General features: G+C 42.4%; 3 protein-coding genes and 1 long non-coding RNA gene across 4 annotated transcripts; 2 read left to right on the plus strand and 2 right to left on the minus strand.

The window, feature by feature from the left end:
* Nucleotides 1–2,341: 2,341 nt before the first annotated feature.
* Nucleotides 2,342–17,340, minus strand: DAND5 (DAN domain BMP antagonist family member 5). The gene is made up of 3 exons (XM_075205051.1): nt 17,250–17,340; nt 5,227–5,827; nt 2,342–3,927 (listed from the first exon to the last, which is right to left on the minus strand). The coding sequence occupies exons 2-3, from the start codon at nt 5,608–5,610 to the stop codon at nt 3,649–3,651; spliced, it is 663 nt and encodes a 220-aa protein (XP_075061152.1). The 5' UTR covers nt 5,611–5,827; nt 17,250–17,340; the 3' UTR covers nt 2,342–3,648.
* A 136-nt stretch (nt 17,341–17,476) lies between these two features.
* GADD45GIP1 (GADD45G interacting protein 1) lies at nt 17,477–19,606 on the plus strand. The gene is made up of 2 exons (XM_075206727.1): nt 17,477–17,867; nt 18,879–19,606. Exons 1-2 carry the CDS (start codon nt 17,521–17,523, stop codon nt 19,210–19,212), a joined length of 681 nt encoding a protein of 226 aa, XP_075062828.1. The 5' UTR covers nt 17,477–17,520; the 3' UTR covers nt 19,213–19,606.
* A 2,767-nt stretch (nt 19,607–22,373) lies between these two features.
* LOC142151274 (tetratricopeptide repeat protein 39A-like) lies at nt 22,374–44,720 on the minus strand. Its single transcript, XM_075206746.1, has 18 exons — nt 44,614–44,720; nt 41,121–41,222; nt 40,198–40,329; nt 35,756–35,811; nt 35,209–35,276; nt 34,241–34,305; nt 33,802–33,901; nt 32,568–32,633; nt 31,948–32,056; nt 31,649–31,716; nt 30,155–30,214; nt 28,461–28,622; nt 27,421–27,512; nt 27,211–27,331; nt 26,399–26,510; nt 23,914–24,028; nt 23,691–23,807; nt 22,374–22,998 (listed from the first exon to the last, which is right to left on the minus strand). The coding sequence occupies exons 1-18, from the start codon at nt 44,700–44,702 to the stop codon at nt 22,878–22,880; spliced, it is 1,755 nt and encodes a 584-aa protein (XP_075062847.1). The 5' UTR covers nt 44,703–44,720; the 3' UTR covers nt 22,374–22,877.
* A 9,707-nt stretch (nt 44,721–54,427) lies between these two features.
* Nucleotides 54,428–57,614, plus strand: LOC142149750 (uncharacterized). Its single transcript, XR_012690885.1, has 2 exons — nt 54,428–54,465; nt 57,077–57,614. It is a non-coding gene; the product is annotated as an uncharacterized LOC142149750 (long non-coding RNA).
* Nucleotides 57,615–72,089: the final 14,475 nt, after the last annotated feature.

Consider the following 72,089-nt stretch of genomic DNA (forward strand, 5'->3'; position numbering starts at 1 on the left):
ATTGTCTTTCTGAAACATGGGTTGAAGTACTAGTGGTTAGTACTGTAATAAATGTTAATTTGTGAGAACCTTCCAATGACCATCAGGTCTCTATTGCCATCTTCAAGGTCACCTTTAGTTCTTAAGCCAGAAAATATGAGTGGACAAGACACAAAGTCATTGACAACTAGGAAATAGTTTTGCAGTGAGCCACATTCCCTCCATCTGACATGTGCAACTTCATCTTTTGCTCACTCTACAACAATTTCAATGTCACTGTGAATTCATGTAGCAGGTTAAATGTGGCCACACACACGCCCAATCGCCAACCTGACCCAATTTCTTCCAGATTTGGTCATTCTGTGGTCAGGGCAACATGAGAACAGAAAGAGGACTCCATACAAGGCCAGACACGGTAATCATCCAACCAAGTCTACCTTCTGTCCCAACCAACATATGACAGGGGAGGTCTTTAGCCATATATTAACGTAATGTTTGGGCAGTGTGAACACTTCATGATGGTGCTCAGATCTCATAGGAATATATATATATATATATAATGGAATCTCAGCATTGTACTGTATTACTCACACTTCATATTCTTTAAACCAGAGTGTGCTGTTCAGAATAGCTAGTGTCTATACATTTTCTAAATCTAGTGTACACACAACATACACACAGCATGCAAGTGAGCCCACTACCACCAAAACCTAGAATTTTCGCCAGCTGTGTCATAGCTGAACTTGTGTTTACTTGAGGTTTGCATTTCCTACCTGATGGGATGATGGAAACAAGACATTTACACAAATTAACTGTTATTCCTGCAGAGACGTTATGTTTCCAAAAAGAACCAGAAGTTCTCAGTGTGCCACTGGCCGTCAGTTGTATGAACGAGGGGATCCAGGGAAGAAATAGGGATGCAAGACGGCCCATTCCGCAAGACTTCGTTTTGTCATGTGCTGCAATATCAGTAATTTGAAAATCAGAAAGGGGATTGGAGGTCCCTTATTGTATTGACCCCATCCAGCAGTTTGAAAGGTTTATTGCTGTGCAGAGTTGGTATTCCTCTTGGGTAAGGCTGGATACACACAAGGCTTTATTTTATAACCCATGGTATGTAGTTGGTAAAATAGGGGGTCATTGATCTATATAGAGGGGTTCCATTAGTAGACTGAATATTTACAGATTGCCTGACAGATCATGACTATACAGGTGTCAAACACCAAATAATACATTAAGTGACAGGCCCACCAACAGGGACCCAGGACACTGCAACAGGAGCCAGTGCTTAATATTTTATTGGTTAACTTAATATTGAACAGAATGCAATCTATGGATTCACCAGTAATCCCAACTTTCCCATGACAGTCCTGGTTTCTGCCAGTAAGTGTAAACATATCTTGAAAGGGGTGTATACCAAACAGAACGTGACATGGCGTTGTTAGAATGAGGAATGAGTTGGACAGACATGAAGAGTTGTTCCACAGCACCAATCATTAACGGCGGGAGGTGTGCCTCTCGGACTATAGGTCGTAAGTGTCAGTGATGTCACCTATATAGTGACTTGATTGGCTGCATCTTCACGTATATTGATCAGCTCACAAAATGGCTGCTTCTACTGTGCAAAAGTGACAAGGATCCTTGAACCATGCCCAAAAAAAAAAAAAAAAGTCTAAAATTTTTGACAGAATAAGGCAAGTTGATTTCTTTTGAAATGCATGTGACCAGACAGATAGAAATCTAGATGAATCCAATTTTCTACCTCCACCCTACGATGACTCCCCCCCAACCATGCCCCCCTTATTTGTGAAGGAGCCTCCTGTACAACCAGCATTTTAGAAATAGCCAACGTGTAATATAGCCACCTCTGCAAGGTTATTCATTTACACATAGGGCATGCGTGAAGAGATGCAGCATTCATATAAACACGGGCACCTTAGCCCACATAGGATACAAGTTATAAATGAGCAATAAAACACTAAGCTTTAGGAAGAGAAACCATAAAGGAGACAGACGAGGAAATTGGAGTGGAGGACAGACTAACATTGCTTCGCATATCACATGTAAAAAGTTTAGGCTGCTTTCCTTGCAGTGCTCTAGCGCCTCAGTGTGGTCAAACACTATTTAGCAGTTTGAAAAACCCATCTGCAAACCACCTCCCGCTGGCTATACATGATATTGCTCCATAGTAGATATATGCTCATCTAGGTGCCTTCTTGTGTGAATGTACTTACACAATGCCCATTTTGTATAGGATATTAACTACGCAGCTTCTTGCTCCCTCTGCCCCAACATGAACCCCCCCCCCCCCCCCCCCAACCCCTTAATTACCATATTATCTTATGAAAATTCAATTCAAGACTCAAGTGTAAATACAATCTTTATTCCTGATAAGACATTCATTGTTTAGGCCAAAACAATCAAGATTTGTTCATTCAATTGCAGATTACAATCTTCGGTCAGAACATGAACGCTCTTAAAATCATGGGGAGGGGGTATGAATATGTATTTGTCAGTCAGGAAATATTTCCTTTGTACTGCTTACATCCTTCACAACCATTTTCTTAAATGATGTTCAGGCAAAGTGCAAAGGAAAAATTTCCCTAATGATCTCAGCCCTTTATTGTTCTGCAAAGTTAGATAGATTATTATATCAATATACCCTTGCAAAACTCAAGCTGTTACAAACAAAAAAAAAATAAAAAAAAAATAAATATATCAAAAATACAAAGAAACCAATAAATGACAGGTTTAAAGCTGTTCTGAAGAATGCTCTGTGGTTGATGAAACAGTGGTCACTACTACAGTACAGGCTGCGTTTTAGGCCTAGTTGTGATAAATGGAAGCACCTGATCAGAAATAAGAATAAAAAAAACACCAATAGGCAAAATAATAAGTATTCATATGAAAAAAAAAAAAAAAAAAAAAAAAATTCCTTCAGAGGAAACCTGAGAGGTAACATGTCACTCCTAGCGTCAATTACATTACCCCATACTACATGGCAAGGGCTGTCAAACAGGAGCAATGGGGCACAGGATCAATAAACTTGTAGAAATACACTTCTGGATAAGTTGAAGATTAAAAACAAACTCTACAATGTCACCTTTACACTGTCCTTCTATCATATGTACATCCAAAGTTATTAATGGTGGACAAGCAGCAAATGACATCTTGATGTAAAATTCTGTGTCAACCAGACAAATTAAAAATCAAATAAAAACCTTAAAATAAAAAAAAATAAGTGTATTGTTCATTAAAATCACAGTTTTTACAAAACAGGGATAACTTCTGAAAGACCTAAGCATGGTGCAAACACTTTTGAAAAATCCAGAAGGCATGTAAGGAATGTGGAAGTGTTTCCAAAAGGAAGATTAAATAAAGAATAGATGGAGGACCTAATAAAATCCAGAGTTTAAACTAGTTTTGTCCCCACTTCTAGAAAGGGACAGTCGTCAAATACAACGTTAAAGTCTAGGTGAGAAAAAAATATAAATTAAAATTGAGCTGTGTCAGACACATTGTAGAAAGGTCACCGTTTCACAGGGGTCGTTAATTGGTCCCACTTTCCTGTGGCAAAGGATTCCCGTAGTGTAGAGGCCACTAAAAAAGGCCCTTCGGTCGGACATAGAAGTCTGATATTAGTCTGTTGCAGCAATAAGTCATCTGTCATTAGGACACCGGCAGGAAGCCGTCTCCGCTGACTCCTGTCATCTCCTGATCGTAAGGGGTCTCGCAGCCGCACTCTTCCACCAGAACCACTTTCTCCCAGGACATGGAGCCACCGAGACAGAACAGAGGAACAGATATGCGTTTGGAGCGGGTGGGGGCACAAGATGTGCAAGGCTGCGATAGTCCAGTAGGCCAGCCAGGGACATAGAAAGAGTTGCACTGACCAAAGCAAAACTTGTTGGGAACACGCACTGGAGCGCAGTTTTTCCTGAAGACAAACTGGAACAGAAAAGAAACCATGAGGACAATGCACAGACCATTACACCTCAACTCATCTCACCTGCTCCCCAATACACTATAGTTACAGTATACGCACAGTGCCAACTTTTCATGCAGAATAGCACATTACATAGTGGACAAAGCCTGCTTGCACTAACCAATTATTTAAAGCAGTGGTCCGAATAGAATTATAGAAGTGGTGGTATGAAAAATGTAAGCGAATGGAATTTTATAGTTTTACAATGAAAGTAGTGGGAGAAGTGGTATGGCATACACCTGATGTAAAGGATACACTATCATCATCATCATCATTTATTTATATAGCGCCACTAATTCCGCAGCGCTGTACAGAGAACTCATTCACATCAGTCCCTGCCCAATTGGATCTTACAGTCTAAATTCCCTAACATACACACACAGAAGAGAAAGAGAAAGATAGAGACTAGGGTCAATTTTTACTAGCAGCCAATTAACCTACCAGTATGTTTTTGGAGTGTGGGAGGAAACCAGAGCACCCGGAGGAAACCCACGCAAACACAGGGAGAACATACAAACTCCACACAGATAAGGTCATGATCAGGAATCGAACTCATGACCCCAGTGCTGTGAGGCAGAAGTGCTAACCACTAGGCCACTGTGCTACCCACCATCACTGATGTAAGTGTAAGGCAGGGTTAACGAGCCCTTGTATCGTATGGGAAAGGCAAGAAGCAGCCGATTAAAATTAATGTTGGAAACTAAGTAGTTAGAGGATTCCCCTTCAAAGACGCTTACAGCGAGATCTCCTGAAGGTGGAGACTAGAGGGAAGACAGAGAGAATGATCCAGAGGAGGAGAGACAGCTTTAGAGAAATCCATGTAACTGGTCACAATATGGGAAGCAGTTATTAGCAGATGCTGGGAGGCCTGTAGAGTGTGGCTAGGAGAAGATTTAGAGTGGGGGGGGGGGGGTACATATTAACGCACAATATAACTAGGGTTTACTTTGTAGGAAAACCACCAGTATAACGAGGAGGTAGAGCATGTGAGGCATCCATGGAGAACTGGAGGGGGACAGTCTGTAGAAAGCTCTATTTCATCAAGTTTTTTATATCATGGTTAAGTAAACAATATATATTAGACAGTAGCAGAGAACAGCAAGATTTGATCAGTATTTGGATAGTCCCCTCTTGCCTTCTTCCTAATGCACAGACCATCAGGACGAAGCAAGAGGTTCATGTGCTTGTACACCAATATCAGGTGATAATTATTCCTCACCATCTTATAACATATGTAGTCAAAGTAACACAAAAAGGTTTACCTGTATAAAAGGCAGCGCATTGCATCTTGACCGCTTTAAGGCGTCCTGCCCGATAGGCAGCACTTGGTCAGGGCGTACCCTGCTGCTCTCCTTCTGTATGGCATTCTCCCATACCTTCTTTCTTTGTAGGGCTTCTTCATCCATTCTGTCCCTCTGGCCAAAGCTGGGCCTTCCTTGGAAAAATGACTTTGGGGCTTCTGCTTGCCTTGGTTTGAAAAAAGGCGAGTTCAGGAAGGATAGAGGGGGTACCCTATGAGCCCCAGAAGAGACAGCCTGAGCCCTCGCATTAAGCGAGTCTAGACTTCCGAAGGCAGATCCTTCTTCACCGAAAGGAGCCGAACTCAACGCCAAGGGAAACAGGAGTAGGAACTGGATTAAAAACATTTTTTGTCCGTGGTGAGGGAGGTCTTCGGTTGTATAGTCTGGGGATCTATCCCCTTTCGTCTAGCTGAATGAAGGGTCTCACAAGACCCACTGTCGTATGTCTAGTTACTTTCTCAAAGTGTAGAGGCACCGTCTTAAATACCCAGAGTTGAGAGAAAGACTCACAGGCTAAAAGTTAGGAAAGTTTAGGGGAGAGAGAAATCTGCCACACTACCACCTGTTGCAGGAGACAGAAAAAAAAATAGTAGTTTAGTTTTTGCTAAGAGCACAGATCTGCTTTCCAGTTTCAATCAATGAGACACGTTTGAGTTTCATATTAGACAGGTGATACAGTGTCTGTACATAAACAGAGAACCAAAGACACTGCACCTAAAACAAATAGATGTAGTTGCTGTATAAATGACCTTCATTTATAAATTATAATACACACTGGGCCTGATTCATTAAGTAAAAATAAGGCAAAAATATGAGTAAGTTTTCTCCTGGGCAAAACCATGTTACAATGCAAGGGGTGCAAATTAGTTTATTGCACACAAGTTAAATACTGTTTTGGTTTTTTTTGTCATGAACCACACAAATACTTGATGGCTTTATTTTTACAATGAAATATAAAGTCGATCTAGGACATTCTCTTACCAAACTATAAATCTGCCATCACAATTTAGCTTTCCCTCCAATGCAACATAGTTTTAACAAGGTGCAATGTTACTCATTTGCTTTACTTTCCTTAATGAATAAGGCCCAATGTGTATAATATTATAAGAGGAAAGATACATTTGTGGAGTATTCGGATACAGTATTGTGCATAATATAATAAAAATGAATACCAAACACATTTAGGAAGATTTAACCAGCTAGGTAACCACATGCTCTATGCGTATGTGCTACTGCCAAGTATGCAGCTAGTTTAGTGCATCTCTTGTCATTACCTTGTACATAATGAGTGACCTTCATTTACACTGTAACTGTCCCATTAGAAGAGGCAAAATGAATGCATTTACTCTATTGTGAATATTCTATGGAATAGTAGAACCCCTACTGTAAATGATCTTTATGGGATACTATACACTGTTGTAAGTTATAGGACTATGTTCAGTGGTGGTATGGAAGATTTAATTGAATAGGATTTGATGGTTTTACCAATGAAAGCAGTAGAAGTCGCAGTATTACATAGCACGGTAAAGCAGTCCACTCCTACCACCTACTAAGTTACAAAACAAAAATCAAGACTACAGGCAAAATCTGATAATACATAAAGTGATGGCTATGTAAACAGTGAGTTCTGATATCATCTACTGGAGTTTATACCTATATTAACCAGCTTTTATGTAATAAAATGATTGGAAGTCAAGATCAGGTTTCGATATCCTTGTAGTCTACAGTTGGCTGGTCGTAATTTCTTCTACTACAGGAGACAATGAAAAACTGAAATATTCAATTCATTTCCTTATTGTACATGGAATATTAACCCCAATATCTGCATTTTGTAATAGAGAAGTTACTATTTACATCCTTACCAATGAAACAAAGGTCAGGTCACAAAGTCCTGGGGGGGTGTGGATGACATTACTACTCAATCAACTCTACAGTAGATACTCAAAACATTTACGTCAATCACAAATGGCATTATAGCAGTGCAGAGAAACTGGCTCATCTGCACTCAGCTTCATTCTGCAGCCACCAGCACGTTGCTGTGACCATGTCTGAGATACCTACACCCATCACCAGTGCCTCTAACGGTGGTGGGTGTAGAGTTGGAAGGTAGACAGCAGGCATTGGGAGATTGTTGATGGAGCAGATTGGTGCGGAGGCTTCTCCAGTAATCCAAAAAAATGGGTTCTATGAATAGAAGGACGTAGTTGGTGCTTGACCCACCAGTTAGCATCTTGTAAAGCCTCAGATAGCCTGTATAATACAATAGTGGTTTATTTAAGAACCATATATACAGTTTAACCTTTCATAAGGTGCCCCACACATGCTACAATTCTGCCAAACATTTTAGATCCAATTGCCTGGAAAATTACAGTTTTAGGAATAATGTGACTTCACATCAGGAACATTTCAGCAGTTAAATGAGGAAGCCCAAAAACGATGTCTGACAACAACCACCATCTCACCGTGTGGACAATCATCTCCCAACAACTCTTAATGCAGCCCGATTGTTGAATGGCCAAATCCAACCATTTGGATAGTATCCCATGGGAGCTGGTCTTTTGACCTGAACTCCAAATGGCTGGACCACACTCGTATAAAGACGCACTGCGCTCAGGATGTCCATATAGGACATGAGTGCTCCTTACCTCTGGGCCCCCTTGCCACCAGTCAACTAGCTAAAGTGCACTGGTCACCTACAAAGTGGAGGCAGCCAATTTATGGGCTAAACAAATATTCATAGGAGTGTAGCCAATCAATGATCAATATCTCATGATTATAAGACACTAATCCCTAGCAGGTTATTAGGTTGCCATAAAAGGGCTGACTCCACGTTGCTCTGTTCAACACTTTATATTTAATCCCCCTGCTGCCCACAAGTCACTTTAATGGAAAGGGACAGGCAGAGGGATGGAGTTGCATTGTGGCATGAAATCCATAACATCAGCCTGATGCGTTTTGTCCTCAGAGACTGACCAGCCAATAGAAGGCAAGCATAGACCAATTGCATGGCGGTTGTGTGGCGTTTTTGCCTGTTGTAGCATCCAGAGGGATCACCAGCTGTGAGGAACAATATAATGGATCACAGGAGGTGGGCATAGGGCAGACCCATGACATTTACCAGACATGCTGGTTATATAACAATGCCAGAGCACCTATAAAAGAACCCAATGAACTAAAGCCAAATGATTGTGTAGACATCCATTTACCAGAGGGAGATATCATAGGAGTACAACTGGTTTTCCTGAGCAGAAGACACATGTGAATACATTGGTGCCTAGTTGGTGATGCCATTCAAATTTCCTACTGACAACTTAAAAGCACTACCCCTTTATCTATTGTTAGTTCTCTTAGTAGTTCTATAAAAAGTTTGTCACTTAATATTTTATTTATCATTTTCATATGGAGCACCGGGAGTTTTTACTATTTGCAGCTTCTGGTTTTGTAGCTTAAAAACATACCAGCAGCCGAAGACCCGCTCGACTTATGGCTTCAAAGACCGCTTTCTTAAACGGGTCCCCTCCCTGTATGTTAACCCAACCGCTTCTGTTCAGGTGAATGGGTGTTCCTCCCCATCTTTTCAAATTCAAAGTGGAACACGACAAGGTTGCCCCCTCTCTCCACTTCTGTTTGCACTCACCATAGAACCCCTGGCCTTGAAAATACAACAAAATCCCAACATCTCTGGCATACAGCTATCCTCCAGCATCTACAAGACTTCGCTCTACGCAGATATCCTCCTCACCATTACCAATCCCATAACATCGTTACCAAACCTATTTCAGGAGCTCGATAATTTTTCTATAGTCTCGAACTTTAAGGTCAACACGGCCAAGACGGATATTCTGGATCTCAATATCCCACTGAAGTTGAAGCAGCTTCTGGAGCTAAATTTTCTGGAATTCCAATAGTATCAAATATCTGGGTATAGCAATTACTAGAAAGGTAGAAGACCTCTACCAAGCAAACTACCCCCAATTGATAGCATGCCTCAAAAAAGACATGATTTCTTGGGACAAGCCGATAATATCTTGGGTGGGCCGGATTACATCAGTGAAGATGAATTTGCTCCCCAGGCTGCTTTACCTTTTCCATACCCTCCCCATCAAAGTTCCTCCCTCTACTTTTAAAATGCTGCAAACTCCTATCATGCGCTTCGTTTGGTCAAATAAGAGATACAGGATCTCTGCTTGTATCCTACAACGCTCTCCCATGGCGGGTGGCCTCGGCATACCCAATCTTCGCAATTATTACTTTGCGGCACGTTTCGCTCAATGTGTCCAATGGCACTCCCCGCCTGGAACCAGGGTCTGGGTTGATATAGAATCAGATCTATTAGGAGGCTCACCGATTTGTTCTATCCTCTGGCTTTCAGCCGCACAGCGCCCAGCCCTCTCGAACTCACCCAGTAATAGATCTCTCCCTTTCAATCTGGTCTCAGTTTAGTAGAATGGCATCTCTATCTCCTACCCACCAGATACTTATACCTTTTGGTTGAATCCAGCTTTTACACCAGGCCTTTCACGTCCTATGTACACAAAATGGGAAGGGGGAAGGTAAATTATTACTGCTAAACCACATAGGGACTCCAACGTTCCCCCAGTTCTCAGAATTGACTGAGTGGTGCGGGTTCACGATGGGACAGTTCCACCAATACTTACAAATCAGACATCATCATCAGCAGATCAAGGCTCAGTTATCTGCTAGACCCCCCCACTGTGTTTGAGAATTTATGCCCATCGGGACCATTCTCAAAAGGTCTAATCTCAAAGCTATACAATGCCCTACTCCCCACCTCCACAGAGACCAAGGACCATTCTCAGACAGTGGGAGGCAGATTTGGGAACATCCCTAGACCCAGAAGAATGGTCAGACATCTATGAGTGGACAGCACGTTGCTCCATAAATGTCCGTACCAAAGAAAACGCCAATAAATTGCTGCATAGATGGTACTATGTTCCCTCTAGGCTTCATATTATATACCCTCAAACAAGTCCAACATGTTGGAGAGATTGTGGCCATACAGGCACCTTCATACACACATGGTGGGACTGTCCCAAACTGCGCCCGTTCTGGACAGAACTTCTCGCATTAGCAACAGCCATTCTCGATACTCCTGTGCCCTCCGATCCCAAGCATGTATTACTGCCTCTACCCCTTCCAACACATACCCATAAGCTTCTTCTGCATATAATCAGCGCAGCTACCTGCCAAATAGCTGCCCACTGGAAGAACCCCACGCCTCCAATGGTCTGTGGTAGGATCTTGCACACCTATCAGATGGAGCACATCAACAGCATGCTTAGGGGCTCCTCCGTGTCCTTCAACAAAGTCTGGTCTCCTTGGGCTTCATATTACAACCAACCTCTGCTCCAATTTTAGTCAAACCCGATCCGTTACTGAAAATACCAGATTGAACTATTATCTTCTGCTAAAAACATAAAAGCGTGAATTCATCCTCCCTTCCCCTAACCCTCAATCTGTTCTTTCCCCTTCCTCCATTTTGCCCTGTACCACCCCCCTCTTTCTCTTCTCCCCCTTATTTGTATAATTTAAAACAAAACAACATCTCCATGGTACCATGTTCATATGAAGCTGAATTTGTTTTGTAAAAGCTATGTGAGTGTCATACACACTGTCAAATTTGTATGTGCATTTATCATCTTACTAATGTACCTTTCAAGAGTTTTATATTTTGTAATGCTGTTCAAGATAAGATGTTACTAATAAAACGTATTTAAAAACAAAACACAAAAAAAAAAAAAAAAAACACATACCAGCAGCCAATGCACAGCTGACATGACACCATTAAGGCCAGAACTAGTGGCTCTGGCAACACTGGTAATGCGGTGCTTGCCGAGCCAATATCTCATATGTATTTATCTCATATGGATAACCCATGTGTACAAATTGTAGCTGAACATGGTATGTCCCTTTTCTAATGCCAAATATTTCCACATGAGAATACGAGATATGGATGTATATACATACATGAGGAGCTGGAGCCAATGGCTGGTTGCAGACAGGCTGATGCCCATAGATAGAACTGCAGTTCTCTTGAAAAACAACCAATTACCCCACTTACTTAAGCTTTGGCCCACCGATTGTGACTTCAAACCGCCAACACGGGACATACAAGTATGTTATATCCACACACCCAGTTAGCCAGCCAATGGTGGAACAGACAGACCCTGTTCCATGTACATATTACCACTAGTGACATTCTAGTGTGGAATAATATTTTACAGTTGTGTAAGCCGTCCATCTTCACGAGCATGAACATCCCATGAGCCTGTGCAGCAATCTGCAACATCAGCGTATTCTCAGTTGCCCCAATTCTGCCAGGACTGCTACTTTTTTTTTTTTGTAGCCCAAAAAGCACATGGCCTATCAAAAAGAGAGGGGCTTCTGCCCAAACCTCCCGCTTTCTACAGATCATGAAGAGCATATTTTGCACTGATGCCTACAACCTCTTTCACAAAGATCATTCCTGCAATCAAGGTGTCATCATGATAGGTGCAACATGCTTAAAATACACATAGCATGCTATATATGATGCAAGTAGTCAGATTGTGCAAAGGGCTACAGCGGTGGTGTGCTACAGGTCCACCACTATAATGTAATACAGGGGAGCTGTGTAATTCACAGATATTACTGGGATCTCCCCCAGAGGTGTCTGTACTGTGTATAATGTAATAGAGAGTAGCTGTATAATACACAGATATTACTGGGATCTCCCCCCAGAGGTGTCTGTACTGTGTATAATGTAATAGAGAGGAGATGTATAATACACAGATATTACTGGGATCTCCCCCAGAGGTGTCTGTACTGTGTATAATGTAATAGAGAGGAGCTGTATAATACACATATATTACTGGGATCTCCCCCCAGAGGTGTCTGTACTGTGTATAATGTAATAGAGAGGAGCTGTATAATACACAGATATTACTGGGATCTCCCCCAGAGGTGTCTGTACTGTGTATAATGTAATAGAGAGGAGCTGTATAATACACAGATATTACTGGGATCTCCCCCCAGAGGTGTATGTACTGTGTATAATGTAATAGAGAGGAGCTGTATAATACACAGATATTACTGGGATCTCCCCCAGAGGTGTCTGTACTGTGTATAATGTAATAGAGAGGAGCTGTATAATACACAGATATTACTGGGATCTCCCCCCAGAGGTGTCTGTACTGTGTATAATGTAATAGAGAGGAGATGTATAATACACATATATTACTGGGATCTCCCCCCAGAGGTGTCTGTACTGTGTATAATGTAATAGAGAGGAGCTGTATAATACACAGATATTACTGGGATCTCCTCCAGAGGTGTCTGTACTGTGTATAATGTAATAGAGAGGAGATGTATAATACACATATATTACTGGGATCTCCCCCAGAGGTGTCTGTACTGTGTATAATGTAATAGAAAGGAGCTGTATAATACACATATATTACTGGGATCTCCCCCAGAGGTGTCTGTACTGTGTATAATGTAATAGAGAGGAGCTGTATAATACACAGATATTACTAGGATCTCCCCCCAGAGGTGTCTGTACTGTGTATAATGTAATAGAGAGGAGCTGTATAATACACATATATTACTAGGATCTCCCCCCAGAGGTGTCTGTACTGTGTATAATGTAATAGAGAGGAGCTGTATAATACACATATATTACTGGGATCTCCCCCCAGAGGTGTCTGTACTGTGTATAATGTAATAGAGAGGAGATGTATAATACACAGATATTACTGGGATCTCCCCCCAGAGGTGTCTGTACTGTGTATAATGTAATAGAGAGGAGCTGTATAATACACAGATATTACTGGGATCTCCCCCCAGAGGTGTCTGTACTGTGTATAATGTAATAGAGAGGAGATGTATAATACACAGATATTACTGGGATCTCCCCCCAGAGGTGTCTGTACTGTGTATAATGTAATAGAGAGGAGCTGTATAATACACAGATATTACTGGGATCTCCCCCCAGAGGTGTCTGTACTGTGTATAATGTAATAGAGAGGAGCTGTATAATACACAGATATTACTGGGATCTCCCCCCAGAGGTGTCTGTACTGTGTATAATGTAATAGAGAGGAGCTGTATAATACACAGATATTACTGGGATCTCCCCCAGAGGTGTCTGTACTGTGTATAAGGTAATAGAGAGGAGCTGTATAATACACATATATTACTAGGATCTCCCCCCAGAGGTGTCTGTACTGTGTATAATGTAATAGAGAGGAGCTGTATAATACACAGATATTACTGGGATCTCCCCCCAGAGGTGTCTGTACTGTGTATAATGTAATATAGAAGAGCTGTATAATACACAGATATTACTGGGATCTCCCCCCAGAGGTGTCTGTACTGTGTATAATGTAATAGAGAGGAGCTGTATAATACACAGATATTACTGGAATCTCCTCCAGAGGTGTCTGTACTGTGTATAATGTAATAGAGAGGAGCTGTATAATACACAGATATTACTGGGATCTCCTCCCAGAGGTGTCTGTACTGTGTATAATGTAATAGAGAGGAGCTGTATAATACACAGATATTACTGGGATCTCCCCCCAGCGGTGTCTGTACTGTGTATAATGTAATAGAGAGATGTATAATACACAGATATTACTGGGATCTCCCCCAGAGGTGTCTGTACTGTGTATAATGTAATAGAGAGGAGCTGTGTAATTCACAGATATTACTCATACTTGCCAACTCTCCCGCATTGTCCGGGAGACTCCCGCATTTTGCGAGAGTCTCCCGGACGAGTGTGGCAATCTCCCTGATAGGAAGGGGGAAAAATTTAGTTTAAACGCCGCGATTCACCCGGAATCGCGGCGTTTAGCCCCGCCCCCACTGTAAAATGACGCGATTTGCGTCATTCCGTCACGGGGGCGGGGCCAAAATGACGCGATTTCGCAGCCCCGCCCCCTGCACGCCCACGTCCCAGCCGGCATCTCCCGGAAGAAAAAAAAAAAAATGTTGGCAAGTATGATATTACTGGGATCTCCCCCCAGAGGTGTCTGTACTGTGTATAATGTAATAGAGAGAAGCTGTATAATACAGATATTACTGGGATCTCCTCCAGAGGTGTCTGTACTGTGTATAATGTAATAGAGAGGAGATGTATAATCCACAGATATTACTGGGATCTCCCCCAGAGGTGTCTGTACTGTGTATAATGTAATAGAGAGAAGCTGTATAATACACAGATATTACTGGGATCTCCCCCCAGAGGTGTCTGTACTGTGTATAATGTAAAAGATGCTTACTGATATCACAATCATATAACATTTTAAAAAGGTGGGCGGGGAACAAGGAAATTGAATGTTTACTGAAAATTTCAGATACTTCAGTCTAGCTAGTTACAAAACAATTACAGGTATGTAGTGTCACTGGATTGCTGAATTTAGGAGTCTATCTCCTAATGTAACATTACAATGTTCTATCAATAGACTTGAGAAAAATGAGAATAAATCTCTACAAGAAGATAGATTCATTGACTGTAGAGGATTTAGTTACTGCACTCTTTAGAGCATCGCATGGCTGCACAAACACACAACAACTGTATGCCCAGTTTACACTCTGCACTGTATACACAGCCCTCAAACAAGTAGGTGGGAGTTTCATCCTAAGGTGGAGGAGACAGCTGTCACAGGAACCTCACCATGCTGTGTCCAAATACTGATGTAGGATTACTTTTTTAGACGAAAAATAAGACGTATATAAAGATATACCTTTACTAGTTGTAGATATGGGACGAGTCTGGTATTATCTACATAAGAGGCCAATACCTATGAAAATGCCACTGCCCAGAACAGCCAGAATACGATCTGTACTGATGCAGGTTGACAGAAGTTGACCACACATCACCCTCCTCCCAGCTTGGCCCCAGTTATCCTACATGGATGTAGTGAGAAAGTAAAACAGTTACCCTGTAATGTGCATACAAGCCAGCATGCATTGGATTCAGTTTGGACGAAAGTAAAAATTAACCAGACAAATATATACACAAGAAACTTCCCATGAACACAAGTAGTAGATTCCAATGCATTGAAAGGGACTCATTTCACAGCACTGGTCTGTTTCTGCTTTTTTTTTTTTAACCCCTTTTCCAGCAGCAGTAACATGAACCAACTTTATTGCCGTTAACGGGAATTTTAACTAAAATGAAATACTTTATTGTTGGTTATTCGACAGCTGGTAAATAAGCATAAAAAGCAGGGACCAAGTTACTTATAAAATGAGTTCGGTACACGTTGAATATAAGAATTAGGCATTGTGCACAGCCAACTGATAAGTTCATCCATGAAATGCCAGGGGCAAACGCAGGATTTGTAGAGGGGGGTTTCCACACTACGCCACCAGTGGGCGTGAGAAGCATGCATGGGGGCGTGGCTATAATATTAGACAGTGCTTGGCTGCTCTCCAACACTTCCTATCCTTAAAATATACATACATGGGCAATGCTGCGTGTAGTACTGTTATGTGCACACAGCTCTTCCTTTTAAAGCAGAGCCGTGTGAAACGGGGGCAGGGTTGAGCCACCTCAATTGAACAGTGCTCCAGGCTTGGAGGGGGTTCCCAGGCACTAGGAACCCCCCTCAGTTTGCCTACGAATGCTCAGAGGGACAATAGGATGCAGGATTTAAGACAGCAACCTTGAGGGGGAAAAAAAAAAAAAGTATCATTTCCCTCCACAGCAAATGACATCACATATATTGAGAGGGGAGGTTAGTCCATGACTGGATGCTGATGTCAACAGCCAGAGAGCGGAAAGACCAAGATGGTGGTCAGTGACGCGCACTGTGCAGCTTTCATATGGGAACAAGGGCCAATTGGGAGCCTAATAAAAACATGTTTTTTTTCAAGGCATCATAATCATTATAGTTAATAGTACTAAAAACCCTATCATTTTAACTAATCCAGAGATTTTCTTCCAATGGAACCCAAACCACTATACATTTGCAGAACACCACAAATTACACGCACAATGACATGCAACAAGGTAAAAATGACTACCCAAATGAGCTAACAATCTAAGACAGCAACATTACCAGCAACCAATAATGGAGCAGCCCTTGGTGACTAGTTTATGTGCAGCTACAGGTGGTGGAGTACAGGTGGAATGAGGAAAGACAGCAGAAGGCAGACACACAAACCATGAGCATCAAGCATGCTAGCAACCACTGTACAATTGTAGACACAGGTTTGGGGTTTCTGAGACATGTACAATCAATGTATATAAACAAGCATGAACCATTATACAGTACTGTATGTGTGCACTGTGTATATTCTATTCTTATATAAAAAAAAATAAAAAAAAAAATAAGACAATAAGCCTGTATGTTTCTACTGGTTCCCTGCATCTATATGGAAGAGATAATTACTGGCGCATCACTACCTGGGCACTGTGTAAAATGCAGAACAGAAGCAAGACAGTATAGAAGCTACCTAGTTAAAGCACCTACTGCCAGGAGACAGAACAGATATCCAGGGGGAAGGCTAGGCTGCAGCAGAAGTGGAAGCACTCACCTGTAGGCTACAGAAGGGCTCAGAGAAACTATGCAACCTACATCAACCAGTTTCTTTCTACATAATTGCACTCTACATCCAACTTTATAGATTGTTATACAACAATTAGGTTTAGTCCCAGAAGGATAGAGAATACACTATAAGAAACCAGTATTAAAATCAGTTAAATGCATGTAACATTTTATAGTGAACTTGAACTACTATGTGCATTTAATGTAAACTATTTTTTTTTTGTTTTTCTAAACTTCCAGGGAAAACATTTTCCATAAACAGATAATGGTATATTTCAGCTGCATACACCACACCTAAATACCACATTTTATGAATTAGAACTAAAAAAAAAATCACCTCTTTACAAGTTTCCTATTTAAACTCTAAATGTATACCATTTAACAACAGGCTGACATGCATACTCTATTGCGTGCTCTCCACAGACCCACCTTTTCACACCTGTGATCAATTGCTACCTCTCCCAAATCATGTATTGTCTAATATAGGCAAATAAATTAAGAAGAACCAATTGGGGCTCCAGAGATTGATAAGACAGGCATTGTTTAAAACACCTTTATCGCCTGTTACTGCCTCTCTAGACAGGCGCTGCTCGGGCACCCTTATCGCCTGCCAAGGACCCACATAGAGTCAGTACAGATACCCCGCTTCCGCCACACCTTTAGGCCCCCCCCTGTCCTGATTAGGGAGCGGGCCTTCAAGATGGCGCTGCCCATGCAGAGATGCTGCGCTAGGTTGCGGGCTTTGACCTTACCGTGGCCGGCGGCGGGTTACCATGCACGGCCAAGGGCTTGGGGTTTGGACAGAATATATAAACCTGATCCCTCAGACCCAGAGACGAAGGAGTGGCACAAGGGGCCGGCTTATGAGGCCAAGCTGTATGGCCGGTTTGGGAGCGCTAGTGGGGTAAATCCTGAGAGTCTGTGGCCGAACCAGGAACAGCTCCGGGCAATAGAGGAGGAGGAGAGGGAATGGTTCCCGGGCCTGAGGGAGATGTTAAACAGAGTGGAGGCTAAAGAGAGGGAGATGCTGCGACTGAAACAGGAAAGGTCAGTGTTAATGTCTTTGCAGGTGGATCTATGGCGTCTGTAGAACTACAAGTCTCAGCATGCCCTGTCAACCACGATAGTACGAAGGCACACACATTGCTGGAAGCCTGGAACCTGCTGTAAAGTTTCTGACCGTCAAGTTTATAACTGAAATAAAGTCATATAAAAGAGGTATATTTATAAGAGGCGATAAAACGCTGCAAGATTTTGGGATAGCCTGAAGGTTCTACCTCCAGGTAGGATTTTACATATACGGCAATATGTGGCAATGCTATATTGGTATTTGTGACTTCACAGATCAAACAATATGGCAGCTCCCATTCAGACTTTGTGTACTTGTCACCTATTCACAGTTGAGGCAGCTGTTTTGTTTGCTGATTGTAGTGAAATGACAGGCAGTGTTCTCATGAACATTGGTTCAGACAGCAAAATTTCTGCCTCCACTGTTTGTAGGTGACAGGTGCACTTGAATGCAATTACGGAGAAAAGTAAAGTTAAAGCAATATATACAATTTAGTCTGACAACCGGAAATCTACATTCTTTCATCAGGCAGAATATATCTTCTGTTGGGTACTTGTTTTTATTCTCTAATTGTCTACATGACCACAGCATCTTGTTGCCCATGAAGCATAGTGTGAGATGTGTGGCTGAAGTTGGCTGTGTGATAAATATCAGATAATTCTGTGCATGGTGCCAGTCTGTGCTATGGATAGAAGGTGCGTAAGTCACCCAGCATTGGGAACAGGCTACACACCTCAGTGTCAGCAGACTTCTGAGCTTTGCTCCAGCTTCTGGGTCCAATTATAGATAAAATACATGTCTGCTTTATACTTGCATTAAGTACTTTTGTGTCCGCTGCCATATCAAATTTGTTTTGGTCCAAAAACTAAAGACGTAGAGAATCTTCTTAGATCAGGGTAGCAAAGGTAGCGCAATGAACTAAATGTTCATACTAAACGAGAGCTTTATCAATTCACATTTCCGTTGACAGTTACTTTTGTTTCTTCAAGGGATAAGCTGATAGCGGCCAATATGGCGAAGATGCCCCAGATGGTGGCGGAGTGGCGCAGGGCGAAGCGGGATGCCAAGCAGAAGGCACGGGATGAAAAAGCCCGCAAGGAGCGTCTCTTGGCCCAAGCCCGTGAGAAGTTTGGCACCAACGTTGACTTCCGCAGCCCCAAATTTCAGGAACTGTTGAAAGATCTGGAGAAGGAAGAGAAAAAGAAAATGAAGGCCAAGAAGAGGAAACAGAAAGAGGAAGAAAGGGAGGCGATGGAGGCAGTTCTGAGTACCCCCACGGCCAACACACAGCCCACTGCCCCAGTCAGCGACAGCTCTGTTTAATGTATTAATGCACATGGTGTTCTCAAAGGGTAGTTTCTGTCTTTAAATGACTTGTCTTGTACATGCCTTCCTGCAACTCTTACTGTTCACATTCATTTATTTTTCTGTGCTTCCCAGTCTTGTATTTATATAATTGGTACAAGTTGTTTGCGGAGAGAGAACAGTAGAGATGGGACATGTCCTAAAGCAAGGACCATTTAAAAAAACAAACAAACAAAACCTGATTGTATAAATACATAGCTGAGAAGCACCGTAAGGCTTTCCAAGATACAGAAAGCTGGATAAGCCAATATAAAATAACTGCACGTGAGACATGTCTTGTAACATTCAAAACCAGTTGTGTGTAAATGTTTGTTTATTAACGGATTTGTAATAAAATAATCTTTGTACTTTGTTTTTCTTTTGATGTTACTTTTTACCATTCACTTCCTTTTTTTTTTGTGTTGACTTCAGTTGGGGGGTGAAAGGGGTCATCCACAGGAGAAGGGGAAAGGGGCCCAGACACATGGGGGGGGGGGGGGGGGAAGGAAAAGGGGTCACACATTTCCTTAGCATGTGAGAACTACATGGGGATCTGTTTCCACCCTGCACAGCCCCTACTACAGGCCTAGTCAACCTGTGGCTCTCCAGATATTGTGAAACTACAAGCCCCAGCATGCTTTGTCAATAGATACCAGACGATAGCTGGCAGGGCATGCTGGGACTTGTAGTTTCACAACATCGGGAGAACCACAGGTTTGCCAGGCCTGATCTATTATCTGTAGCTGGACTGAAGCTTTTACATGCACTGCTGATATCCAATCGGTGAGTCCCCAGTGGCTGTGGGACTTCTGGCTGGGTGCATGCTGGTACTTGAAGTTCCACAACCACGAGTGAGCCACAGTCTCCCTGTTATGTACAACCGGGGACAATTGTGAAAAGTATGTAACAGGAAAACTGTCGGCAATCGGATGTTTGCTTTCATTTTTCCGACCTGTATTTTAGTGTGACAGAATCGGATTGGTTGCTGTGAGCAGTTTTCGGCATTGTCCCCAATATACTATCATGACTTCTCATACAGATTTCCTTTCAATGGTCATGTGACCAAATAGCCAGGAGAGGTGTTTTGTAATGTGTAGAAATTACTGTGCTGGGTATAAACACAGGGCTAAAAGCAGCAGTAGGACATCAGCAAGCCAGTACATTAAAGTAATTGAAAGTGGAACATCTTCCCCTTTAAAAATTATGTAATGCATAAGAATTAGTGTAGTTGGACTTCCAGACAGGCGCTGTAGCACTTGTTGCTCCATGGCTGAGACAATGACAATGTGTTCGTTATTGTGCAGTCCATCTCCTGCCCACGTATTTCTTGCTTTAAATGTAGGTATTACCCATCACTTTACTGTGGTCATTTGTTTGTAAGGGGACGCAGAGACCCACAGTGGGGGAAACGGGACATACATAAAACGGACTTACAAGGTGGGTAAAATGGATGCAGTCATGAAAATGAAGAGTAGGGTATACCCTGACCGCCAGAGCTGACACTCTGCTGGGACAACGGCAGAGGTCAGAGGAGCAGATGTGGCTCAGACAAAAGTGAGGGTGCATTAGTGTGGGTAGTGGAGTAGGGTAGGCTCTCTAATAAAGATATGAAGATCAGATGTATGAAGGTTGGTGGTTAGGGATTGTGGAGGTCAGGGTAAGTAATTTGAACTGGGCTGTGGAGTATGTGGTGGGGCAGTCAGGGATTTGTGGATGTGGAGCACTGCGAGTGGAAGATTAGGATAGATGGGTGAGAGAAACTGCATCATGGGTAACAGAAGGGCGTATTCTAGCAATAGAACAGGGAGAGACTGGATGTGAGGAGTAACACAGAGGGCGGAGTCACTAAAGCAGTGGGATTGGGGAAGTGACCAGAATAACGTTGACATTGATGAGGGGAGGTACTGACTGATCACTATTAAATGTCTGCACACAATAAGGCAGCCAACAGTAATATTGTATAGAGCTGTCCCACCTTCCAATTACTTATTATCTTGTTTATTTCAATTATTTTACAAACAGTCCCACTTATAATAGCCTTACACCAGGGTCACATCACTGCTGGGTGTAGAGATCTGTGTATTAAGCATGTTTATGGTGCTGCTCCAGGAGTCATTTTCTCCACATTTATTCTGTTATAATGCAGCATACGTAGCTTTGTTTTATATTTACCCTAATAGTGTTTTGTGACATCTATTAGAGATGTACAAAGTTGTTCTCCTTTACTATAGGTTTCCTGTCACCCACAGTCCCTGTGGTTAATTTCATGTTGGGAGTGATGTGTTCCCTCCAGCCAGTCACATAACTCAGTGTCACATTCTCGTCACACCTGGGATAGTGACAATAAGTTTACTCCGTCTATAGAAGCCCAGTACAACAATTTTAAAAAAAGTGACTAATACTGTTCATTCAGGGCTAAGGCAGGATAAAATAACACTGGTTGGAACCCCACGCACAGCTTTTCATGTCAGTGTCACCCTGTGGTGGGAGGGACAGACTCCAAATCACATAGCACCCTCCTGTCTGTCACCCTGTGGTGGGAGGGACAGACTCCACGTCACATAGCTCCCTCCTGTCTGTGTCACCCTGTGGTGGGAGGGACAGACTCCATGTCACATATCTCCCTCCTGTCTGTGTCACCCTGTGGTGGGAGGGACAGACCCCATGTCACATAGCTCCCTCCTGTCTGTGTTACCCTGTGGTGGGAGGGACAGACCCCATGTCACATAGCTCCCTCCTGTCTGTGTCACCCTGTGGTGGGAGGGACAGACTCCATGTCACATAGCCCCCTCCTGTCTGTGTCACCCTGTGGTGGGAGGGACAGACTCCATGTCACATAGCTCCCTCCTGTCTGTGTCACCCTGTGGTGGGAGGGACAGACCCCATGTCACATAGCTCCCTCCTGTTTCTGTCACCCTGTGGTGGGAGGGACAGACTCCATGTCACATAGCCCCCTCCTGTCTGTGTCACCCTGTGGTGGGAGGGACAGACGCCATGTCACATAGCCCCCTCCTGTCTGTGTCACCCTGTGGTGGGAGGGACAGACTCCACGTCACCTAGTTCCCTCCCTCCAAGCTTGGAATATGAAGAGGTAAATTTAATTGCATTTCTGTGACAAAATGAATAAAGAGTACAACATGTATCCAAAACTATACAATTTATTGAATTTACAACCGATAACACTATTGATTAATATTAATTGCAGCCAATAATCAGACTGCAAAAGGATATTCAGGGTAATTGGAGACTACAATAGATATTGGTTCAGACACTGTACACAAAGTACATTTTCAGTAAAAATTTTAATAAATGTGGAAATGACTGGTTGTAGGTTCATTATCTGTATACAATGTCTTCCTTACCAATGAATATATATTAAAAATAATTCTACAGGTCGCTGTGCTTATAAAGTGCATCGAAATCATTGGGCGACATGTATGAAACATTTCACAGGTAACTAAAGAAAGTTTGCTGCAACCCATAGCAACCAATCAGATGTTTGCTTTCATTTTCTAAACTATAAATTACAGATAATCTGATTGGCTGTTATATGTAACACTACATCTTCCCGCAAAGTTTACCATGTAAGTGATCTCACAAATGTCTGACACCTTCCTCAAATACAAAGTGGCACGAAAATAATGTCAGGAGAGATTGGCGCCGTCCGTGCTGTTTTCCTCAGAGTCTGGGGCTTTGAGCTTTGAGAGAGCGGCGTGAATCCTGAAGAGGGTGCGCGACTCCATGGAGTAATTCTTGTAATTGTTCCTAAAGGACAAGACAGGGTCAGGAAACTACAGGCACACAAGGAAGTACGAGTGTGGGGATTCTGGAACTGGATACAGAACTACCACAGAGACAGTCCGGAGACTCCAGACCTAGATAGAGAAATACTACAGAGACAGCCCGGAGACTCCAGAGCTAGATAGAGAAATACTACAGAGACAGCCCGGAGACTCCAGAGCTAGATAGAGAAATACTACAGAGACTCCAGAGCTAGATAGAGAAATACTACAGAGACAGCCCAGAGACTCCAGAGCTAGATAGAGAAATACTACAGAGACAGCCCAGAGACTCCAAAGCTAGATAGAGAAATACTACAGAGACAGCCCAGAGACTCCAAAGCTAGATAGAGAAATACTACAGAGACAGCCCAGAGACTCCAAAGCTAGATAGAGAAATACTACAGAGACAGTCCAGAGACTCCAGACCTAGATAAATACTACAGAGACAGCCCGGAGACTCCAGAACTAGATAGAGAAATACTACAGAGACTCCAGAGCTAGAGAGAGAAATACTACAGAGACAGCCCAGCGACTGCAGATCTAGAGAAATACTATAGACACAGCCCTCAGTCTCTGTATTTCTGTTTTTTCTAAAAAAAAAAGTGGTGTGTGGGCTCCTCAGTAATCCTCCAAAATCTTGTTAGGTTTAACTAGGGCTGGTGCAGAGGTACATACTTGGCACGTCGAAGTAGCAGGGTGGCGTCCTCCGTCCTGTGTTGCTGCATGTAGAGAAGACTCAGCTCCAACAAGGAGTTGGGTACCAGATGGTGATCAAACTTTATCTTCTTCTCACTGCAGAGAAAGGCGCCTGAAATCAGACTCACGGTGCAGAGAATTATGTGTGACCTTGTACTCCAGCATAGCACATCTTACTGGTTCTCCCTCATAGACTACTTACCTCTGGTAGATGTGGGTGAAGCACTGCTCAGCTTGTGCCAAGAGCCCCTGGTGTTTTAGGCACAAACCTTTCAGGAGAAGGATGGAGCACTGGTCATCATCCTGGTACTCATTGGCTGCAAGGAGGAGAGGGGGGAATTAAAGGAAACCTGAAATGAACAGCATCCTCTACATATAGACACAACTCTCTCTTATATGAGTTCTTACTTTCCACTACTGTTGCCTAACTAGCACCTTCAGGGTATACAACAGCTAGCAGCATTAGCACGTTGCTTCTTACACATGAAGAGTCAATGATTTAAAAAAAAAAAAAAAATGCTTTAAAATAAATAAATGCTTGAAAAGTTACTTTAAAATGATTTGTTTAAAACCATTATGAATATTCATCTTGGAGACACGTGAGCAATAAAAGTAGTATAGTCTAATATTCATGTTAGTTTCAAGTAGTTCTCCCTCACATTTTATAGAGTATGTGTGGACCACACATGGGTGTAGCTAAGAACAGTGCAGCCGAATCTTTGGCATCTCCTGTGGTTAGCGGGGTGAGAACTTAGTGCAGGCGTGTCCCTGGAAGTACTTGGCATCATACAACTTAAGTCTGAGCATCGCTGGCTTCTAATTGGCCAATGGCTCTGGCCAACCAGAAAACAGAGTTGGGCATCTTTGTGTCACGTGTTGCTGCAGTGAGGGCTTCTGGAAAGTGTTACACACGAGAAGGCGACAGATGGAAAAGAGAATGAGGAGGCAGAGAGTAGACGGTCCTGTTACTTTGTATTACAGATTGGCATATTACTTCTGATGGGCATATTAATGGGCATGATTGTCATTACATAGTTACATAGTTGATGAGGTTGAAAAAAAAAAAAAAAAAGACACCAGTCCATCAAGTTCAACCTATTTTGGATCTCCTGCGATCCTGCACTTATATTTGAAATTAATCCAGATTAAGCAACCGCCCATCTGTTTCATTTGTGAAAATCCCCCCAGACCCAATATTGCAGTCCTATTTTTACCCTATATCCACTACTATCCTTCATTTTAAATTAACAGTCGTATCCCTGGATACACCTTTCCGCTAAAAACTTGTCTAACCCTTTCTTAAACATATCTATTGAATCTGCCATCACAACCTTCCCTGGCAATGAATTCCATATCTTGACTGCCCTTACTGTAAAGAACCCCTTCCTCTGCTGGTTGTGAAATTTCCTCTCCTCTAACCTTAGGGGATGACCACGTGTCCTGTGTATAGTCCTTGGGGTAAAAAGTTCCCATGAAAGCTCTCTGTATTGACCCCTAATGTATTTGTACATAGTAATCATATCTCCCCTTAGACGCCTCTTTTCTAAAGTAAACATGCCTAAACTGGCTAACCTTTCCTCATAACTTAATGACTCCATACCCTTTATCAATTTTGTCGCCCTTCTCTGAACCCTTTCTAGTTCCAAATTATCTTTTTTATAGAGTGGTGCCCAGAACTGTACTGCATATTCAAGATGAGGTCTCACCAACGATTTATACAGTGGCAAAATGACACTGTCTTCCCTTGCATCTATGCCCCTTTTTATACATACCAATACTTTGTTTGCCCTTGCAGCTGCTGCTTGACATTGAGCACTATTGCTAAGTCTACTGTCTACGAGCACTCCCAAATCCTTTTCCATTATAGATTCTCCTAAATTAATTCCATTTAATTTATAGATTGCGTTCTTGTTTTTGATCCCTGAATGCATAACCTTACATTTATCTGTGTTAAACCTCATATTCCATTTGGCCGCCCAATCCTCCAGTTTATTCAAGTCCCTCTGTAGAGAAGCTACATCTTGCTCTGATTTTATTACCTTACAGAGTTTAGTGTCATCTGCAAAAAAATAAACTTTACTCTCTAAATTGATCATTGATCATATGCATGGTACTACTGACGGGTAATTTACTATTTGAAAGTTTATATAGCAGCTAAGCAGTTGCTTAAATAGCTCTTATTACATCTGCAAAATAAATAACACTCCTCATGGGCAAACGCAGGATTTGTATAGAGGGGTTTCCACACCACGCTGCCGGTGGGCGTGACCAGCATGCGTGGCTATGGCCATACTATTAGACAGTGCTTGACTGCTCTCCAACTCTTCATATCTCTATAATATACATGGGCAATGCTGCGTGCACTACTGTTAGGTGCATGCAGCTCTCCCTTTTCGAGCAGAGCCGTGTGATGCAGGGGCAGGGTCCAGCCACCTCAATTATACAGTGCCCCAGGCTTGGAGGGGGGGTTACAATATAAGAGGCCCAGTGACGTCATGTAGCCATAAAACACTTTGCATAATAAAATATCAACAGCAAAAAAAGGTTACTTTAAAAACAGAACAAAAAAAAGAAACAAACCACACAATATGTAAATGCAACACCATTTTATGGATAAGCAACTGTGCGGTTTGCCGCTTGTTGGTCTGGAGGTGGTGTATGATTTAAGCTCGCCAGCTGTGGATTACCTGGCTCTTGTAGCAGGCGGCTCTCAGCCACACACAGTATATTCAGGGTGTTTTCCGTCAACTGGGCGTCTTTACCAAGTACAGAGAACCCATTCCACAAATACATCATCTCCTGTGGGAGAGAAGAAACATTTTTTTATTTTTTTTTTCTAAAATTTCAGAATAGCTGTGCATTAAGAAACACATTCAAAAGTTGCTTATTGTACACTTCCATATTTCCGTGAACGTCTGTTCCACATTTTTCTAACAACTCCTGTACCCAGACTGATAATAACACCAGAATATGTCCTAGGCAGGGTAGTATGTGTATTATAGGGTGCAAAACACAGTACAAATACAAAATGACCCATGTAAAAAGATCCAAACAGAGAAACGCACAACATACGTCACAAATTATTTATTCTAAAAAGCATTGCCTGTCTGTTATCAACAAGACCAGCTGTACAGACAGGAGGTCTGTATAAAATGCCACGACAGTCCAAAATTCATGTTTATTGATTATGTATTTATGGCATTGATGGTAAACAAAATAAAAGTTGAACATGTCAAAATGACGCATGTAAAAAATAAAATAAAAATAGCATCAACACAACAATCCTGAGTTTAGAAGACAGCCAGAAGGGCAGGGTTTACCGATTTGGGTGTATTGAATCGAGAAAATTGGGGCGTGACATGGACAATTTTTCCCTAGAATTTTGGGAGAGATGAATAAGAAAGGTCTATAATGCTTGGCATTCTGGGAACTATACCATGCCAGAACTTGACATGTTTGACAATGCACACATGTATTAATGTAAAACGTATTCACACACCAGTGCAGGAACAGGTAAACAGACGGGGTCCTTGGCCTGGTATCTCCTCGCCTTCCTGATGGCAAATTTTTCGGTGGGTGGAGACTTTCCGGCTATTTTCTGCTTTAATGAGGGCACGAGTCTGCGAAGAAGAAATAATAATGGTGTCTCAGGGCTTTTCCCTCATACCCCCCATCTCAGTAGTGGAACTCTCTGCTATCAAGTCAGTACCTGAAGAGTTCCACCTCACTCTCACCGAACGGACGAGGTTCCTCAATGGGCATCATGCTCAGGAACGTTGCTTTCATGTAGACATACATAGCCTGGTGCAACAAGGAAGGAGGAGGAGGAACATTAAAGAAACTGTACAAAGAGAAACAGGGGGCTAGAGAGTGGTTAAAGTTATAGGTGGCATGAGAGAGAACTAGCATGGCTGATAAAGGTAAGAAGAGTTGAACGGATTGTAGGAAAGCAGATGGGATAGGAGAAGAGGATTTAATAATAGAGGTAGATTTACCAAGACTAAAAATGAGAAGTGGAATGTGTTGCCCATAGCAACCAGTTTCTAGATATAATTTATCTAGAAAATGATAGTATCTGATTGGTTGCCACACTTCATCTAGAGAAATGTGATTTTGCCAAGCTGCCCCCATCGTGTTGCCTTATAGCCATTTTGTTCTCTTATAGCTTAAAGACAGATTAGATACAGCTAGTTTGTAGGAGTTATTCATTGTTTGCAGGCGACTGTGCTCATGGTGCTTGAATTTGGCAGCACAGGAGATAAACCAACTCCCCCCTGGGGAGTATTCCTGCGTGAAAATGAGAGAATGTAGCAACATCTGTGTAAAGGGAGCATGAGTGGTTAAAACCTTTTGAGGCGTAGTTTTCTGTAATATGTGATTTTTGCTATATAGATAGGGACTTGTAACTAATAAAGCAGAGCCAATTGTACACGCAAACCATGCAGTGTATTTATTGCTCTCCAGCTGATGAGCTCATAACTGATAAACTGACAGTTACAGGTGAACAATCTGATTTAGATTTGACAATCTCAACTCTTTTTGTTTTAGAAGGCTTGATAAATGTACATCAAAGGGAGTTAAAAGTTTTCCACCATCAGTTTACTTTCACCTATTGGCACACACACATACCATCCTACAACATTTACTTATTTAAAGGATAAGTAAGCGAATGAATTGCTGAGCAATAGTGAGGAGAAGACGACATTGGAAGAGGAGCTGGATGAGAGGAAGTGGAGATATCGGGGTTACCTTTGACCAGCGATTCTCTTTGCTCAGGAGATCAGCATAGAAATATGCCACCTTCCACATTCCCTTATAGGCAAAGCACCACATGAGCTCCCAATAACACATATGATGGAACTGCTTCCAGGACTGCTGGGCCGAGCAACCAACCTCAAACCAGTGGATGGCCTGGCGGGGGGTGAGGGACAACGGGACAAATATAAGGGCAGGGTGGAAATAAACAAAGGGGTTTGAGTAATAAGAATAACGGAAAAACATCACTGTGAATGTATTTAAAGTGCACCTGTCACCTACATAGAGGCAGCAGCCATATTGTGGGCTGTACTAGTATGCAGCCTATCAATGTTCTAGGAACCAGTGACATCACTGAGGTCCTGCAGGGCTAATATTCATGAGGCCAGACTTATATTCATGAGGTACTGGTTCCTAGTCACTTGATAGGCTACATTCCTATAGACAATAGTCCACAAGATGGCTGCCCCCACAGTGTGCAGGTGACAGATCTGCATTAAAAATCTCTAAACATGAATATGCAGAAAGGCAGATTACACACATGTAGCAACAGGCTAGCGATACCAGACAGAAGAAACAGGATGATAAGTGTGAGGGTTGTGGCACATCGATGATTTCTGTGCCCAGCATATGGTCCTGGGAGTATATTTAGTAAATGGCGGGTTTGAAAAGGTGGAGATGTTGCCTATAGCAACCAATCAGATTCTAGTTATCATTTATTTAGTACATTCTACAAAATGACAGCTAGAATCTGATTGGTTGCCATAGGCAACATCTCCACTTTTTCAAACCCACAGTTTAGTAAATATACCCCCTGGTGTTTATTTGCTCCTTTCGATTGCCCGTTCCAGTCACACAAGCTGAAACAACTTACCGTGGCAGGAAAATGGTGTTCACACTTCCTCCAACCTACAGTTATAATTGCCAGACATACTCCAGGTTTCTGTGGCTTATACACATTATGCAAAGCTCAAAAAGTGCCTGTGTGCCTCTACCCTGAAGCAGAGGTGCCCCCCCTCCCCCACACCCCAAAGCATTGTTGACTTGTTCTGTGGAGTCTCCACCTCACTATGTCAGCTATAACAGAACAAAGTCTTAATCAAACTATCTTTCTTTCTCGTTACGACAAATTTATCATTAGGATTGCCCTATGCGACTACAATTAGTTTAATGAAGGTATAGTTTATTTTGTGAAAAGCTCTTTTGATTAAAAGTTCATAAAGCCACAGATTATTCCACAATACAGCTCCATGTAACATTAGATTATTCACCCCGGTCCTGCTGCAACCATAAACGAGCATGTCCACCACTGACCAACCTTCTCACACCGCTAACAGGAAGAGTTACTTCCTGTGAGTTGTATGAGGAGACAGGTATGTAAGGAACACAGACATGCTCCGGCCAGGGGAGGGCTGGCAAATTTTAGCCCGGGGGGCAAGACCCCTCTCAGCAGCCTATTAGGAACATTTTAAAAGGAAAAGTTAAAAAAAAAGTAGGTGGCCCAGTGACCCAGGTAGCCCACTATGCCCCCCCAGGCCAGCCTGGCGCTGGCCATTATAGAGCCTCCTGTGGAGTGGAGGGAGCAAGGTTTTTCTGGGGACCAAGCTGTTATCTCCACACAGCTCTAAAGCAACAGAATGATGTGGATGAAAGAGCACACGGCCAAAACATCTCCGCCGGATTCTCACCTTATCAATATTGCCTTTAATTTCCTCGATTCTTCCAGCAAAAAACAAAAAGATGGCGCTCTGAGAAGAAAGAAACACCAGCTAATGAATATGGGAGACAGACGAGGAAATACATGTCCAACACTGGTGCAGACGTCATCTATCCAGCCAACGACACCATCTAAGGTTAGCAGAATATAAATCTAACCACAAAGCGAGATCAAGTCCAAAACATAGAATTTGACGGCAGATAAGAACCTCTTGGCCCATCTAGTTTGCCCTATTTTTTACCTACGGTAACCTCAAACCTGATTTCATCCATTATTCTTTGTAAGGATATCCTTATGTCTATCCCAAGCATGTTTACATTGCTCCACTGTATTAGTCTCTACCACCTCTGATGGGAGGCTATTCCACTTATCTACTACCCTTTCTGTGAAGTAGTTTTTCCTCACATTTCCTCTGAACCTACTTCCCCCCAGTGTCAGTACATGTCCTCATGTTCTAATACTTCTCTTCCTTTGAAGAATGTTTCCCTCCTGTACCTTGTTATAATCCTTGATATATTTGAAAGTTCCTATCATGTCCCCCTTTCCCTTCTTTGCTCCAAACTATACATATTAAGATCTTCTAGTCTTTCCGGGTAAGTGTTGTGCTGTAGACCGTGCACCATTTTAGTTGCCTTCTTTGTACAGTCTGTAATGTATTTATATCCTTCTGGAGATATGGCCTCTAGAACTGAACACAGTATTCTAGATGAGGCCGTACCGGTGACCTATACAGTGGTGTTATTACTTCTTTCTTTCTGCTACTGATCCATCTCCCTATGTAACCAAACATCTGACTTTCCCTCCTCATTGTATTGTTACATTGCTTACCTGCCTTTAAGTCACCAGAAATAGTGACTCCTAGATCCCTTTCCTCCTCAGTAGTTTCCACCATAGTGCCAGTAATACTATATTTAGCCTTTGGGTTCTTGATACCAAAGTGCATGATTTTACATCCTTTTGGCATTAAACTGTAGTTTCCACTCTCTTGACCATTTCTCTTGTCTACCTAGATCATTGATTATTTGTTTCACCCCTCCTGGTGTGTCTACCCTGTTGCATATCTTTGTGTCATCTGCAAAAAGGCATATTGTCCCTTCAATACTATTTGCAATGTCACCAATAAAGATATTAAAAAGCACGAGTCCAAGTATGGATCCCTGGGGTGCTCACTGCTAACCTTTGCCTACTATGAATGTACTCCAATTACTATAACTCTGTTTTCTGTCCTGCAACCAAGATCTCATCCATTCAACCAACTCAGAATCCAATCCCAAGCTTTCGACACCACACATGCACTAATATGCATTAGCAGATGTATTTTCCTATAACGCTGACTCCTGGCAGAACATGGCTGAGGAGGAGCTGACCATATATGTACATATGTCCCCAATGTCCTGCTTCCACCACATGGGAACACCATACAAACTCCACTCCCAAAAATATATACTAGGAAATCCTCTCTCACCTTTGGATAGCGTGTGAGGTAGGGCTGGAGAAGGTCATCTGCTTCCGTGACATCTTCATCACCAATTCCTGTAGCCGTGACATTGAGAAGATACAGAGCTTAGTGTATTCACCAGAAGCACAGACATATACTAGATAACGCTATGCGACTGTGCTCTACGTCTTTCTTGGGAGATTTACTTTTATACATCAATAAAACCACTGTAGTTTTGGCTTCTAGGCTTCCAAGAGCTCACAAGGATCTTATAGTGTGGCCCCGGATAAAAGAGACACAGGTCCAACAGAGGCAAGGCTTCTCACCCAGGATGAAGCTGAGGAAGGTGTAATAGCAAAGTAGCAGCATCGTACACAGCAAGGAGCGCAGGTTGTAGGATGAGGCCCCTTCATGGAGCTGGCTCAGTCCGTAGTCCTAGAGAGAGAAAGGAGAGGGTTAGAGGACAACAGGAGCAAGCTGGGGGCTAGGAGTGAAGTCTTCCTTCTATGGACCATTAAACCTGATAAGGTAACTACTCTGTTGTAGGATTTTATAATATCATTCTACTTGATGAGTAGCCAGCGATGGAATATACACCTGCTCGGGATTCTGCCAATTATAAATAGAACACAGAGGACAGAAAGGCCAACAAAACTCAACATTCCACCTAGAATACTTGGACTACTAAATGTGTGCAGTAAATACATTCACTGATCTAGTGAGAGGTGAGCAGAGAAAGTGGTTTTGTGTGAGCTGATCCTCATGCCTTCACGAGACAACCATTCTATCACAGAACAGTCTCACGATCAACCACGTGACACTATCATTAGTACTTATGTGAACATTTACCGGAGTAGGGGGGACCTAAGATATATAAATAATGATTTTCAAGATACACAATAATGTGTGAGCGGGTGAAACAAAGAATAGAAAAAGATGAGAAGACCTTATCTCCGGAGAACCCAGCAAATTCCAGTATCTTCAGTATCCGTGGGGGGAAGAGAGACAAGGTCTGCACGGAAGAAAAAGGAGCGTATAACTTTCTTGGAGCGACATCACACTGTAACATGCTGGTACACACACGGGTATATTTGGTAAACCTTGCAGATCTATGGATCATTGATCCCTATGAGGAATGCTTGTGTAGGCCACACAAATAGGCTTAGATAATGCTGGATGGACTATGGATGCTGCAAGTCCTGTTGCCTTGTGCCCATGTTCCATCCAGTGATATTTAAGAACACGTGTGTGCTATGTGTGTGTTGTTCAGACTCCAATGTGTAAAAACCACACTGGTTCTTAAAGATTTTTGCTTGATACGTAATTACTATTTTGTAAAGCAACTTCGTCAGTAGAGAGCGCTGCTTCACAGCTGTGAACGTGACTTATGGCTCTTGTTGGTATATGTGTATATCCATTCAGAAATTACAGGCTCTGTCAGTCATCTCTGGATGTACACGTTCCCTAACCAGTTATCCAGACACTTCTTTTTGTTATATTTAATGATGGGCTTGTGGGTGGGCGGGGCATGTCAGGTGAGCGACCTCTACCTAACTTAAAAAGTTGAGACGATCTCATATTCCGTTCTTGCATTTATGGGGGATTGCTGTAGGCTCAGACCTTGTCGCTTATATTTCTGCCTGAACAACCCCTCCCCAAATACAGAAAATGTAAATATTTACCTTAAATGTAACTCCCCAGACAGCAAAAAAACAAAAAACCCAAATACATCAATAGGAGCATGAAGGAATAGAAGTGCAGTAATAACAATCTTGCTTTTAATAAACTGTGTAAAAAGAAAGGGACTATTTTTTTTTTTTTGCAAAAATGGCAAATGCTAATGTGTCTGAAGGGCAAAAAAGGCAAAGGGGTATATTTACTAAACTGCGGGTTTGAAAAAGTGGAGATGTTGCCTGTAGCAACCAATCAGATTCTAGCTGTCATTTTGTAGAATTTACTAAATACATGACAGCTAGAATCTGATTGGTTGCTATAGGCAACATCTCCACTTTTTCAAACCCGCAGTTTAGTGAATCTAGCCCAGAGAGTTCAGTATACTGGACTAATTACTGTGTATATAATGATTACGATGAAATAAGCCCTCCCCACCTGTATGGGGGCATTATCACCTGATCAGGCAGTGACACAGACACCCCACATATTATACAGCGTTAACTCACCAGGTTGAAAGCCCCGATACCCAACGAGATGCCTCCCTGGAGGTGAACATGAGACTCCCCCTTCTGGAAGCCGTTAGATTGCAAGACATTATTCAGCTCTCTGGGGATAGAGCAAAATAAGTTTACATCTTAATACTTAGATCATATTGAAATATAAATAGTCCTTTAGGTATAATTAATGTACACAACAGCATAATAAAAAACATGAAGAATTTTTTTCTTTCTTTTTTTTAAGGCACCAATTGTATTCATTGTTCATCCTGCATCTCCGTGTGTAACCAGTTTGACCAGAGCATTAAAATAAAAGCAGCACAGAGCATGTCAGGACTTGCCCGGTGTTACTGCTGAATTCCCTAGCAGATAAGGTCGCAGGACGGTCTTCCTGCACCCATCCTGTTAACGGCTCTAAAACAAACATGTCAAGGGGGACAGGTCTCACCGATAGATGAGATAACTGTTCCGAACCTTCATTCCGCCTTTGATGAAGTTGATCATGTTCTCATCCTGAGTATAGAAAGAAGGAGTATTAGGGTACAAATCTACCTCCTCCTTATCAGTGACACATAGAACACACAACATGGAATCTACAGATCCCCACTGATTCAATCTAACATGTATTATTCAGCTGTCATGCAGGTCATTACAACAATCAAGATGAAACACACTGCTCTCATGTAGAAATTATTTTTCTACTGGGTGAATATAAACGACGACAATTGTTTAATTCAGTAAGGTGGCACAATAGTTAGCATTGCTACCTCAAAGTGTTGGAATCTTGGGTTTCCGTTTCAACCAGGGCCCTATCTGTGTGGAGTTTGTATGTTCTCCCCGTGTTGTTGTGGGTTTCCTCCGCATAGGCAAACCAAGGGGAAGGGGGGGAGGGGGGTTCCTAGTGCCAGGAAACCCCCCCCCCCCTCCAAGCCTGGGACACTGTATAATTGAGGTGGGTGGACCCTGCCCCCGCTTCACACTGCTCTGCTTGAAAAGGGAGAGGTGCGTGCACCTAACAGTAGTGCACGCAGCATTGTCCATGTATATTATGGGGATAGGAAGAGTTGGAGAGCAGCCAAGCACTGTCTAAAATTATAGCCACGCCCCATGCATGCTGGTCATGCCCACTGGTGGCGTGGTGCGGAAACCCCCCCTCTACAAATCCTGCGTTTGCCCCTGCTCCGGGTGCTCCGGTTTCCTCCCACCGTCCAAAAACATTCTGGTCAGTGAATTGGGTTCTGTCAAAATAGACCCTAGTGTATGTGTGTGTGTATTGGGCATTAGACTGCAAGCGCCAATGGATCAGGGACGGATGTGAATAATTACATATTCTCCGTACAGTGCTGTGTAATATGACTAATGTCAAATATTCTCATTAATAATACTTTTCCAAAAATAAAAGATACACATAAATACCTGCAGAAAGATAAGAGCGGCTCTTTGTAGTAAACATTCAGCGTAACAAACCTCTGCGTGTAATTCAACTGCAACATCAAAGAAATCAGTGTGACCCAATGGTAAGGACCACATTGCAATACAGTACATATATCCAGCTATTGTGGAACTACAAGTACCAGAGGCTGAGCCACAGGTTGCCTGCCTATGCCATCAGTGTGTAGATATTCAGCATCACTACAGACTAGAGTGCACGTTTCTAAATATGCCCTTTATTATTATATTTATATTATAAGGATATTAGAAGTCCATCACCACATAACTTTATATTGTACACAGGCTGCAAAGATCAAAGGCGGCTTCTAATATGTGGAATAATTTACAGTGGGGGTGCGTTATTTCTTATATACATTTAGCACTAAAGTGATGACATCAGGCCTCAATGTTTATACAGATATTGGAATCACTTGTGCATTGTGAATGTATAAATACTCGTTACTGTACAAAGTGCAGTGTGATTACAGAGATAAATGTCAGTATGTTTATATAAAAACACAACAAATCTCACCTTCTGTAAATGATTCTGCTCCAGACTTATTAATGAGAGATGTTTTTTTCCTAATCCTGCAGAGAAAAATGATTACATCCCGTTAATATAAAGCTTGCAAGCAGATCATTTATAAAGAATGAGAAAGGCAAGTATAGTCCATTAACAACAGTGATATAGAGCGCTCTTTCAGCTCACTGACAACTCAACAAAAGAAATTATACAAACCAGGGCTATCCAAAGTGAGTTAGTACGCAGGACACACCAGTAAAGACAGTTACAAGTATTCAAAAGATAATATGTGTTACACAACTTACATGTATCTTATACCATAAATACACAGTCTACAATTTGGGTTTATTTAAGGATTTATTTTGTCAATGTGTAATAAAGTTACTTTTCTCAGGTTTAAAAGCCGTCTGTGGAGCCTGGGTCCAATGTAAGACCCTCAGCTGACATCAACGTCCAGCCCATTCTATAATAGAAGTGTTCTTATAAGTTACAGCCTATACGAAGGTGGGATTACTTTAATTATCCTTTATTTATATAGTTCCAGAAAGCTGTATTCCGGTATATCAGTCCTTACTGCTGTAGAGCTAGTGATCCTATTTCACAGACAATCACTCACATCAGGGACAGTTTAATCCGAAGCCACTTCCACTACTAGTATGTATTTAGACCATGGGACAAAACCTACAGGAAGTCTGTGCAATAGGCCAGCAGTTGTCAGTGTAATAAAATGTAACCACTGCTTGTGCCTATATACCTTTATGAAACAGCCAGGAAGCATGGCGTATAGGTACTTTTATTTATTTATTATACTACATTTAATTCTGAAAATCAGATACATCTCCTCTCCTGTCTCAAAATATCTCCCAACTCGGCAACGCCGTTCTGCACTAGGTCTGCATCTCTCATCCACCCTCATTACATCCTCCCATTCCCGGTTACAGGACTTTATCGGGCTGCACCCACTCTATGGAATTCTCTCCCTCGCACAATAAGACTCTACTTTCAAGCGTTCTCTGAAAACCCACCTCTTCAGACAAGCTTATAATATTCCTCAAACACCCTCTTAACCTCACTAGATTTCCCTATTAGCACCAGTTACACAATTCACACAAGACAACTACCCCCTGACCAACATTTTTTTGTGACAGAATCATTTAGCCTATGAGTCACTTTTTGCAGTCTGGCTGGACCGAAATGCAAAATGTAGACTTAACCTCATGTGTCAATCTCCCATTGTCCCATAGATTGTAAGCTTGCGAGCAGGGCCTTCTCACCTCTTTGTCTGTTTTACCCAGTTTGTTTATTAGTTTACTGTGTTTGTCCCCAATTGTAAAGCGCTACGGAATATTTTAGCGCTATATAAATAAATGATGATGATCTCTGTCCCTGTGAGGCAGAGGTTAATCATCAGGGAAATCCTGTGGCATTGCTCAGTGACCAGGCCTACAGATAACATCACAGTTCAGCAGTCTGCCTGGTGTTTACACTGAGCTCCTGGGGAGGGGAGTGAGGAGGAAGAGAGAACATGACACTAGTTTGGAACACGGAGGAGGGGGCAGAAGAACAAACAAAGGGAAAGTGAGAAGAAAGTGGTGAGAGGAAGGAGGAGTACAGCCAAAGAGCGTGTGCCTGGACACACAGGAGACCGAGCACAGGGTAGCAGCACTCCATATAAAGGATTATCCAATCACACGTGCAGTATCTGCCTACTATTAAAGGCGAAGAAGCTAGATGACATTTTAGCATATGTCAAGAGAAGGAACCATAGAGGTCCTACTGAAAGGACCATTTTTATACGAGTTGCCGATTGGTAACCGCAAGAGGAAGAATATTCAGTAGGTCTCTAGGATAAAAGTGAGATAAACGAAGTATAAGAGGTTTTGTCCTAAAATGCGCTGACTATGTTGTCATGTCTATCTGCGTGCAGTTTGTATGTTCTTCCCGTGTTTGCGTGGTTTTAATCTGGGTGCTCCGCTTTCCTCACACACTCCAAAAACATACTGGTAGGTTAATTGGTTTCTGACACCACGAACCATAGTGTGTGTTTGATAGGGACTTACAATTACATATACACCGATTAGGCTCCTTTGCGGCCAGTCATTGTGGGAGCCTGTTATAGGCAGGTTTTGTGGAGCCTGGAGTGAGAACATAAGGTCGTGTCCAGGGGCCGGAGGAGATATTCAGCTTAGAAGATTACGGAGGGTTGAAGACTGGGTTGACTAGAAATTACGGCTCTTGATGAATGGCCAAGGAGCAGCGGTTTCACAGAAGGACAAAAAGGACTGGAGATATTTTTATTCATCCTCATTCCCAGCGGTTCTTGTGGACTTGTGCCCGCTGAAAGCAGGGTGACATTGAAGCAGGACTGTTGCTTTGATGGCAGAAGAAGCTTACAAAAGCAGGCCTCACGTAACATGGCACCAAAGTCTCACAACATCCCAAAATGTGACACTTCCGACTTATTTAGACCAAAGAAAGTCAAGTCCACATATAATGCCTGAAAATCTATTGCAGAGGGGCTGGCAGAATCATAAGAAGCGATTTAGTACGGAGGGTCGGTACTACAGAGCAGTAAGGTCATCACCCTGTGCTAAAGCCTAGTTAAGAATAAGCAAAATCTCAAGTCCCTTTAACAACAGGGGAGTCGCCATTGATCATCAGGGGTTCTATGGGATATTCTGGGAAAGTCACGTCTCCTTACACATATCATCATCACCATTTATTTATATGGCGCCACTAATTCCGCAGCGCTGTACAGAGAACTCACTCACATCAGTCCCTGTCCCATTGGAGCTTACAGTCTAAATTTCCCAACATACACATACACACACAGACTAGGGTCAATTTGTTAGCAGCCAATTAACCTACCAGTATGTTTGTGGAGTGTGTGAGGAAACTGGAGTACCCGGAGGAAACCCACACAAACACGGGGAGAACATACAAACTTCACACAGATAAGGCCATGGTCAGGAATTGAACTCATAACCCCACTGCTGTAAGGCAGAAGTGCTAACCACTATGCCACCATCCTGCTCAATAAGCTCTCACCCCCCAGAGATAAAGCCTGGAAAAGATCACAAGGCCGATGGGTGTAAAAAGTGGTTGGCTCAGGCTTGGACCTACCCTTAATACTTTCTCTCCAGCAGACATCACCCTTTGCAGAGAATTGTAGCCCCAATTACACAATGCCCTTTCCCTAGCGATAGAACAGATAGAGGCAGATCCAGCCACAGCCTTTTGTCTAACATACAAAAATTGGACGTCTCTATGGGACCAGTCCTAAGCGGGAATGACTGAACCAATTTATGCGGCGTAAGCATTTCCACGTGTAGGTCAGGCGTCCCATACATATTAGATGGGAATTACCTTTGTATAAAGATATACCTAAAGGATGCAATCCAATCTAATTCAATATGACCTAATCACAGAAGCTTTTACGTTTCAAGTGGAGAGTCCAGACAAACCAATGGACTGTCATGGGATATGGCCTTTCCAATGACCGCAATATATTCTGAAGAGGCCTCTCAGACATCCCATGCATAGTCGGTAGTCACTCACGTGGGCCAGTAAAGCATTCAGTGTGTTATAGGTTTGTACATCAGGCTCACAGTGCATCATTATCATTCTGTTCTCATACAACAAACATTTCACAATCCCTCACCTCCGTGGGTGTGTAATAAACAAAAAGGCAATCTCTGCTACCTTCTCTAGGGGCCCAACATCTATAAGGTTCATCTTACACACCCCTTATAAACCATCATTACAACCCCCCTCCCCTCCCTCCATTTTGTAAAACACACATTTGATTTTGTGTTACAAAAATCACATTTAACATACAAAATTTATTCTACAGCAAAATGTTTTTTGTGCAAGAAAAAAAAGATTGGGGTTTGAAAAATAATTTTAACAAAACAATTTATTTTGTAATACACAATCTATTCTGTTAAGAAAAACACAATTTTCTCTCTACAGAATGTATTTGGTTTACTGAATTAATTTGTTTGTTATGCAAGAAAGTAATTCTTTTACAAACAGTTATTTGGAGGATTCTGCTAAATTATGTAGACAAAATAAGTGATTGACAAAAGGCACACCACAGACTCCAAGTGGTAAATGTATCAAGCTGAGCGTTTTCCGGCGGGTTTGAAAAACCAATCAGATTCTAGTTATCATTTATTTAGTACATTCTACAAAATGACAGCTAGAATCTGATTGGTTGCTATAGGCAACATCTCCACTTTTCAAACCCCCCGGCAAACTCTCAGCTTGATTCATTTACCCCCAGGACTATGCAGAGGGTGGAGTTGTTATTTAGATAGTTCGATGCTAATGACTTGAGCCATACTTTATCCAATAGAGAAAGCTTTTCAATTGATCGGAGAGTGTATCTATAGGCTTTATCTCCTGTATATCTTGGCATATAGACCTCTTTAAACCCATATACATTTTACCTTTGACACGTTTCTTGTGCTTGCTTCATCATCTGTCCAGCATTGATGATGTCATCGTGTTCAAACGTCATCATGGCTTGCATTTCCAGAATAGTGCCATATACCAGGCCATGGTACATACTGTCTTTAGCCCTACAGCCAAGAAAGGGCATACTAGTTACCCCCATACAAATATACATATCTGCCCCCTAAAGGCTTTTACCAGTTTTTTTTCTTGTTCTTTTCCTCAATTTCTGAAAAATGTATTCTAAAAATACCATTCTGAAATAATCATCACTCCTCTGATTCCTGTACTGGATGACTGGGGTGGGATAGAGCACTGCTACTTGCTCCTGCCCCTTAATCATCATCCAACTGCCCTGAATGCTGCCCTGGTGCACTGAGTGACTGATTTCTATTACCTCCCTCCAGGCTAGCCACCAGAATGCCTCGGGGGTGTGAGGGGAATCACACAAAGCCTAGGGGTTATATTTACTAAACGGCAGGTTTGAAAAAGTGGAGATGTTGCCTATAGTAACCAATCAGAATCTAGCTGTCATTTTGTAGAATGTACTAAAGAAATTCCAGCTACAATCTGATTGTTTGCTATAGGCAACTACTCCACTTTTTCAAACCTGCAGTTTAGTAAATATACCCCCAAAAGTCACTGTCCTGTTTAAAGGCTGACTGAAGTCTAGCCACAAAGATACACAGTCAGGAGTGTGAGGTGTGGCTGACATTTTAAGAAAACAAATGAAAAAAAAAAACAAAAAACATCTCAAATTCATTCTTTCAGGTTTAGTGCACTGCGTGGCTGAATAACTCAATGGAAGTGTACAAGAAAGAAACAGCGTGCTTAGGAAGAGTTGCAGTAGAGTGCACACACACGTCAGTAATACACCTGAAGGTGGGAACCCACTATAACCTCCAGGACAGGCTCTCACCTCGGCCGCAAGAGATCCAAGCTTTCATTAAATCGATTGTCCAAGAACAGGTTAAGAGCATCCATACAGTCACTGAGATCCCGGGACAGATCCGGATAAGACCTATAGAAACAAACCACATTCCAAGAGAACTATCAGTCATATCCTTAAATATATGCCCCCCAAGGGCAAAATCTTTTCACCCCATTCGTCCTGTAAATCCCATCCTGCAAATGAGCGCCTTGTTTATTACATGATTATAACATATTGCACATTATCATACACTATATTTTTACACATTATGATTATTATACCTTAGTTATTACTAGCAGGGTGACCCGGCATCGCGCGGTTCCGATTTGTAATGTGTAGCAGCTTTTATATATTGCCACGTTATTTGATAGATAGACCAAAAATGCTATTTAGAAAATAGGATTTGTTGCTTTGTCGCGTTGTCGTTATGCCGTGCTGTGGCAAGGTTTCCTTCCAGCACTCAAGCAAATGTTTACAACCAAAAAACCATGTGTTCAATATTTGTCACTATGTAGTCTAATAGGTTAGTTTTACAATACTAACTACTGTATAAGAGATTTGGCAGCTTAAATGCTGTGACGCTCTTCGCCAACAAAGAAACATACTCCATAAATATAAATAAATATATATATATATATATATATATTTATTAAAATTCCAACAATAAGACATAATAAAATATAGCGAGGTGCTGATATAGATATATATATATATATATATATATATATATATATATATATATCTCTATATCAGCACCTCGCTATATTTTATTATGTCTTATTGTTGGAATTTTTATTGCATTAATATAACTGCAGCACGGTGGCGTAGTGGATAGCACTTCTGCCTTACAGCACTGGGGTCATGAGTTTAATTCCCAACCATGGCCTTATCTGTGTGGAGTTTATATGTTCTCCCCGTGTTTGCGTGGGTTTCCTCCGGGTGCTCTGGTTTCCTCCCACACACCAAAGACATACTGGTAGGTTAATTGGCTACTCTCAAAATTGACCCGTGTGTGTGTGTGTGTGTGTGTGTGTGTGTGTGTGTGTGTGTGTGTGTGTGTGTGTGTGTGTGTGTGTGTGTGTGTGTGTATGGGAGAAAAAATTGACCCTAGTGTGTGTGTGTGTGTGTGTGTGTGTGTGTGTGTGTGTGTGTGTGTGTGGGAGAAAAACCCATTGAAGGCATAGGTTTCATCTTTCTGCATCCCTGTGATTCATTAAAACCACTGGGGTAGGAGTCATTTTGTACTTTGGAGCAGCAGCATATTTACTGTAGGTGGAGTACTGGAAGTGTTTCTTGGAGAAACAGAAATCAATAATGAGAGGTCATCATCATTTTTTGTTAACACCTTTGTAATATATTCAAGTGTAAGATATACAGGAGTAATAATCCACAAAAGGTGGGTAATAATGTTACAGGGGTAAAAGGACACTCAGGAGCTGGGTTACTGTAATAAGATGTTACAGAGGTAATAAGACACTCAGGAGCTGGGTTACTGTAATAAGATGTTACAGGGGTAATAAGACACTCAGGAGCTGGGTTACTGTAATAAGATGTTACAGGGGTAATAAGACACTCAGGAGCTGGGTTACTGTAATAAGATGTTACAGGGGTAATTAGACACTCAGGAGCTGGGTTACTGTAATAAGATGTTACAGGGGTAATAAGACACTCAGGAGCTGGGTTACTGTAATAAGATGTTACAGGGGTAATAAGACACTCAGGAGTTGGGTTACTGTAATAAGATGTTACAGGGGTAATAAGACACTCAGGAGCTAGGTTACTGTAATAAGATGTTACAGGGGTAATAAGACACTCAGGAGCTGGGTTACTGTAATAAGATGTTACAGGGGTATAAGACACTCAGGAGCTGGGTTACTGTAATAAGATGTTACAGGGGTAATAAGACAATCAGGAGCTGGGTTACTGTAATAAGACAATCAGGAGCTGGGTTACTGTAATAAGATGTTACAGGGGTAATAAGACACTCAGGAGCTGGGTTACTGTAATACGATGTTACAGAGGTAATAAGACACTCAGGAGCTGGGTTACTGTAATAAGATGTTACACGGGTAATAAGACACTCAGGAGCTGGGTTACTGTAATAAGATGTTACAGGGGTAATAAGACACTCAGGAGCTGGGTTACTGTAATAAGATGTTACAGGGGTAATAAGACATTCAGGAGCTGGGTTACTGTAATATGATGTTACAGAGGTAATAAGACACTCAGGAGCTGGGTTACTGTAATAAGATGTTACAGAGGTAATAAGACACTCAGGAGCTGGGTTACTGTAATAAGATGTTACAGGGGTAATAAGACACTCAGGAGCTGGGTTACTGTAATAAGATGTTACAGGGGGTAATAAGACACTCAGGAGCTGGGTTACTGTAATAAGATGTTACAGGGGTAATAAGACACTCAGGAGCTGGGTTACTGTAATAATATGTTACAGAGGTAATAAGACACTCAGGAGCTGGGTTACTGTAATAAGATGTTACAGGGGTAGTAAGACACTCAGGAGCTGGATTACTGTAATAAGATGTTACAGAGGTAATAAGACACTCAGGAGCTGGGTTACTGTAATAAGATGTTACAGAGGTAACAAGACACTCAGGAGCTGGGTTACTGTAATAAGATGTTACAGGGGGTAATAAGACACTCAGGAGCTGGGTTACTGTAATAAGATGTTACAGAGGTAATAAGACACTCAGGAGCTGGGTTACTGTAATAATATGTTACAGAGGTAATAAGACACTCAGGAGCTGGGTTACTGTAATAAGATGTTACAGGGGTAGTAAGACACTCAGGAGCTGGGTTACTGTAATAAGATGTTACAGAGGTAATAAGACACTCAGGAGCTGGGTTACTGTAATAAGATGTTATATATAACATTTTTAAGGAAGCATTCTGGTAAGTGCTGCTCTTAGATATACAATATAATCTTGTGTCACCCTTCTGTATATACAAGAGTTCAGGGTGTGTATATTTGATTTAATTGCTATCTGCAGTTTATCTGTAAATGGGGCAGACCACAGAAAGAAGGGAGGAGCGTCAAAAATAAACAAAGAGAGATAAGAAGCAACAGGAATAAGAGATAGGGAGAGGCAGTAATAGTGCCCTTAGTTATGGGATCTATATGTGAACTGTTACCTATATACTAGGACATATCGTGTGGTAAATTTTATCCCTGGTGGCAGAGGCTCAGCAGTCTATTAGGAACATTATAAAGGGGGGGAAAATGCAGGTAGCCCAGTGACCCAGCTAGTAGCCCACTATGGGATTGCCCAAGTCAGCCATTGGAATGTGTCTTCTAGGGGCCCCTGGCGAATGTGTGGCTTCTGGGGGCCCCTGGTGAGTTGGTGGCTGCTAGGTAACAAGAAGCTGAATACAGTCTCTCTCTGCGCAGAACATAGACATATGGAAACATTACTGTCTAACTGACAGCCTCCTTCCCCGTAGATGTGATGTATATATGTATTACCTGTCCCGAGAATCCGGCTCCCTGCTCATGCTGCTCCGGCAGCTCCTGACACCTGTACGGAGGAGGGGCAATGTAAGCCACGCCCACATACACCTGCCAGAGTTGTGCTGGAACACCCCGGCCGCTGACACCTGTACTGAGGAGGGGCAATGTAAGCCACGCCCACACACACCTGCCCGAGCTGTGCCCCTGACACGTGGAACCAGTGTTGTGAGCTGCACCTCCTGCAGGTAACCATGTGCAGTGCCTGGAAACCGGAAGATACAGCTTCCTATATAGCACATAGGAATGTATGTGATGTGTGTGATCCCAGCTCTCTATATAATACACAGTCATCTATATAATGTGTGTGATCCCAGCTTTCTATATAGCACATATGAATGTATGTAATGTGTATGATCCCAGCTTACTATATAACACACAGTCGTCTATATAATGTGTGTGATCCCAGCTTACTGGCTTACTATATCATAATACACAGTCATCTATATAATGTGTGTGATCCCAGCTTTCTATATAGCACATGAATGTATGTAATGTGTGATTCCAGCTTCCTATATAACACATAGGAATGTATGTAATGAGTGTGATTCCAGCTTCCTATATAATACACAGTCATCTGTGTAATGTGTGTGATTCCAGCTTCCTATATAACACATAGGAATGTGTGTGATTCCAGCTTCCTATATAACACACAGTCATCTATGTAATGTGTATGATCCCAGCTTCCTATATAATACACAGTCATCTATGTAATGTGTATGATCCCAGCTTCCTATATAAACAACAGTCATCTATGTAATGTGTATGATCCCAGCTTCCTATATAACACACAGTCATCTATGTAAGGTGTGTGATCCCAGCTCTCTATATAATACACAGTCATTTATATAATGTGTATGATCCCAGCTTCCTATATAACACACAGTCAGCTATGTAATGTGTATGATCCCAGCTTCCTATATAACACACAGTCATCTATGCAATGTGTATGATCCCAGCTTCCTATATAACACACAGTCATCTATATAATGTGTGTGATCCCAGCTTACTATATAATAATACACAGTCATCTATATAATGTGTGTGATCCCAGCTTCCTATATAACACATAGGAATGTATATAATGTGTGTGATTCCAGCTTCCTATATAATACACAGTCATCTGTGTAAAGTGTGTGATTCCAGCTTCCTATATAACACATAGGAATGTGTGTGATTCCAGCTTCCTATATAACACATAGGAATGTGTGTGATTCCAGCTTCCTATATAACACACAGTCATCTATGTAATGTGTATGATCCCAGCTTCCTATATAATACACAGTCATCTATGTAATGTGTATGATCCCAGCTTCCTATATAACACACAGTCATCTATGTAATGTGTATGATCCCAGCTTCCTATATAACACACAGTCATCTATGTAATGTGTGTGATCCCAGCTCTCTATATAATAAACAGTCATTTATATAATGTGTGTGATCCCAGCTTTCTATATAACACACAGTCATCTATATAATGTGTGTGATCCCAGCTTACTATATAATAATACACAGTCATCTATATAATGTGTGTGATCCCAGCTTCCTATATAGCACATAGGAATGTATGTAATGTGTGATTACAGCTTCCTATATAACACACAGTCATCTGTATAATGTGTGTGATCCCAGCTTACTATATAATAATACACAGTCATCTATGTAATGTGTATGATCCCAGCTTCCTATATAATACACATTCATCTATGTAATGTGTATGATCCCAGCTTCCTATATAACACACAGTCATCTATGTAATGTGTGTGATCCCAGCTCTCTATATAATACACAGTCCTCTATATAATGTGTGTGATCCCAGCTTTCTATATAGCACATATGAATGTATGTAATGTGTATGATCCCAGCTTACTATATAACACACAGTCATCTATATAATGTGTGTGATCCCAGCTTACTATATAATAATACACAGTCATCTATATAATGTGTGTGATCCCAGCTTCCTATATAGCACATGAATGTATGTAATGTGTGATTCCAGCTTCCTATATAACACATAGGAATGTATGTAATGTGTGTGATTCCAGCTTCCTATATAATACACAGTCATCTATGTAATGTGTATGATCCCAACTTCCTATATAACACACAGTCATCTATGTAATGTGTATGATCCCAGCTTCCTATATAATACACAGTAATGTATGTAATGTGTATGATCCCATCTCTCTATAATACACAGTAATGTATGTAATGTGTGTGATCCCAGCTTCCTATATAGCACATAGGAATGTATGTAATGTGTATGATCCCAGCACGTTTTATAGTCCTTAGTATAGTACTTTGTATTGCACTAATATTAAACATTGTAATGTATATAATATATGTGGACTGGACCAGACTGGCTTTTTTCACCCAGGATCCCATGTGTGTTTACCATGGGTCAAAATGGTATGATATTGATATCATTCATATCAAGATGTAACATTAGGTCCTCTGTGTGACCAGCCTTGCCTGTCCCATAGATTGTAAGCTTGGAGCAGGGTCTTCTTACCTCTCCGTCTGTATGTATTACCCAGCATTGTTTTATTAATGTTTGTTCCCAATTGTAAAGCGCTACAGAATCTGCTATATAAATAAATGATGATGAGGTGCACCCTACAGCGACATGCTGTATGCTGCAGTCTTCCATGCATCCAGTGGCTACACGTTCACCAGACCGGTTGCATGCAGAGTACACCCTAGGCTTCATACCTGCAATTCCTGCTGCACATTGCCCTGCTCCAGCTTTGCCATCCTCGTGACTTGCAGATTATCTCATCCTTATAAATCATACATAACTCCAGATAAAGTTTGGAACATTCAAGGGCGAACGGCAATTTTCAAATCATTCTACGGATTCTCACCAGCAATGAGGTCTGGACTTTAAATTCTCAACACCTGTGTTGGTCTTTAGCACACAGGGCTAGATTTACTAAACTGCGGGTTTGAAAAAGAGGGGATGTTGCCTATAGCAACCAATCAGATTCTAGTTATCATTTATTTAGTACATTCTACAAAACGACAGAATCTGATTGGTTGCTATAGGCCAGTGTTGGCTAACCTGTGACACTCCAGGTGTTGTGAAACTACAAGTCCCAGCATGCTTTGCCAATATATATATATATATATATATATATATATATATATATATATATATATATATATATATATTATATATAGCAGCTTATTGTTGGAAGGGTATGCTGGGACTTGTAGTTTCACAACACCTGGAGTTTCACAGGTTAGCCAACACTGCTATAGGCAGCATCTCCACTGTTTCAAACCCACAGTTTAGTAAATATACCCCACAGACTTCAGGGGAAAATGCAGGATTTACACAGAGTGGCATCCAAATGTTTGATTTGGGGGGGGAAAAAACAAAAAACCTGTCGCAATAAGACTACAACAGATACTTTTTGTGTAGTCAAATTGTTTTACTGTAAATAACACGTACGGTTGAGTCAGAAAGTGTTGCTTTTCTCATAGTGTAAGATATTATCTAATAACATTGAGAGTAACAGTATATGTGGCTGGATCACTTATAAATAACTTATTGTATAAATATATTTAAACTATTAGCGCAGTGTGCCAATTTATATCATTGCAAATGTACTGATTTTTGATACTGTGTATTAGAATGTACTGATCTCTGAGGTATTGATTTCTGATGTAATAGATATTTGTTTGAGGAAATCTGTTGTGCATCTTCCAGAGGAAATCCTCATTTAAATTAATTAGGCCTTTTGATGTGTGTGTGTCAAATATGTCTTTCTAGCCTGAAAGCACAGCACTACCTTTCTTTCCTGTCTGAACAATTTAAATGGCACATGATTTGGGAAATCCCAGATCAGTTAAAATTGCGTTAACTCCAAGTGTAGAGGATTTCACATGCTGAGATCTGATGTTGTGGTGACACTAGCCTCTATGTAAAAAGGTGTTAAACCCTCCAGGTTGATTTATGTGCAGGCTGCATGAAGCAGCCTGGATTGGTTAGAGGGGCAGAGGGCTGTATTATTTCCTGCCAGGCTTTGTGTGTAAATCTGTATAAAAGGAGGACTGTTTGACCATGTAGTAACATTATTCCATCTGTACCTTTCTGGAGATCGTTAGTACCACAAACTAGTGTAACTCTCCTCTTAAGGGCTACTTGAGCTAATAAAACATCACTGCTTCAAGATCCTGCTTTGACGCCTACTTACCTGCGGCAATTCCTGTGACCTACAGATTAGACCAATCTAATCCGTTATCCGGCTGTTCTGAGGTTTGGACCCAGCATTCCAGTACCAACGCTCTGCCCGCTACCCTGCAGCTCTGGCCTGTGTGATAGGCCAGGGGGAACTTGAGATGAAATGAGGTATTAATTTCACCTCAACCAGTCTACACCTCGTTTCTCACAGACTGTGGACTATACAAACATATACTTTTTCTAGCCCTCTGGTCAGTCATATTTAAACTTGTATATATTGTATTTTTAAGTGGTAATATGTCTGGCAGCATGGTTTTCCTATATTGTGTATACATGCAGACTAGTCCATTGTTTCAACCTAGGCAAAAGAATTATTGTCTACAAATTCTTGTATGACTGTAAATCACACCAGTGGTGTCTCTTGTCTTTGTTTAGCTGTGTTTTTGTGTGTGTTTGCATAAGGAAAAGGTCAACAGATAGATGACTACATTATATATTTAAATGCAATGTCTCTGGATTGTAACCTTACTTGTTTAAACAATGTCTGCTGTATAGCCACAGAACAATACCTGTCCCTAATTATATTAAGAGTGGCTCATCTGCTATCCCTTTGTCTGCATTTGTACCTGTGAAAAGGTCCAAGCAGGCAGGTCCTGAAACTTGTGAGAAGGTCATTTATGCCTTTAAATGAGAGTTCCAGAGGACGGCAAAGAGACATTCACTACCCAGTGATAACTGAAGTCAGGCTGGCCTTAAGGCCTCAATCTCTGTCCTGACAGGAAAGGGACAATCAGTCCCTGGAGTACTATCTTTGTCCTGATCTACTCTCTCTAGGTCTTGGGCAGCTGTGTGTCTGCCAAAAGCAGAATGACAGTGACTCAGGGGCACCGCCTGAGAGTAGCTAGAAAACTGGTGAGGTGTTTTCATTGTACCCTGTATGGTGTCAGTGCCAAACTGTAATGTCATTATTTAAATATTATATTGCTGTTTGGTGCTACCATTTTATAAAATAAACCACATTTTTTTTATTTCGGATATTTGCCTGGGTGGTTTTGAACCCTAGATAGGTACTGGGTAGGCCAACTGTGTGACACAGAGGGCTACATTAAACCTGGTATCATGACAGAACCATCCACAGCAACCCTGATCTAAAGGAAGGGGTCAGGGGTACCAGCCGAGGTGTCCAGCAAAGGGGTACACAAGCAGTGAAAATTACACAGAAGGAAGCAGTTCTAGGTGCCGGTGAAGGAGCCTAGTGGTGGCAGCAGAAGCCCCACCTACTGCGTTCAGTGGGGTGCAATTTGGGAAGAGTAAAGGGGACGGTGGCAAGGCAAGTCCAGCCGATGCCCAGCACCATGGACAGGGTGGCATAGGAGGTCCATCCTGTCACACCAACCCTCCGGGTACATCTCACCAGCCACTGACCCGCCCTGTCCCTGGGAGTTATCAGAGACCATCGGAGCCCAGGCTGGAGAAGAAGTACTACTCTCCTACCTTCTGTTTCCATCACTTTTAACTGCGCTCTCCAGCTACTCAGCTCACCTCCTCTCAGTCCCTCTGCCCTCTGTCTCCTCTCGCTTCTCTCCGCTCCCCTCAGTGACTCTCAACCTGTCATCCGTGCCCACCCTCCTGGGCCATAGTTACCTGCCTGTACTCACTTTTCCCCTCCCTCCCTCTCTTTCATGCTGTGCCTGAGCCCCCAGAGTTATAGTGCTTACTGTTACTTGTACTGTGCTGTTTCACCTTGTACTGTGCCATTGTTTGTCCTTGTACGGCGCTACGGATACTTTGTGGCGCCCTATAAATAAAAATTAATAATAATAATAACTACAGCTGAAGGAAAACCGGTCAGCTAAGGATGAACTGCCCCACAGCCCCAGCACCCCAGACTCGTGCCCCTAATCAGAGTCCTCCAGCCCAGTGGAGTATGGCGTGTCTGAAGGTGACTCACTGGAGAGAGTCACTTGTTTTTCCAAAAGACCCCCCAAAAAACACGTGGAGGAACCTGCAGCCAGTCCAAGTGGGACCCCTGCAGGGGGAAGGATTTAGAGACTCAGTGGCCTCAATCACTGTAGGGAGTCCCCATCTTATTGATCCTGCCGCAGGGTTGCACTGCCAAAGTTACCGTGGCAGATGTACTGCAGAAGGAACTTTAAAAAATTGTGTCTGCGCCTCCAATAATACAAAAGATATAAAAAAGAAAGTCACATTCTCTTGCATAAAAGCAAACAATCACATTTATTGATCAAATGGTTGTATATAGATGCAAATCCTAAATAAGTATAGAATTTAAAAAATTAGTAAATAGCGAAATGTTTGTAATTTATTCAAACAGACCTTATGACCTAGCTGTCAGCTGGAGCACAAAGGATGTACAGAAAGGATCATTTCATGGAGGAAGATCAACACATGAAGGAGTTGCCTTTTGCAGCATGTAAGTATTTATAGTTAACAATGTTATTCTTTTTAGGTTATTGGGGGACTTGCGTTACAGTTACACACAGTCAAGTAATAATTTGTTTCAAAATGGCCTAAGGTTGATCTTTTTTTCTCTAATATTTTAAACAGATAAAGAAGACAGACATTATGGGTTCCAGCATGACCTGCCGTGCAACACCTCTAAGCAATGGGATAAAACCAACATGTATGTGTTTGTAATTTTTTTTTTTTATTTTATTTACAAAGGAGTTTGTATTTACAGTTTGTTTTTATTTTGATTTTCATTTGATTACTTTAATTGTGTTTTAAATAAATATTACTATTTTATTTTTGCAATACTGATTCTCCTGTAATTCTCTGCTGCTTTGGACACTTTTGAACACCCTCTTCTCCTACACATCCTTCACTCCATTGTCCATCTAGACACAGTTCTCTCCTGGGTCCCTTCCTACCTCTCTAACCGCTCCTGTAGTGTACCCACCTCTGGGACATTCTCGCTTCCACTCTCTATTGAGGTCTCACAAGGCTCCTTTTTTTTCTAAATGTTGTACTTTAATATTGTACATCTCTTGTCTTGGGGTACTAATTTGGTCATTTGGCCTCCAATACCGCCTCTTTGCTGAGGACACCTAAATGTACATTGCTTTCCCTGACCTATTTCTTTCTGTACTATCTGTTGTAAACCACTATCTTTCTGCACTCTCCCATGGATGTCACAACGATACCTAAAGCTCGACCTTATTATTGTCCCTCATGCCAGAGTCACCAACTGGCCTCCAATCTCACTCACTGTCAATAACACTGCTATACCCTCTGTGTTGCTTAAAATGTTAATACTCAGTAAGTTTGTGATGAGGATAGCAGGAATCCATTAATATAGTATAACATAAATAAAAAAAAAACATTTGTACAGACAAAGGTCCCTCAAAGTTTAAACATTATACCGCCTAGAGCCTAAACAACTGTCCAAAAGAATATTCCAAACAATGCACCAAATTCGGAGCGGCCAATTTCACTAATAATCAGCAATTTGCTTTGCCTCCATCAGCATAGTGTCCCCTGCCATAATGGCAAGCAAGTCCTGATTAGTCTGCACCGGCCTGCATTTCCTAGGGTGATGTCCCACTAGCTCGCCCCTCCCCCCCCCCCCCCAGATAGGGGATCCACCCATAATATTAAAATAATATGTCCCTTAACTAAGCAGTGTGTATGTGTGTGAGTGGTTAAAATAATATTCCATGTAAGTAATAGTTAACTGGACCACTCTAGATCCCAGGATGGGCAGGTTTAGCCAAAGTAGCACTAGTACTACAAGGGCAAGAATACTCAATGTCTGCAGGGGGCCAGATTCCTGTTAGCGAGTGCCTGTAATTTGCGAACAGTAGTATACACTTCGCATAATAGCTCCATCACGCCCCTGTTGCTAGGACCCGAGGAATGAATAACAAGCTGAGATTTTGCAGACAAGTATGGAAAAGATCCGCAAATGACATGAGCGCACCCACACGTGCTCTGAGAACCAATCATAGAGCAGATTATTGTAAAGTGCAGCATTTCCAAAATGAGAGCCAGCACCTTTTCAAGCGTGAGCTGTGGGTGTTGACAGAGGCCATGGACAGTATGACCACAGGCCGTTATATCTCAAATGAGATGAAGCTGTGGGCATACACTAAGGTGCGCTGCTTTATATTGGGGCTTTTTAAATGCCGGCGCAGCCTTGTGCAGCGCCAGCCACAGATTTTGGAGGAGTTAAGGGAGGAGATTTTAAGACGTGAGTTCTCTAATAATCGCCTAAAATACTGTAATCCAATTTTTTTTTTTGTAGGTTTCTGAGGTAGAAGTGCTAACCACTAAGGCAACATGCTGATATTAACTCCCATAAAGTTTAACACAAACAACACTGATAATTGGGCAACGCTCAAATTAGTGCCAACCTCATTTGTCAATATTACAAGGCCTTACCCAAATACTTCCTGTAATATGTCTCCCGAGTCTGTCACTATTTAGATTATGTAAATATTGTTCTGGAAAACTACAATATTAATGTAGTACTTATGTTTAGAAACATAAAATGTCAGTTCAACATCCCTATGTCACCTAAGGCAAATCCAAGATTTGTTACAGACCATCTGAAAGTGTTGTGTGTCTCTACATTTACATTTTTTTATTGAAAGACAATCTGTTATGTGTGTCGCTAAATGCATGTTTCACAATGTCAACTGACATTATTATATGGCTACATGTAGGTAACTGTGAAACAGGGAGAACATTTATAAAGAAACTAATGTGTTATACTTATTCCAACAGGCAGTCAGAGGCGTGAACAACAAGAGGCCAGGGAGAAGCATGAGGTGGAGGAGGTGCCCAGGGAGGAGCCTGAGAAGGAGGAGGTGCCCCGGGAGGAGCCTGAGGAGGAGTAGGTGGAGGAGGCGCCTGGGGAGGAGGTGCCCAGGGAGGAGCCTGTGGAGGAGGCGCCCAGGGAGGAGCCTGGGGAGGAGCCTGGGGAGGAGGTGTCCAGGGAGGAGCCTGGGGAGAAGGAGCACAGGGAGGAGCCTGAGAAGGAGGCACGCATGGGAGGAGCCTGAAGAGGAGGCACACAGGGAGGAGCCTTAGAAGGAGGCACACAGGGGAGGAGTCTGAGAAGGAGGCACGCAGGGGAGGAGCCTGAGGAGGAGGCACACACGGGAGGAGCCTGAGGAGGAGGAGGTGCCCAGGGAGGAGCCTGAGGAGGAGGAGGCGCCCAGGGAGGAGCCTGAGGAGGAGATGAGGCAGCGGATGTTGCGGCGACGGAGGAGTAGGAGGCCCCTGTGGAGGCTTTTGTGGAATGTAAGTATTTTTAACAAGCAAACTGATATTTTTGTTGTTGTGGGTAGGCCCATTGTAGTCATCATAAAGCTCTGTTTTTCCACATGCCATTTGCCGCATGCCATGTGCCCAATAACTAGTTATCTATTAAAAAAAACTATCAATCCTCTGACTATTAATGTGTTTAATATCCCATTAACCTTTGCAGACATATTAAATTTACGTCACACTTTGCACCTCCGCTGATTACGTCAAACTTCACCCCAAGAAGTAATTTATGTATGATAAATAACGTAAGCATGCTACTTTTTTTTATTTCCTTGTTTTTAACAGCTCAAGAAGAAACCAGAACAGGGGAGGTGAAGCCAGCATCGGTGGGTTCGCTCATCCAAAAACGTAGAAGATATAATACAAAAATTAAAAAATACAAGAAACTAAAAATCAAACAATTTCCAATTAAGAAAAATTATATGGTCAGGTTTCATTTAATTTTTTTTAAAAATAATCTGTTTATGTTGTTGCCTATTTTACATTTGTATATATAAAAAAACTGTGTGTATGTGTGTGTCTTTTATAATGTAATTATGAAAAGTGTTCATTTTACTTTTGCAAATAATGATTGTACATTAAGCTTTATTTTTCAGGGGTCACAACATGGTTTGGCAAAGCTACAAAGTTCCTGTTTGGTTAACTTTATTTCCCTTATTCAGGCCCACAAAGTTGAGACAGAGAAGGGCATGGTTGGGAATTGAACTCATGACTCCAGTGCTGTAAGGCAGAAGTGCGAGTCACTAAACCACTGTGCTGCTGGATTGTGGTCTGCATAGTTTTTTTCTTTTTTGTACAGCTGAGTACATAACATACAAGCCGTAGATGAAGAAAAGACAAGGTTTCACAATAAAATAAAAATAGTTACATTTGAAAGTAACATTGTAGTAAATTAAAAATGCACCTTGCTCTAATAAGGTTGCATTTAAGGGGGGAGATACATCTAAAATATTAGGACAGATTTATCATTCTGGTAGAGCGTGTAGTAGATCACATTTGAACGATAGAGTAAAAATCAAGCTATCAAGTGTTTGTGTGTTACATGAAAACAAACCATTACTTTCCTTATTAGCTAAATACTATCCCTTGTAAAAACAAAACATAGACTGGTTTGGGCAAAGTTACTCTCATTAATGATTCAGGCCCACAAGGTGCAAACAGATGCTACGACCATGCTTGGTATTCAAACTCATGACGCCAGTGTTGTGAGACAGAAGTGCTAACTTTAAGGTACCCTTGCAGATCTTAACTGGCTTATATTTTTGGGTAATAAGGAAGAGTGGCTGTGTTGTGTTGTTTTTTTCTTGAAGTACTATTATCTGGCTCTTACATCTGTTGCACACATGTTGTATTGTTGAGCTTCTCGTTGTAGTCTATAGAATGTATTTTTTTTTTTTTAAATGAACATTGCCTTAGTAGTTAGCCAATCCACCTTCCTACAATGGAATCATGAGTTCGATTCCTGACTCATTTTGTAACGGTGAGGACACAAATTTTTAGCATATATTAATTAAAATATATAAATGAATGTTTATGCTAGCAAATTAGATGCATTTCCATCCACATGTGCTCAGTTCAACTCAAACACATTATACGATCTTTCATGTCGGTGATTAAAAAGGTGTGTTGATTTAACTGAGTAACACTTTAAAATCATTTGCCAAAGGTAATCTAATTATATAAATGCTAACGCGAATAATAACGTAACAAGAATTCTATACTATATACACATAATTGTGTTTTAATATTTGTAAACAAACTCTTTGCACCTCCCACATTTGCCGTTACGTAATACCGTCTTATCTTTAAGAAGCGGATCTTAAGACTCGGATCTTAAGATGGACTGACTGCTTAAGATCCATTGCATCTTATTTTCCATTGCTTAAAAGACTTAAGATGGGCGTGTCTTTGAACTTCCGTTCCTTGTTGAATTGCGAATTTCTTATCTCCCCGTTTGTTCTTAAAATACTCATAGCAACTTACGCACATGTAAAGATCTGTACTAAATCAGGCCCATAATAATTAATGAAAACACATTATACTTTTTTTTCATGAAATACATTTATCTTGTTATTAATGTCTTTTGTACATGAAATACATTTTTACAGTTGCTCTCGATTTCAAACACATGTTCTAGTACACATGCACAACAGTCATCACTATTGGCAGGGCCATCTTTTCCATTGGGCACAGTGGGCAGCTGCCCGGGGGCCCCACGGGCAAGGGGGCCCCATAGGCACAGCTCTTAATGAGAATAAATAATCCTGCAAAAGCAAAAAAACCTGCAAAAAAAAACCCTACAAGGGTCACTGAGCAAGTACATCTATCTATCTCTATATATCTGTATACATCTATATATCTATATCTAGGGGCCCCGGTGCACTACTTTGCTCCGGGGCCCATAATGTTGTTAAGATGGCCCTGACTATCGGCACTTACACCTAACCCGTAGCTGGTGAAAGTGATACGACAGAAAATGATGTATCTGAGAGATGTCCAGAGCTTGAATCGGACACTGATGTGTGCTCTCGACCTTGGCACGCCCTGCCAGTATATTGACTAGGTGCATACACACACTCCCTCTCCCATTCTGCCCATGAAATCGTAGGCTGTTGGAAGTGTCCTTTGTGTTCGAAGATGAACTAGATGTACTTGCGTTCACTGGTATATGGATCGTTTCTGGGCATGCGCAGAGTCAATTGAACGCAAAATATGGCATCGACATTTATGTTTCTTAATTAATCAGACCCACTATATCTCTCTACATTTCAGTTGTCGACCTGTTAATACGGTCTATATTGCAATTGTCGATCTATTAAATCTGTCTATATTTCAATTGTCGACCTAATTATACTGTTGATGTCATTATTGTCGACTTTCCAATCCTGCCTATATTATGGTGGTAACTCTCGAACATATGTATCGCCTCCTATACAGAATGGCAATTTTATTGTCAGGAGACAGCCTGGATCCAAGTTGAACAGTCCTTTACATCTTACACATGCAGCATCGTGCGTTGACGGAGGTCTGCGGTGATGGGTATTGTGTTATGTGTAATTATTCATTGTCCGGGCCGCGGATGACGCCATTCACATATCCTGGTCCTGCCCACCTTCACTTGGTAGACCTGCCTTCTGCCTCATCGGGGGGGCAGGTGTGCAAAGTCGGCAAGGTGATAATGTAGGGGGAGGAGGTCTTATTGTATTTAGTTTTTGTCTGTTTGTACCATGGAGATTCTTCTAAAGGGTTTTCTAATGTGAAATGAAAGGAGGGTATTTTTGGATGAAGCCTCTAGTCCAGTCTACAGGACTGCTTGGTTCTCTCCCCTCCCCGTTATTTCCCTAAATACTTCCTCTCTCCTCTTCCTCTTCCTTTTTCTCTCAGAATTTTTCAAAATATCTAAGTATTGTATAATGTTTTGTATTTTTTTTTCCTATACTGTTAAAATTCAATAAACTTTGAAATCGTAAAAAAAACAAGACAAACTTTAATTGTACTCTAAATAATAGGTGACAGGTTAAATATGTGTCACAGCATTCCCTCAGTTACACTGCACTTTACTCTGCTTGTTGGATCCTCACTTTGTCTTCCCCCCTCATTCTCTGTCTGTTCTAAAAACTGCCCAGACCGGATTCTCCAGGATACAGAGGACTGGACGATTGTTGAGTTAACCCTTTCATGGTTCCTGAGTTATTATCAACTTCACGTCCGCTTCTTATAAACATCTCTGTAGACTCATATCACATCTTTTTATTGTTTAAAAGCAAAATAAAACGGCAGCAATTGGAAAATAGAATCACTTAAAGTGCTTGTGTTAGTGTTAGATGTAGTCTTGATTTAATGTGTTTGTTCCCAATTGGAAATTGTTGCAGAGTATCTTGGTGCTATATAAATATGTTATTATTATTATTAATGGTAACAATATTCAGAATGCTTCATTTATACATATTACTGTTGTTTGCTCAATGGCGTGTCTTTAAAGGAAAATGTGTATATACCACCGCCTAGTGTTTGTGGACAGTTACTACAATTGTCTGTTGTTTCAGCTAATTCTTAGTTCCACCAATAGCTTTTTGATAGGTTAAATTCTTTAATAATTTTTTTTTTAAAGAATTTAGTGGTATTGATATCTACTACCCGAGGACCAGTCCTTACCAGCATGAAGGAAATACGGTATATACAATCATAGATTACATAGGCAGATATATGTATGTATTTTTTTTATTATTAATGTTAATTTATAGGGCATCACAAAGTTCCACAGCACCATACTTGGTGGTAATACAAACAATGTAGACAGTTCACATAAACAAACAAAAGGTCACAAAAATTTACATAGCACAGGTAAAACTAAAAATCAAAAAGTTAACAAATAGTAATACAATATGGATAACAGAAATCTAGTCATATTACATAGGGCAATTCCTGGGTAATTACAAGTATAACAAGGCTGGCCGAATGTGACAAAGAAGTAGTAGGGAAGAAGGAGGAGGGAGGCTACAAGAGGGGAGAAAGCCCCGGATCGTAAGAGCTTACAATCTAAAGGGGAGGGGTTGGAGTGGAAGGAGGTGACACATAGAGGCAGTGGTCTGGTAGAACAGATGAGTTTTGAGAAATTGTTTGAAGCATTAGAGTCTGGGGAGAATCTGATAGAGCAACAGAGCGGATTCTAGAGATGGGGAGCAGCGTGGGAAAAGTCTTGGAGACGGGAGTGAGTAGCAGTATTCAGAGGGAAGGCGGCTGTCATTGGCTGAGAAGAGGGGATGGGAGCGAGTATGGAGGGAGATGAGGTTGAAGATGTATGGGGGAGGGGAGCTGGCAAGAGCTTTGAGGGTGAGGAGTTTGAATTGGAACCTAGATGTCACATGGCGTCTGGCAGTCACATGACTGCATTGTATAAGTACCTGCCTGAGCCTTTCTCTTTGGAAGGGTGCTCATTGGCTGCCTGATCCTTATCATCATCATAGGGCAGGAGACCCAAGCTGGCCTGACGGTGATACACCCCCCCCCCCACACACACACACACACACACCCGCTTTTGTTTTCTTGCATTTTAATTTGGTTGATAATGACCCTTGACTTGGGTATTCAATTATGGTGTGACTGCTGCCTGTACTGACCCTTGGCTTGTTTATTGGATTATGCTCTAACTGCCTGTACTGACAACTGCCTTGTTTATTGGACTATGCTCTGACTGCTGCCTGTACTGACAACTGCCTTGTTTGGACTATGCTCTGACTGCTGCCTGTACTGACTACCTGAACTGACCCTTAGCCTGTTTGCTGGATTATGGAGGATAGATTCATAAATGTGCTGACCAATATTTATGAGAAGGTAGCCTATGAATTCACTACTAACCAGCACCTCATGGTCTTGTTCCAAGAGCCAGCCAAATGGTAATGGCAATAAGAGAAGAAAATCACACTTGTGCTGTCTCCATCCTACTGGTCCTGCAATGCCTGTAATCGTCCAATCAGGTGATTCTCTCTCCTGCACGGATCAGATTTTTTTTTCAACCTTCTAGTGGTGTTGTCAAAGCCCCTCCCCCGCAAACTTCTAACGCAAATACATGGCGAGATTAGGAAAAGACAACTCCACAAGCAGTTTGATAATTGTCCTCCCTGTTCATCAGGGCAATCCCCTACTTGGACTGTTACTGGCATTTTGGGGCCTGCAGGATCAGAGAATTGGCACTCAGCAAGTGGCTTTCTTTTATTTATCTCCGATCATTTTATCTAAAAAAAAAAAAATTGTTTGATTTGATGTTATCCTTAACAATTGATATCCAGGATCATGAATAGCGTAAATGAAAAAAGATACATTATAGGACACAGTGGAATATACCAACCGAATAAATCAGAATTTTTAAAGATTTGAATAAAGGTTTGAATGACAGAATGACACTTATTATTGTGGTAGCTTCAGGATAAGTTTTCCCAACTGCATATTACAAACCCCTCATTATCCTTACGGAATTTGCATATTTAAGTTGTATAGATTTCACGCCATCAATAAATTTCCTCCGTCAAAGACTATGCAAAGTGGCCAGAATGGGAACTGCATATCAAAGAGAAACTAACATAGATTATGCTAACATTCACTTACAGGGAGCCTGTTCTCTTCCTTGTTAGAGCTCCTCAGTACAGGATAGAGTGTTCTGGTCAACATTGGAAGTGTTATAGAGACAGCCTCACTGAGAGTTGATATAATTATTTTTTTTGTGTAAGTTGTTTTTATTGCTATAATAAAGACATGTATACATCTGATGGCCTGAGTATTGGCATTATTAACTCAAAGTAATCTATTCCATCACATTGTATTTGGCAATAGATATAATGACTAACAAAGATACAAGACAATAGAGAAGAAGGGTAGAAAGTAAGTAGAGAGAATAGAGGGGGTTAAGGGAGGGAAAGAATAAGAGGGAAGGGGGGTCTCATCGTGCCTTGTACTATGATATTAGACAAAGGTGTGTAACTCCTACCCATCTAATGATATATCTACCCATCTACTCCCTCAGCCTCAGTTGGCCATCCATAGTCCATAAAGGAGCGGAAAGATGGAGACTCTTTAAATTCAAGCCAGCTTAGCCACATTGCCACATATTCGGTAGCCTTTTTTGACCAATAGGGCGACGTCATCCATGAGCCTGTAAAGGGCAATCCGTCGGAACCACTCTTGCAAGTTGGCGTGGCAGAAGATCGCCAATGGACTGGGATAACCGCTATGGCTGCATTGTTTAAATGTTGGAGTAAGAATTTTTCATATTGAGAGATGGCGATGTTTGAAGAACTAAATAACCATAAATCAGGGTTAGCTGGAACTGAACAGCCCATGATTTCCTCAGTTACTAATCGCACCTTGCGCCAGTATTGCACTATTATAGGACAAGACCATCAAATGTGCAGGGGGGAACCCAACCCTGAGCCACATCTTCAGCACGAGCCCGAGACACCCGGGTGCATCTTAACTGAGAGGGACATCTGTACCAGCGAGAAAGGACCTTGTACCGCGTCTCCACCACTGAAATGAGCTGAAATGTTTTAGTCCAGAACCGTCTGGAGGTGGGCCTCCCCAATTCCCTATCCCATGCTTCAGTAAAGCCCGGTAGGGTGGGGTAGAGGTTTGTAATAAGCAGTTGGTATATTGTTGAGTATGTTTTAACTCTGTGTAAGCGCAAGACAACTCCTCAGAGCTGGACAGCCTTCTACTAAATCCCCTCATCACATCCCTTCCTTGCAGGTAATGACTAGCCTGTAGTTACAAACAGAACTCTGATGTAGGCACTCACAATTTTTCCTGCAAGAAGAAGACATGTACACGGCCACTGACCACCAGCTGACCACTCCTGATAATCATGCCTGCAGACCATGTCTTAAATGCTCCTGGTGTCAGTCCGGGGGGGAAATCTGAGCTAGCAGTCATTGGAGTAAGGGGGGATATTGGAGACAAGATAAATGTCAGGGTGTGAAATCTAGCCCAGGCTTGAAGTATGGGTCCAATAGTGGGATGAGAGGAGTGGGGATGCTTGGGTACCAGAGCAAAACTGTGGTGGGAACATTCATCTCTTGTCATTCAATATGCACCCACTGCTTGGATGGTGGTGCCCTATTCCACTCCATAACCCTATTAAGAAGGACAGCATGATAATATTTAGCGTAGAGTGGCAGCTGAAGGCCACCCTGATTCCTTCGCCTGTATAAGATGTCATGTCGAAATCTGGGAAGTCCACCTGCCCACACAAATTTGCGTACTAGTTTTTGTCGGTCTAGGAAATATCGAGGGTCTGAATGTGCATTGGGAGGGTCTGAAGAAGATATAAAAGTTTGGGCAAAATGTTCATTTTAATTATATTCAGGAAAAGTCACATGATCGCCAACGTCTGAATTCTACCCGAAATTCGGATATTAGAGGGACAAAGATAATATTATACACATCAGAGAGGTTTCTAGGTATTAGTACCCTCAAATACTTAATCTGAGAAGGGTGCCAAGTGAAGGGGAAGGAGCACTGGATACCCTCGAAGACTTGGGGTGGAATAGAGAGATTCAAAGCCATGGATTTAGTATAGTTAATTTTAAAATTTGACAGTGTCCCAAACTTCTCAAATTCGAGCATTAAATTGGGCATTGAGACCGTAGGGTTAATGACTATGGCCAGCAAGTCATCTGCAACTTGTGCTCCACTCCCCCCACCTCCACCCTCATCACATCCTGGTTGTTTCTGATAGATCGAGGCAGAGCCTCCATGCACAAAACAAATATCAATGGGGAAAGCGGGCAGCCTTGGCATGTGCTATTATAAATGTAGAATGTCTAAAAATATAAATGTTATTTGCCCAATGTCTGGAGGTGTCTGTGGCTAACCAAGTAGTCTAGTCTGGAGAAAGCAGAGTGTAGATGTGAATAAAAGGTGTAGTCTCGATCTAGCTGGTGTTTTAGGCACCAGGAGTCAGTCAGCTGAAAGTCATGTCTTACCTTACGATAGACATTACCCGGGTGTCTCGGAGTCGCGTCTGAGGTATCCAAAGTCTGGTCCAGGGCCCAGTTCAGGACCTCACGAAATACAGCTACAGTCGATGGTCGAGGGAATCCAAGGTTGACGCTAAAAAAGCCGCCTGGTTGTGGTTGGGGACATAAACATTTACAAACGTAAATTGGTGGTGAAAAATTTTACATTTCACAAGGAGCCCCCGAACCTCACCAAAAGCCTAGTGAGATATATCTGAGAGCTGCAGAGATTTAGAAAGTACAATAGCTACACCCTTTGTCTTCTCGGATGGACTATCACTATAATAGGCATGTGGATAGTGCTTACTTCGGAGAAGAGGTGATGAGCCCAGTTTGAAATGGGTCTCTTGTATATAGACCACATCAGCACGGTCTGCATGGAAAAAATGTAATGTTTTTCAGGAACGTTTAGACCTTTGGCATTTACAGAGTAGACTGTAAGGGAGGGGCCAGAGGTGGAGGAAGCATCGGTATAATTACTTGTAGGCGGGCTCATTTAGGGAGGATTGAAGATACAGTAAGATATGAGCCAGGAGGAGTCAGGTTGTAAATACAGGAGATTGCCACTGCTCCCGTTGTGGAAAGGATGGCGGCTGGAGTCTAGAGAAGTTCTCCTGCCATTCTTGTCTGGACACCTGTGATAATTCCAGAGTAGAGCAAAAGTTCACAAGATCTGAGGAGTCTCTCAACAAAGCTTGCTTCCCGTTGTGTGTGACTTGTAAGCTAAAGGGGAAGCCCCAACAATATCTCACGTTGAGCTTGCGGAGCTCTTCGGATAGAGGTCTCAAGAAACGTCTCTGCTGAAGAGTGTGCCAGGACAGATCTTGGAAAACTTGGACCCTATGACCGTTAAAGTCAATACCATCAATGTATCCTATTTTTCACAAAATTTCTTCTCCTTGTGTATGGTAATGCAATCGGCAGATAATGTCTCTGGGTTTTGGGGCGTAGAGGGGCGTAGAGCTCTGTCAGCCCGGTCGAAGATGATTTGGGTCAATGAATCCAGCCCCAACAGCTCATTAAAGATTTTTGTGAGAACATCTATAATGCCTTGGGGTGGAATATCTTCTGGCATGCCTCCTATTCGTAAATTATTGCGGCGTCCCCAATTATCAAGATCATCCATTCTAGCTCTAAGGTCCTTGTGTTCCGCAGCTTGGCGGGACACCGCCTCCTGCTGTTTGACATTGTATTCGTTGGAGGACTCTCTTTCCTCCTCCAGGGAGGTGAGTCTGGCTGCCAGGTGTGAGATGTCAGCATGTATGCTAGAGACTGCAGTGGAGACTGTCTCTTGCATTTTCTCTTCCAGATCTAAGATATCTTGTTTAGTAGACAAAGATTTGATATGCTTGGGATCTCGCACAAGTCTGCCGTGTCCCTGGGTGGTGATGATGACGCCATGGATGTAGAATTGGTGTTCTCAGTGGCGTTGTGTGTCGGTGGCTCAGTGGTTAGCACTTCTGCCTCACAGCACTGGGGTTATGAGTTAAATTCCCGACCGTGGCCTTATCTGTGTGGAGTTTGTATGCTCTCCCTGTGTTTGCGTGGGTTTCTTACAGGTGCTCCGGTTTCCTCCCACATTCCAAAAACATACTAGTAGGTTAAGTGGCTGCTATCAAATCGACCTTAGTCTGTGTGTGTATGTTAAGGAATTTAGACTGTAAGCTCCAATGGGGCAGGGACTGATGTGAGTGAGTTCTCTGTACAGCGCTGCGGAATTAGTGACGCTATATAAATAAATGGTGATGATAATGATGTTGTGTTGTCAGGGAGTGAGTCAGGAGCAGAGGCAGTGGTGGACACCCGGGGGAATAGTTGTAAATCTGGACAAAGCGCGGTGTCTCTTCCACGGGGGCCTTCTTTCTTTGTCGTGGCTTTCTTGTCTTTGTCCATGATGGGAGGAATATATCCAATATTGTATATATCCGAAACAATAGAGAATGAAGGTGTAATGTCAGATATGGCCACTAGTTGGTGGCAGAGATCTAGTGATACATACACACAACCAGTCTGATAATGCAGGATATCTCAGTTAGGATATTGTATACGATGTGAATGGTCTGTTGGTAAGTGAGATAGGAACTGCAACTTCACCCAATTCCAGGTGTTGGGCTGCATGATACAGAGCAGTTACAACCCTCTTTTCCACTGTCTGTCAGTGCCCTCACTGCGCTCCAAGCTCTAGCATAGTAAGGAGGGGTAGGACTGCAGGGTCGAGTTGGCCTAGTTATTTTTACAGCGTTGGGGGCAGGATTAATGAGCTGATCTACTGATTGGACACTGAGATAGTTCAGTTAGGGACATTGGGGCACATTGATAAATGTGCCCCAAAGTGAAAAATAGTTTTCAATCCTTACCGCATTGATAAGGATTGAACTATTTCTCAAATTTATGAAGAACCCAACACAGAAACAGCAGTTCAGATAAACTGCTGTTTCTGTGATAAAAAAAATCATACTTACCCCGCCTCTTCGTAATGCGCTGTCTCCAGATCTCCTCCTGGTCCTCTTCGCTTCTCTTCTTATTGCAATTGAGCATGTGCAGTTCGAAGAACTGGACGTGCGCACAAACATCTCCGCGAGAGCGGTGAGTGACAGGGAGGGATCATGTGATCCCTCCACTCATGCGCTGTCCAGATCTACTCTTCGGAGCAGCGCTGACAGCACTTAAATTTTTCAATTATGTTAATGTACGCCAGCTTCAGCTGGCGTACATTAACATGACAAGTTTACGGAAAAAAAATATTTTTCAGAACTTGTTAGATTGTGGCCGGGAGCAGTCACCAGGGTCTGATTAGCCAACAGCTGCAGCCTGGGGCGCTGGTAAACCGCCCTCCCTCCCCCCCAAAATTTCTACCTTATGGGGTCCGCTTCTGTGTATGGAGTCCACCCATGACTCCATACACAGTCAGTGACAGGCTGAGCATCAATAAGCAGGCGGCAGCTGACAGCTTCTGCTTAGCTGTCAGTGCGGGCGCGGTGCACTGTTTAGTGTGGTCACGTGAGATGTTAACATCTCACGTGACCACACTAAGCAGACAGATCGCACCCGCACTGCTAGAAGGAAGGAGCACCGGAGCGTCACACGGGACAGAAGAGGACCAGTCCAGCAATCTTTAAGGTAAGTTAAAGTCAAAAGCTGGCTGCGGGGGCATCATTATTATTAATTCTCCAAAGGGGGAGGATAGACTGCGGTGGCAATGTTATTATTAATTGTCCATGTGGGGGGAGATCATGACTCAGGGGGAGGGGGAATAGGTTGCAGGGGCATCGTTATTATTGTCCATGTGGGGGGAGATCATGACTCAGGGGGAGGGGGAATAGGTTGCAGGGACATCGTTATTATTGTCTATGTGGGGGGGGGATCATGACTCGGGGAGGGGGAATAGGCTGCGGGGGCATCATTATTTATGTCTATGAGGGTGGGGGATCATGACTCATGTTGGGGTGGAAAATAGACTGCAGGGGCAACAATATTATTAATTGTCTAGGAGGGGGGGATCATGACTCAGAGAGGGGGAATAGGTTGCAGCGGCATCATTATTATAGTCTATTCGGGGGGGGGGGATCATGACTAGAGGAGGGGGAATAGGCTGCGGGGGCATCATTATTATTTTATGTCTATGAGGGTGGGGGATCATGACTCATGTTGGGGTGGAAAATAGACTGCAGGGGCAACAATATTATTAATTGTCTAAGAGGGGGGAGATCATGACTCAGTGGTGGGGGGGATAGGCTGCAGGGGACATCAAAATTATTAATTGGCTAAGGGGGGTTAATTAGCTGACTGTCAGGGGTTGGTAGATGTCAGTATATGACTGTAAATAATTTTCGTATATTTTATTGCCTATATGTGCCTGTACTAGGGGGTAGTTTTATTTTGTCATAATTGAGTGTTGTGTTTGAATCATTCAGGGTTAGTTAACATTTTGCATTATAGTAAAATTTTTGCACATTTTCAATACAGGACCCCAAGGTTCCAGAAGGCAACTGACAACAACGCTTCAAGAACAAGCAAGAGCGAACATCAGGTAGTCTACGCTGCAAGATCAGGTAAGAGAGAACGGCACAATTTGTCTATCTTTGAATGTGTAATTTTACTGTAGTGACATTTTAATGTGTTTGCAGAGATTCATTATGGAAAGTAAGTAAAAAAAATTAGTACGTTTTCTCCTGGACAAAGCCATGTTCCAAAGCAAGGGATGCATATTAGTTTATTATTTTATACATAAGTTAAATACTGGCTGTTTTTTCATGTAGCACACGGATACTTGTTAGCTTTATGTTTACACAGCACTTTAAAGTTGATCTAGGACATGCCCTACCCTAACTATAAACCTGTCCCTACAATTTTACTTACATCCCCCTCCAATGCAACATGGTTTTGCTGACATGCAAAGTTAAAATTTTTTGGGGATTTCCTTTCCTCAATGAATCAGGGCCTGTGTGTTTTAATGTATTAATTAATATTTTACAATTTTGTGCATATATATATATATATATATATAAAAAACACACACATGTATGTACACGCACACACACAGTGGTAAAGTGGGCTGATAGGCTGCGGTATTCCATACCTCCACTTCTACTGCCTTAAGTGTAAAACTGTTCTAAGTTTCCACTTTGAATACTGTGTATAAACATAGAAATATAGGTATGGGTTGGGCGCGCAGGGGGGGAGAGGGGCGGCAACCGATGTGTTAGCCTGGGGCGGCTGGAACCCTTAATCGGGCCCAGTGGCGGATCCAGGGGGGGCTATCGGGGCGATTGCCCCCCCTAGCAGGGGCTTGCTGCTGACGGCTGCACACTGTGCAGGTCCGTTCAGCATTGACAGTGTGCTGCCCGGGTGCTCTGATTGTGTTTTAAACACAATCAGAGCAGCGGGACAGCACACTGCCAATGCTGAATGGACCTGCACATACTGTGCAGCCGTCAGCAGCCTTAGAAATTAGAAAGGGGGCGGGGCCTAAATCGCCCCCCCTAAAATCGCCCCGGGTAGAGCAGTTGCCTAGATCCGCCCCTGATCAGGCCCTGGCAGTCACCATACTATTGAATGGTGACTGCTCCCAAAAACAAAGCAGAATGCAAAGCAGCAGATATCCACAATATCTGTTGCGATGCACCATTCATAAATATGCAGCACACACAGAGGGACGTGGGTTTTACGGTAAGTGCACGATAGTGCACTATCACTAGTTGTTAGATATGCCCCATTGTCTATTACACTGCATGAGAATAATAGGCTAACTACTGGGTAAAAGTAAATGTAGGCCGGACAGGGAGGGGATTTGGCGGCAGCCTAGCTCTTTGGAAGCATTAGGAACACCCTCATTGTCTGTTCGCTGGAACAGTTCCATTCACACAAATGTATTCTTTCCATCCCTCACCCATTATGCTCCTCACAAATCATACATAGAAGATAATGCAATGTGCATAGTGACAATAAATCCCTGTGCATACTGTATATGCATTATCATCTGGACAGATAAATGTATGAGGAAACGGCCCACGGATCTTACAGAAAGAATAGTATGCGTAATGCATATGGATCGATTATTAAAAAGCACACTAAGTTTCCTTCTGTATCTGATTCAATATAGCTCACGTATCTTAAATACGTGGTAGTGTGACCTTTGACCCAGAAAAAGGCATATAATTCATGTGACTGGTTAAAGTTCTGGTTGTTTTGAGGTAATCACTTGATCAATCAAGTTGCGCTCTTTAGCAAAGTTTAAAAAAGTAGCAATATATACCTCAGAGAGTGCAGCAATATGTACCTCAGAGAGTGCAGCAATATGTACCTCAGAGAGTGCAGCAATATGTACCTCAGAGAGTGCAGCAATATCTACCTCAGATAGTGCAGCAATCTGTACCTCAGAGAGTGCAGCAATATCTACCTCAGAGAGTGCAGCAATCTGTACCTCAGAGAGTGCAGCAATATGTACCTCAGAGAGTGCAGCAATATGTACCTCAGAGAGTGCAGCAATATGTACCTCAGAGAGTGCAGCAATATGTACCTCAGATAGTGCAGCAATATGTACCTCAGATAGTGCAGCAATATCTACCTCAGAGAGTGCAGCAATACGTACCTCAGATAGTCCAGCAATACGTACCTCAGAGAGTGCAGCAATATCTACCTCAGATAGTGCAGCGATACGTACCTCAGATAGTGCAGCAATACGTACCTCAGAGAGTGCAGCAATATGTACCTCAGAGAGTGCAGCAATATGTACCTCAGAGAGTGCAGCAATACGTACCTCAGATAGTCCAGCAATATGTACCTCAGAGAGTGCAGCAATATCTACCTCAGATAGTGCAGCAATATGTACCTCAGAGAGTGCAGCAATATGTACCTCAGAGAGTGCAGCGATATGTACCTCAGAGAGTGCAGCGATATGTACCTCAGATAGTGCAGCGATATGTACCTCAGATAGTGCAGCGATATGTACCTCAGAGAGTGCAGCAATCTGTACCTCAGAGAGTGCAGCAATCTGTACCTCAGATAGTGCAGCAATATTTACCTCAGAGAGTGCAGCAATCTGTACCTCAGAGAGTGCAGCAATATGTACCTCAGATAGTGCAGCAATATGTACCTCAGATAGTGCAGCAATATCTACCTCAGAGAGTGCAGCAATATCTACCTCAGAGAGTGCAGCAATATGTACCTCAGAGAGTGCAGCAATATGTACCTCAGAGAGTGCAGCGATATGTACCTCAGAGAGTGCAGCGATATGTACCTCAGAGAGTGCAGCGATATGTACCTCAGAGAGTGCAGCGATATGTACCTCAGATAGTGCAGCGATATGTACCTCAGAGAGTGCAGCAATATCTACCTCAGATAGTGCAGCGATACGTACCTCAGATAGTGCAGCGATACGTACCTCAGATAGTGCAGCGATACGTACCTCAGATAGTGCAGCGATACGTACCTCAGAGAGTGCAGCAATATCTACCTCAGAGAGTGCAGCAATATCTACCTCAGAGAGTGCAGCAATACGTACCTCAGATAGTCCAGCAATACGTACCTCAGAGAGTGCAGCAATATCTACCTCAGATAGTGCAGCAATATGTACCTCAGAGAGTGCAGCGATATGTACCTCAGATAGTGCAGCGATATGTACCTCAGAGAGTGCAGCGATATGTACCTCAGAGAGTGCAGCGATACGTACCTCAGATAGTGCAGCAATATCTACCTCAGATAGTGCAGCAATACGTACCTCAGATAGTGCAGCAATACGTACCTCAGATAGTGCAGCAATACGTACCTCAGATAGTCCAGCAATACGTACCTCAGAGAGTGCAGCAATACGTACCTCAGATAGTCCAGCAATACGTACCTCAGATAGTGCAGCAATACGTACTTCAGAGAGTGCAGCAATACGTACCTCAGATAGTGCAGCAATACGTACCTCAGATAGTGCAGCAATACGTACCTCAGATAGTCCAGCAATACGTACCTCAGATAGTGCAGCAATACGTACCTCAGATAGTGCAGCAATATTTTCCTGTATGCAAAACTCCCTACACCTGACTTTTGTGATTTGGGAAAGTGAGAGGACACTGGCTCCTCCTACAAGGCTGCCATGGTGCATGACTTTGGGCTGTGCAACCCACCCAGCAGGGGCAGGGGGGCATCTGAACTCCAGGCTGGTCCCATAGTGGGCTACTTTGGGCTGGGTCACCGGATCACCTGTATTTTTTTTCCTTTCAACTGTTCCTAATAGGCTGCTGAGTTGAGTCTCGCCTCTCGGGCTAAAATTTCGCCAGTCAGCCCCTGCCAACCAGAGTAGGATACAGGGTGGACACAGGGGGCGTGTGCCACCAGGCAAATACAGAGACCACTGCATACTGAAAACGCCCCACAAGATCTACCGTTTTGGAAATGCTCTGTGTTGCCCTCACAACTTGGTCCTTGTCAAAGTCGCTCAGATCCTTACACTTGCCTATTTTTCCTGCCTCCAACACATCAACTTCAAGAACTGACTGTTCACTTTCTGCCTAATATACCCCACCCCTTGACAGGTGCCATTGTATCGAGATAATCAATATTATTCACCTCACTTATCAGTTGTTTTAATGTTGTGGCTGATCAGTGTAAATGTATGTATAGAGTCACAGTTGTAAAAAGACATTTGTGAGCCCTATAACAAAATTTTGTAAGGACCCTTCACCCCTGTACCAAACAAGGATGACAAAAAACATATGTGCATATGTGATTTTATAGGGCAGTCGGGGCCCCCACAGCAGCACACCCTGCTATTATGGTTGTTAAAATGTACATTATTTTGTTATCTTTCTGCCTTCAAGCAGCACAAAAGTGCTTCTTGAGCTCTACACTGGGGTCCAAGTTTTAGGCTCTTAATTCTTTTGGATTAGCCCCAGCTCTGCTTCTTTATTGCACATCACTTACATCCCATCTATCGGAGCTCCCGCTGGTGACTTCTTCGCACAATTCATCCGTCAAGATTCATCTACTGGAGTCCGTGGTTCTGGCCTAGTTTCCCGCTGGGCCTGGCTGCATCTTGTAGCTCCATCCTTCAGGCCCTCTCCTGAAGTATTCCACCTGTGCCATGCCTTGATGATGTCCATTGTCTCAAGACTTCATTCTCGTCAGATGTCCGTTGACTACCCTTGCCCATTCCACCCTGAGACCTGCTCTCTTCCCATTGCTCCTCACGACTAGACCCCCTGAGCCCACCCATGGACTCTCTTTATGGTCTTGATTCTCCCACCCTCCATTCTTTGGGTTTTGGTCATCCTCTAGCCCACTTTCTCATGGACTATTTACATCCTTTTCGCTGGTATAGTACACATTGCTGCACTGTAGTTTACTGTATGTTGTACCTTTAATTTAATTACTGGATTTTTAAACTGTTTGCTCTGTATCATGTTAATTGATGTTGATCATATTTCCACTGTCTCCCTTGCTATCTCTTGCCACTTCCCCCTGCCCCCTCCTTCTTCCCTACTGTGTCCTCACACCCTGTGGCTCCCCCACTGTACACTCCATTCATCCCCCTCTCTCTCACTAAAGCCTCCTCTTTTTATTTCTTCACCATTTATTTCCCCTCCTCCCTTTTCCTCATACCATGCCTCCTTGCTCACGCCCTATACCCACCCGCTGTACTATTATGCGTCCTATACCCAGCACACCCTTGCGCTCCTATAACCCTGCCAATATCATCCACATTTCCCACGGCTTCCCCTGCTGCTCTTTCCTATGTGGGCCTTTCCTTCACCCATACCATCAGGCCTGGTGACCTACTCTCCCTTTCTCCTGTGCCCTTTGGAATGCCAGATTCATCTGTAATAAACTGCCCTCTGTCCACAACCTCCTTACCATCACCGAAACCTGGCTCTCCATCTCTGACACTGCTTACTCTGCTGCTCTCTCCTATAGGGGCCTTTCCTTCACCATAACGTCCAGCCTGGCGACCA

Source organism: Mixophyes fleayi, chromosome 4, assembly GCF_038048845.1.
Source record: "Mixophyes fleayi isolate aMixFle1 chromosome 4, aMixFle1.hap1, whole genome shotgun sequence".
Taxonomy (NCBI): Eukaryota; Metazoa; Chordata; class Amphibia; order Anura; family Limnodynastidae; genus Mixophyes; species Mixophyes fleayi.

What these genes read in the sequence shown, in the direction of transcription:
- DAND5 (XM_075205051.1), bottom strand. Translation starts at nt 5,610, where the DNA reads ATGTTTTTAATCCAGTTCCTACTCCTGTTTCCCTTGGCGTTGAGTTCG. An exon ending in ATGCGCTGCCTTTTATACAG is followed by an intron (nt 3,928 to 5,226) that starts GTAAACCTTTTT and finishes TTTCTGTTCCAG; the next exon opens with TTTGTCTTCAGGAAAAACTG.
- GADD45GIP1 (XM_075206727.1), top strand. Translation starts at nt 17,521, where the DNA reads ATGGCGCTGCCCATGCAGAGATGCTGCGCTAGGTTGCGGGCTTTGACC. An exon ending in CTGCGACTGAAACAGGAAAG is followed by an intron (nt 17,868 to 18,878) that starts GTCAGTGTTAAT and finishes TGTTTCTTCAAG; the next exon opens with GGATAAGCTGATAGCGGCCA.
- LOC142151274 (XM_075206746.1), bottom strand. Translation starts at nt 44,702, where the DNA reads ATGTGGGCGTGGCTTACATTGCCCCTCCTCCGTACAGGTGTCAGGAGC. An exon ending in AACAGTTATCTCATCTATCG is followed by an intron (nt 33,902 to 34,240) that starts GTGAGACCTGTC and finishes CTCTATCCCCAG; the next exon opens with AGAGCTGAATAATGTCTTGC. An exon ending in CTGCTACTTCGACGTGCCAA is followed by an intron (nt 22,999 to 23,690) that starts GTATGTACCTCT and finishes CTTGTCCTTTAG; the next exon opens with GAACAATTACAAGAATTACT.